Below are 72,089 nucleotides of genomic sequence, written 5' to 3' on the forward strand. Positions count from 1 at the left end.
TTACCTAGCATCTGATTCGATAGATACAGATATGGATGGCGAAATTAATGAAGTGGATATGAATGACAATTTGTAATTCATTGATAAATTTGCTTTTGCTAGAAAAATAGATACATAAATATATCAGTATAATTTGTATTATTTATATAGTGTTATTTCATTAAATATATTTATATTTATATTTCTTTTTTAGTTTCTCAAAATATATATAATTACTATTACTAATATAACTAATAGACAAAATCTTATGAATAGTACTATTCCTTTTTCAATTTTCACAAACTTAACCCCCTAACTTTTATTAAAATACAAATCGAACCCCCACTTTATACATATTTTTTTTTCAATTTTCACAAACTTAACTCCTAACTTTTATTAAAATACAAATCGAACTCCCACTTTACTAACTTTTTTTTTACTAATTATTACTATTACTGATTACTATTACTAATATAACTAATAGACAAAATCTTATGAATAGTACTAATCCTTTTTTTTATTTTCACAAACTTAACCCCCTAACTTTTATTAAAATACAAATCGAACCCCCACTTTATATATATATTTTTTTCAATTTTCACAAACTTAACCCCTAACTTTTATTAAAATACAAATCGAACCCCCACTTTACTAACTTTTTTTTTTACTAATATAACTAATAGACAAAATCTTATGAATAGTACTATTCATTTTTTCAATTTTTACAAACTTAACCCCTTAACTTTTATTAAAATACAAATCGAACCCCCACTTTATACATATATTTTTTTCAATTTTCACAAACTTAACTCCCTAACTTTTATTAAAATACAAAATCGAACCCCCCACTTTACTAACTTTTTTTAAAAAAAAAATAAAACCCGAACGCTAAAAGAAGCAAATTTCACAAAAAGAACAACCCTTCAATGTTAGATGTCGAAAAAAAAAATTCTTTTTTACAAAATAGATCAAGACTTTTTTTTTAAACTCTCATTCAAAACGGAGCCCCCGGCGCGAAGCGAGGGCTCCACAACTAGTATAACTAATAGACAAAATTTTATGAATAGTACTATTCCTTTTTTTAATTTTCACAAACTTAACCCCTAACTTTTATTAAAATACAAATCGAACCCCCACTTTATACATAAATTTTTTTCAATTTTCACAAACTTAACCCCCTAACTTTTATTAAAATACAAATCGAACCCCCACTTTACTAACTTTTTTTTTTAAAAAAATAAAACCCGAACGCTAAAAGAAGCAAATTTCACAAAAGGAACAACCCTTCAATGTTAGATGTCGAAAAAAATTCTTTTTTACAAAATAGATCAAGACTTTTTTTTTAAACTCTCATTCAAAACGGAGCCCCCGGCGCGAAGCGAGGACTCCACAACTAGTTCCAACTAAAAATGTTAGTAACTAGCAAGTTGACGGACTGCGCGTTGATGCGGCGATTTTTGTGCCGATTTCTTATGTTTTTCGTTGCGACGTAGGCATCGAAGCCAATAGTACAAAATGTCAAAATTGTCTGTACAGAAAACAATGAGCTTATAAAAAAAATGAATAACATAAGAAACAACACAAATAAAAATGAGAAGTGACAAAAGTGCAACAGATAATATGTGAAGATAAGGGCCTGCTGCAGTATTTGTTGGCCTTATACTCCTTTATTTATTTTAGATTCATTTGTGGGTGTAGCTCTGTATATATGTGCTTCATAATTGCCACAATTAGTACAAACACCACATATTTAATGAGCACACATGAAGTGGTGGCCCAAGTTTTATTCATATTATCATTTTAAACACTCAAATATCAAATACACTCATGAAAGGAATGTGTTATTGTACATGATGCAAACGAAATCTTTAAATATTTACCTCTAAGGAAATAACATCCAATCTTAGATTGATGCAGCAGTTGTATATGAAGACCGGTTTGAGCAGATATCCTAATATCGATCGTGTTAAACATTGGAGCTACTCCACAACCAATTATTTTAAAATCAATCATAAAAATAATACATGGACAATGAGTTATCATAAATAAGTGAAAAAAGTAAATGCAGATTTGTGGACAATGGTTACAAAAACCGTTGCCCGTATGCTTGTTTCGAATGCGCTCCAGCTGATCAGTAGCAGTTGCAAAAGTACGACCACCACCAGTGCTCAATAGTAGCAATAGCATCAACACCTATGCACAAACGCATACCTTGTTTTGTACCTGTAATGTAGCACTGTTATTTGTATACTTATTCCAACATTATTTATTATTTATATCTAAGGTTTGTTGTTTTTATTTCCAGCATTAGTTTTTGTATGTTATTCGTGGACTTACTATTCAACGTAGTTGTGACATCAAGGGATTGGTGGGTTGAGATATCAATGAGTGGCTGATGTTCCTTTTTGCTGTGCTGCAATGCTAATAAAAAAAATTAATGATGATGTTTATATATATGTATGAGATTTAGATTGGCTGATATAGTACCTCCGTATTTTCTGGGAGTGGATTTTAAACCTTCGTCGTACTAAAATAACGCGTTAAAATGACTGCACACGTAGGTAGAGTCTCCTAAATCTGAATAGTAGCCCGTAACGTCTGAATAAACACAAAGAAATCACGGTTAGGAAAGAACCCTAATAGTTGAACAGTAGTTATAGCAGTTAAAAAACAACACAAAAAATCAAACAAAGTAACAGACACTTTGATCAGAAATTTGACACGTGGAGATGGCGTAAAAAAGTTCTGATTGTGATGTTAATATGGACCATGACTTTGACATGGATGCTGGGTTTTCGCAAGTAACACGAAATAGGTGCAACATTTATAATAACTAACAAAGCCAAACTAAATAAGTCGCAATGCTAATAGTGTTGAAAGCCATTTCGAACTAAGGACCGTAAGACCACACATGCCATTACGATCTTTCATATTCGGAGCTAAACTGAAAAAGCAAAAACCATCAGTTTTGGCATGTATAAATCCTCATAAGAGGTTAACCACTTCATACAGCGGTTGTGTTTGAAGTTTGTTAGGAAAAAAAATATTTTAACTTGTTGTACTCAATCAAGTACAAAATGCAATGTAGAATAAAATTTCCAGATTTTATATATAAACATATTTGTCTAAAGTCTAGACTACAAACATTCATTCTTGCACCATTCTAACTAAATGTTATTATCACTGGAGAATGTAACATCCCGACTTTTTCCATTTACTTTTCCGTTATACTAATATAAAGTCCGTTATATGTTTATAACATCTCCCGTTGATAAGCGTTTTAAATTATCTCGTTTAGGTAATTCACGCACCCGAACGAAAGTTGAGGGACTAAACTTGACAAGGGATCAAACCCTTGACTAGGTCAAAGGGTCAAACCCCTTTCACCCATTCATTATCATCCCCATCTCTCTCTTTCTCTCTAGCAAGAACACACCCCCATTTACAAAATTCATTCAATCATCATCTAAATCCGATATAGGAGGCTTACAACAAAATAAATTACATATTCGTGATCCTCTCTTCATCCTCTTCATTTTGGTACCAACCTCATCTCGTTTGGGTAACATTTCTAAAACACTAGTTTTCTTTAAATTTGTGTTCTTGACTTAAAAGTATGTTAATTAGTGTCTATGGCTCATTGTGATGTCGTGTATGTAATTTGTATGCTCGATTTGTTATTTTTGGTGTAACTAGTTCATTATGAAAATTACTTGCTAAATCCTTGATTTTGGATGATCAAATGTTATTAGATTGTTAATGTGCATGTTTTAAAAGTGCTACTAGTATCATTAGCTTCATTTTGATGTATAGATTGATTAAAGAAACTTCATAAACGCGATTATTGATTTTGTGAACTTTTGGTTAGGGTTGACAACTCTTAAAACGAACTTTTGATGCGTTGAATGCTTGTTAATGTTATTGATAAGTGTTTAGTTGTATTACATGTTTCATTACCTTCAAAACGGCATATCATATGTATAAATTGGATTCCCGAAACTTAAATTGCAATTGATAAACTTGAAACTTGAAAATAAACCTCTATTGATCACTTGTCGGGATTTCGGTCATAGTATATGATGTTTTTGCTTGATGAAAAGTGCTTAGTTGCGTTCCTTGTCGAAAGAGCTTTCCGATGATATAAGATACATATCTTGATTGTTTACGGGTCATGAAATGTGTTGGTTTGTGTTTTGGTTCGTGCACTTAGGAAATACAGCAAACAGGGCCTGGAAAACGATCTGGACGCCGTCTAGCTTCTCGGGACGCCGTACCAAACTTAAAACTGGGACGCCGTCTAGCTTCTCGGGACGCCGTCCCAATCTTAAAACCGGGACGCCGTCTAGCCAATTGGGACGCCGTCCCATTGTACTAAAACGGGCTGTTTACTTTGGTCATTTGACATAAAAATGTTTGCTATGCTACGGACCTCCGATTAACATGAAACTTGGCCAACATGCTCATATATGATTATATAACTTAGAAAAATTGTCGGATACCCAACCCGACCCCGTTGACTTTTCTGTTGACTTTGACCCGACCAAGTTGACTTTTAATCAAACTTAACCAAATAATTGTGTAATCGTTCTAACATGTTTTTATACTTGTACCTTGCATGAAACATGACAATTTGATTCACATGCTATTATGATCGAGTCTTAACGAGCCATAGGACTAATTGAACATCTTTGACCTATTGTGTTTACCATTATTGATACAAACCTATTGTTTAGGTCAAGACTAGCATTGTTCTTTGCACACATTTACTTGTCGAAGTACTTTACTACTCGTGCACTCAAGGTGAGATCATAGTCCCACTTTTACTCTTTTTGAACTTACATTTGGGATGAGAAAACATAAACATTTCTTTACTAAGTGAACACAAGTACAGGAAAACAAACATTCTACATACGAGTTTAGAACAAAATCCTCAATTCGATTATCATTAGTTACACTTGCCGGGTGTAAGTGAGAACTTATGTTGTATGGATCCATATGGGTTTGACAAACCCTCATTCAAACGGTTCGCTACCGTTTACGAATGAAATATATTTTCGAGAAACAGTGTATGTTCTAGCACTAAGTGATGGGGTTCAATGGAAGGAAATGTTAAGCATTGATAATTGGGTGCTCGTGAAACAAACTTTTGGAATGTATTACTATTATTTCATTGATGCAAATCTTGTGGTTCACTTGTACTTACTTACTTAAACCTATGATTTCACCAACGTTTTCGTTGACAGATTTCTATGTTTTTCTCAGGTCCTTGAACGATACATGATACATGCTTCCGCTCATTATTTGATACTTGCATTGGATGTCGAGTATATGTGCATTTCATGGAGCGTCTTTTGACTTTACTTTAAACCGTGTCGCCTAGTTTTCATTCGTATTATAACGTTGTAACTTAACTATTGGTTGAACAATTCTTGTAAACTTTGGGAACAATCTTTATTATGAAATGAAGGCGACATATTTTGGTCAAACTTTGTCTTAAAGACTTATGACCACGTAACGGGACCTAAGTAGACGGCGCCGTCAAACATGATTTGGTCGGGTCGCTACAGATGGTATCAGAGCGTTGGTTGTAGGGATTTAGAGTTCATTAGTGTCAACCCCGAGTCATAGGGTACATTGATGAGTCTAGACTACAACCGGCATATAGACTTGAAGTAGGAATTACTTGACTACTTGTGCATTTATACTCGAACGCTTCTACTCATATCTACTCTTAGTTCATCTTAATCTCACGTTGTTTAATTTGATTGACACGCCACCTTGACTTTATAGAATAATGTCGAATGCACATATGAATCAGGGTAATATAATTTCCGGGATTATATTACGGTGACTCATATGAACGTTCCGACATTATGGCATAAAGAATTTAAGGCGAGTCGAGGAAAAACTTCTCTTTATCTTTATTCTATATCACGGTTAGTATTATTGAGAATACTAATCAATGATATTCTTGTGTCTTGAAGGAACAATGGCTCCTCGTCGTGTACGCCGCAATGAAACTCCCGAACAAGCTCTCGAACGGATGATAGCTACCGCCGTAGATGCGGCCATGGCCGGTCACTCATCCAACAACAATAATAATAACAACCACAACAACAACAACAACAACAATGGAGCCGGAAACTCAAACGAGGGATGCTCCTATAAAGCTTTCATGGGGTGCAAACCTCACACTTTTGATGGAACCGGGGGACCGGTCGTGCTCACCCGATGGTTTGAGCAAACGGAAGCCGTCTTTAGCATAAGCGGTTGTCGGGACCAAGACAAGGTCAAATACTCCACTCACACTTTCTCCGGAATTGCTCTAACATGGTGGAACACCTATGTTCAATCGGTGGGTACCGATGAAGCTCATGCCCTCTCTTGGGCCGATCTAAAAGAAAAGATGATTGTTGAGTATTTTCCGCGCGAAGAAACCCGAAAGCTTGAGGAAGAACTAAGAGCTTTGAAAGCGGTCGGAAACGATCTTAAAGCTTATAATCAACGCTTCGCCGAACTATCCTTGATGTGTCCTAATCTTGTTAACCCCGAATCTCAACGGATTGAGCTCTACATGCTCGGTCTTCCAAAAAGCATCAAACAAGGGGTGATGTCATCCAAACCCACTACTCATCAAGCCGCTATGAACATGGCTCGCCAACTAATTGAAACGGTTGACGAAATCGTAGTTCCGGCACCTAAGGCCGAGGATAAATCGGGCGGCAACAAAAGAAAGTGGGAACCCTCCCAATCAAGCAACAACAACTTTGCCAAGAAATCTTTCACTTTCGACGGCAAGAAGGGTTATGCCGGGAATCTACCTTTTTGCAACAAATGCAACAAACATCATTTTGGCGAATGTAGTAAGCTAATTTGCCATCGGTGCCAAGGAATTGGTCATAAGGCCAACGATTGTAAAAGTGCCACTCCCGTCGCTCGAAAGTGGCCCAATGCACCAAAGACGGGCACTTGTTACGAATGTGGCCAAGCGGGTCATTATAGAAATGCATGCCCAAAGAAGAAAGATAACCCCAATACGCGCGGCCGAGCTTTCAACATCAACACCGAGGAAGCCCGGGATGACACTGAACTAGTCACGGGTACGTTTCTTCTCAACAATTCTTATGTCTCTTGCTTATTCGATTCGGGTGCCGATAAATGCTTTGCATCCAAGACTTTGACTCATTCTTTTAGCACTCCACCTCTTCCATTAGATACCACTTATACCATTGAAGTGGCTAACGGGAAACTATTAAGTGCTGACACATATTACCGGGGGTGTACGTTAAACATTTTGGGTAAGGAATTTGAGATTGACTTGATACCCATGGAACTAGGAAGCTTTGATGTAATAATCGGTATGAATTGGTTAGTCAAAACGAAATCTCACATCCTTTGTGATCTTAACGCAATCCGAATTCCTATCGAGAATGGTGAACCTTTGATTGTTTATGGCGATAAGAGTTGCACCAGACTCAACCTCGTTTCGTGCCTTAAAGTTAGAAAACTGCTCCGTAAGGGTTGTTTTGCGATCCTTGCCCACGTTAAGAAAGTCGAGTCCGATGATAAGCATATCGATGATGTGCCAATTGTTAGTGACTTTTCCGATGTATTTCCCGACGAATTGCCGGGTCTTCCACCTCATCGACCGGTTGAATTCCAAATTGATCTTATTCCGGGAGCCGCACCCGTAGCACGTGCACCATATAGACTCGCCCCATCCGAAATGCAAGAATTGCAAAGTCAAATTCAAGAACTACTTGATCGTGGTTTTATCCAACCTAGCCATTCACCTTGGGGCGCTCCGATTTTGTTTGTTAAAAAGAAAGACGGATCCCTACGAATGTGCATTGATTATCGTGAACTAAATAAATTGACGGTTAAGAACCGATATCCTCTTCCTCGCATCGATGACCTCTTTGATCAACTACAAGGGTCTTGTGTATATTCGAAAATCGATCTCCGCTCGGGTTATCATCAATTGAGGGTTAAGGGGGAAGATGTCTCCAAAACCGCTTTCCGAACTCGTTATGGTAGTTATGAATTCCTTGTCATGCCATTTGGTCTCACTAACGCACCGGCGGTGTTCATGGATCTTATGAACCGCGTGTGCAAACCGTATCTCGATAAATTCGTTATTGTGTTCATCGATGACATATTGATCTATTCTAAAAATGAAGAAGAGCACGAACAGCATCTCCGACTTGTGCTTGAACTTTTAAGACAAGAACAACTCTATGCCAAATTCTCCAAGTGTGAATTTTGGTTAAAGGAAGTTCAATTTCTTGGTCATGTTGTAAGTGACCAAGGTATTAAAGTCGATCCAACGAAAATCGAAGCCATTAGCAAATGGGAGACTCCTACTACTCCTACTCACATTCGTCAATTTTTGGGTCTCGCCGGGTACTATCGTAGATTCATCGAAAATTTCTCTTTGGTTGCACGTCCTCTAACCGCATTGACTCACAAGGGAAAGAAATTCATCTGGGCGACCGAACATGAGTCCGCATTCCAAATCTTGAAAACGAAGCTAACCACCGCTCCTATCTTGTCACTTCCCGAAGGCAATGATGACTTTGTAGTATATTGCGACGCCTCGAAACATGGTTTTGGGTGTGTATTGATGCAACGAACGAAAGTCATTGCTTATGCTTCTCGACAACTCAAAATTCATGAACGAAACTATACGACACATGATCTCGAACTCGGAGCCGTCGTCTTTGCACTTAAAATGTGGAGACACTATCTTTATGGAACCAAGAGTACTATCTTTACCGACCACAAAAGTCTCCAACACATTTTCGATCAAAAGCAACTAAACATGAGACAACGAAGGTGGATTGAAACCTTAAACGATTACGATTGCGAGCTTCGTTACCATCCCGGGAAGGCAAATGTAGTAGCCGATGCCTTAAGTCGAAAAGAAAGAGCGGTGCCTCTCCGTGTCCGAGCTTTAAACATCACCATTCACACCAACCTTAATAGCCAAATTCGGGTAGCCCAAGATGAGGCTCTCAAGGATGAAAACATCTCTCTCGAACACTTAAACGTCCTCACCTCTCGATTCGAAGTTAAAGAAACCGGACTCCGATATTTCGCCGGAAGGATTTGGGTGCCTAGTTATGGGGACCTACGAAGCCTTATTTTAGATGAAGCCCATAAGTCACGATACTCGATTCACCCCGGTGCCAATAAGATGTACCACGACCTTAAACAGCTATATTGGTGGCCGAACATCAAAAGGGACGTAGCTACTTATGTTTCCAAGTGTTTGACATGTTCCAAAGTCAAAGCTGAACACCAAAGACCGTCCGGGCTACTTCGACAACCCGAGATCCCGCAATGGAAGTGGGAAAGGATAACGATGGATTTTATCACCAAACTACCAAAAACGACGGGCGGTTATGATACCATTTGGGTTATTGTTGACCGTCTCACCAAATCCGCACACTTCCTGGCCATGAAAGAAACGGACAAAATGGAGAAACTTGCACAACTTTACATTAAGGAGATCGTAGCCCGACACGGTGTACCTTTATCGATTATATCCGACCGAGATGGCCGTTTCGTTTCTAGATTTTGGCGTACATTGCAAGAAGCGTTGGGAACACGTTTAGACATGAGCACTGCATATCATCCTCAAACCGATGGACAAAGCGAACGTACAATTCAAACCTTAGAGGACATGTTACGAGCTTGCGTGGTTGATTTCCGAAAAGCTTGGGACAAGCACTTACCTCTCGCCGAGTTCTCTTACAATAATAGTTATCACGCGAGTATTAAAGCCGCACCTTTTGAAGCGCTATATGGCCGCAAATGTCGTTCACCTCTTTGTTGGGCCGAGGTAGGCGACGTGCAAATCACCGGACCCGAACTCATTCACGAAACCACCGAGAAAATCGTTCAAATCCGAGATAGGCTTAGGACGGCCCGAAGTCGTCAAAAGAGCTATACCGACAAACGACGCAACGATCTTGAATTTCAAGTCGGTGACCGAGTAATGTTAAAAGTCGCACCTTGGAAGGGTGTAATCCGTTTTGGGAAACGCGGGAAGCTAAATCCGCGGTATATTGGTCCTTTCGAAATCTTGGAGCGTATTGGAACCGTTGCTTATCGTTTAGATCTTCCGCCTCAATTGAACTCCGTTCATCCTACCTTCCATGTATCTAACTTGAAAAAGTGTCTTGCCGAACCCGATATCGTCATCCCTCTCGAAGAACTTACTATTGATGACAAACTTCATTTTTTGGAGGAACCGGTTGAAATTGTGGACACCTCCGTCAAGACATTGAAACAAAGCCGAATCCCGATTGTCAAGGTTCGTTGGAATGCCAAAAGAGGACCCGAGTTTACTTGGGAAAGACAAGACCAAATGCAAAGGAAGTATCCTCATCTATTTGTGAATTCAGAAACGCAAGATCTCGAGGAAGAAACAACGACTACTATGCCTACTTAAATTTCGGGACGAAATTTCTTTTAAGGAGTAGGTAATGTAACATCCCGCCTTTTTCCATTTACTTTTCCGTTATACTAATATAAAGTCCGTTATATGTTTATAACATCTCCCGTTGATAAGCGTTTTAAATTATCTCGTTTAGGTAATTCACGCACCCGAACGAAAGTTGAGGGACTAAACTTGACAAGGGATCAAACCCTTGACTAGGTCAAAGGGTCAAACCCCTTTCACCCATTCATTATCATCCCCATCTCTCTCTTTCTCTCTAGCAAGAACACACCCCCATTTACAAAATTCATTCAATCATCATCTAAATCCGATATAGGAGGCTTACAACAAAATAAATTACATATTCGTGATCCTCTCTTCATCCTCTTCATTTTGGTACCAACCTCATCTCGTTTGGGTAACATTTCTAAAACACTAGTTTTCTTTAAATTTGTGTTCTTGACTTAAAAGTATGTTAATTAGTGTCTATGGCTCATTGTGATGTCGTGTATGTAATTTGTATGCTCGATTTGTTGTTTTTGGTGTAACTAGTTCATTATGAAAATTACTTGCTAAATCCTTGATTTTGGATGATCAAATGTTATTAGATTGTTAATGTGCATGTTTTAAAAGTGCTACTAGTATCATTAGCTTCATTTTGATGTATAGATTGATTAAAGAAACTTCATAAACGCGATTATTGATTTTGTGAACTTTTGGTTAGGGTTGACAACTCTTAAAACGAACTTTTGATGCGTTGAATGCTTGTTAATGTTATTGATAAGTGTTTAGTTGTATTACATGTTTCATTACCTTCAAAACGGCATATCATATGTATAAATTGGATTCCCGAAACTTAAATTGCAATTGATAAACTTGAAACTTGAAAATAAACCTCTATTGATCACTTGTCGGGATTTCGGTCATAGTATATGATGTTTTTGCTTGATGAAAAGTGCTTAGTTGCGTTCCTTGTCGAAAGAGCTTTCCGATGATATAAGATACATATCTTGATTGTTTACGGGTCATGAAATGTGTTGGTTTGTGTTTTGGTTCGTGCACTTAGGAAATACAGCAAACAGGGCCTGGAAAACGATCTGGACGCCGTCTAGCTTCTCGGGACGCCGTCCCAAACTTAAAACTGGGACGTCGTCTAGCTTCTCGGGACGCCGTCCCAATCTTAAAACCGGGACGCCGTCTAGCCAATTGGGACGCCGTCCCATTGTACTAAAACGGGCTGTTTACTTTGGTCATTTGACATAAAAATGTTTGCTATGCTACGGACCTCCGATTAACATGAAACTTGGCCAACATGCTCATATATGATTATATAACTTAGAAAAATTGTCGGATACCCAACCCGACCCCGTTGACTTTTCTGTTGACTTTGACCCGACCAAGTTGACTTTTAATCAAACTTAACCAAATAATTGTGTAATCGTTCTAACATGTTTTTATACTTGTACCTTGCATGAAACATGACAATTTGATTCACATGCTATTATGATCGAGTCTTAACGAGCCATAGGACTAATTGAACATCTTTGACCTATTGTGTTTACCATTATTGATACAAACCTATTGTTTAGGTCAAGACTAGCATTGTTCTTTGCACACATTTACTTGTCGAAGTACTTTACTACTCGTGCACTCAAGGTGAGATCATAGTCCCACTTTTACTCTTTTTGAACTTACATTTGGGATGAGAAAACATAAACATTTCTTTACTAAGTGAACACAAGTACAGGAAAACAAACATTCTACATACGAGTTTAGAACAAAATCCTCAATTCGATTATCATTAGTTACACTTGCCGGGTGTAAGCGAGAACTTATGTTGTATGGATCCATATGGGTTTGACAAACCCTCATTCAAACGGTTCGCTACCGTTTACGAATGAAATATATTTTCGAGAAACAGTGTATGTTCTAGCACTAAGTGATGGGGTTCAATGGAAGGAAATGTTAAGCATTGATAATTGGGTGCTCGTGAAACAAACTTTTGGAATGTATTACTATTATTTCATTGATGCAAATCTTGTGGTTCACTTGTACTTACTTACTTAAACCTATGATTTCACCAACGTTTTCGTTGACAGATTTCTATGTTTTTCTCAGGTCCTTGAACGATACATGATACATGCTTCCGCTCATTATTTGATACTTGCATTGGATGTCGAGTATATGTGCATTTCATGGAGCGTCTTTTGACTTTACTTTAAACCGTGTCGCCTAGTTTTCATTCGTATTATAACGTTGTAACTTAACTATTGGTTGAACAATTCTTGTAAACTTTGGGAACAATCTTTATTATGAAATGAAGGCGACATATTTTGGTCAAACTTTGTCTTAAAGACTTATGACCACGTAACGGGACCTAAGTAGACGGCGCCGTCAAACATGATTTGGTCGGGTCGCTACAGATGGTATCAGAGCGTTGGTTGTAGGGATTTAGAGTTCATTAGTGTCAACCCCGAGTCATAGGGTACATTGATGAGTCTAGACTACAACCGGCATATAGACTTGAAGTAGGAATTACTTGACTACTTGTGCATTTATACTCGAACGCTTCTACTCATATCTACTCTTAGTTCATCTTAATCTCACGTTGTTTAATTTGATTGACACGCCACCTTGACTTTATAGAATAATGTCGAATGCACATATGAATCAGGGTAATATAATTTCCGGGATTATATTACGGTGACTCATATGAACGTTCCGACATTATGGCATAAAGAATTTAAGGCGAGTCGAGGAAAAACTTCTCTTTATCTTTATTCTATATCACGGTTAGTATTATTGAGAATACTAATCAATGATATTCTTGTGTCTTGAAGGAACAATGGCTCCTCGTCGTGTACGCCGCAATGAAACTCCCGAACAAGCTCTCGAACGGATGATAGCTACCGCCGTAGATGCGGCCATGGCCGGTCACTCATCCAACAACAATAATAATAACAACCACAACAACAACAACAACAACAATGGAGCCGGAAACTCAAACGAGGGATGCTCCTATAAAGCTTTCATGGGGTGCAAACCTCACACTTTTGATGGAACCGGGGGACCGGTCGTGCTCACCCGATGGTTTGAGCAAACGGAAGCCGTCTTTAGCATAAGCGGTTGTCGGGACCAAGACAAGGTCAAATACTCCACTCACACTTTCTCCGGAATTGCTCTAACATGGTGGAACACCTATGTTCAATCGGTGGGTACCGATGAAGCTCATGCCCTCTCTTGGGCCGATCTAAAAGAAAAGATGATTGTTGAGTATTTTCCGCGCGAAGAAACCCGAAAGCTTGAGGAAGAACTAAGAGCTTTGAAAGCGGTCGGAAACGATCTTAAAGCTTATAATCAACGCTTCGCCGAACTATCCTTGATGTGTCCTAATCTTGTTAACCCCGAATCTCAACGGATTGAGCTCTACATGCTCGGTCTTCCAAAAAGCATCAAACAAGGGGTGATGTCATCCAAACCCACTACTCATCAAGCCGCTATGAACATGGCTCGCCAACTAATTGAAACGGTTGACGAAATCGTAGTTCCGGCACCTAAGGCCGAGGATAAATCGGGCGGCAACAAAAGAAAGTGGGAACCCTCCCAATCAAGCAACAACAACTTTGCCAAGAAATCTTTCACTTTCGACGGCAAGAAGGGTTATGCCGGGAATCTACCTTTTTGCAACAAATGCAACAAACATCATTTTGGCGAATGTAGTAAGCTAATTTGCCATCGGTGCCAAGGAATTGGTCATAAGGCCAACGATTGTAAAAGTGCCACTCCCGTCGCTCGAAAGTGGCCCAATGCACCAAAGACGGGCACTTGTTACGAATGTGGCCAAGCGGGTCATTATAGAAATGCATGCCCAAAGAAGAAAGATAACCCCAATACGCGCGGTCGAGCTTTCAACATCAACACCGAGGAAGCCCGGGATGACACTGAACTAGTCACGGGTACGTTTCTTCTCAACAATTCTTATGTCTCTTGCTTATTCGATTCGGGTGCCGATAAATGCTTTGCATCCAAGACTTTGACTCATTCTTTTAGCACTCCACCTCTTCCATTAGATACCACTTATACCATTGAAGTGGCTAACGGGAAACTATTAAGTGCTGACACATATTACCGGGGGTGTACGTTAAACATTTTGGGTAAGGAATTTGAGATTGACTTGATACCCATGGAACTAGGAAGCTTTGATGTAATAATCGGTATGAATTGGTTAGTCAAAACGAAATCTCACATCCTTTGTGATCTTAACGCAATCCGAATTCCTATCGAGAATGGTGAACCTTTGATTGTTTATGGCGATAAGAGTTGCACCAGACTCAACCTCGTTTCGTGCCTTAAAGTTAGAAAACTGCTCCGTAAGGGTTGTTTTGCGATCCTTGCCCACGTTAAGAAAGTCGAGTCCGATGATAAGCATATCGATGATGTGCCAATTGTTAGTGACTTTTCCGATGTATTTCCCGACGAATTGCCGGGTCTTCCACCTCATCGACCGGTTGAATTCCAAATTGATCTTATTCCGGGAGCCGCACCCGTAGCACGTGCACCATATAGACTCGCCCCATCCGAAATGCAAGAATTGCAAAGTCAAATTCAAGAACTACTTGATCGTGGTTTTATCCAACCTAGCCATTCACCTTGGGGCGCTCCGATTTTGTTTGTTAAAAAGAAAGACGGATCCCTACGAATGTGCATTGATTATCGTGAACTAAATAAATTGACGGTTAAGAACCGATATCCTCTTCCTCGCATCGATGACCTCTTTGATCAACTACAAGGGTCTTGTGTATATTCGAAAATCGATCTCCGCTCGGGTTATCATCAATTGAGGGTTAAGGGGGAAGATGTCTCCAAAACCGCTTTCCGAACTCGTTATGGTAGTTATGAATTCCTTGTCATGCCATTTGGTCTCACTAACGCACCGGCGGTGTTCATGGATCTTATGAACCGCGTGTGCAAACCGTATCTCGATAAATTCGTTATTGTGTTCATCGATGACATATTGATCTATTCTAAAAATGAAGAAGAGCACGAACAGCATCTCCGACTTGTGCTTGAACTTTTAAGACAAGAACAACTCTATGCCAAATTCTCCAAGTGTGAATTTTGGTTAAAGGAAGTTCAATTTCTTGGTCATGTTGTAAGTGACCAAGGTATTAAAGTCGATCCAACGAAAATCGAAGCCATTAGCAAATGGGAGACTCCTACTACTCCTACTCACATTCGTCAATTTTTGGGTCTCGCCGGGTACTACCGTAGATTCATCGAAAATTTCTCTTTGGTTGCACGTCCTCTAACCGCATTGACTCACAAGGGAAAGAAATTCATCTGGGCGACCGAACATGAGTCCGCATTCCAAATCTTGAAAACGAAGCTAACCACCGCTCCTATCTTGTCACTTCCCGAAGGCAATGATGACTTTGTAGTATATTGCGACGCCTCGAAACATGGTTTTGGGTGTGTATTGATGCAACGAACGAAAGTCATTGCTTATGCTTCTCGACAACTCAAAATTCATGAACGAAACTATACGACACATGATCTCGAACTCGGAGCCGTCGTCTTTGCACTTAAAATGTGGAGACACTATCTTTATGGAACCAAGAGTACTATCTTTACCGACCACAAAAGTCTCCAACACATTTTCGATCAAAAGCAACTAAACATGAGACAACGAAGGTGGATTGAAACCTTAAACGATTACGATTGCGAGCTTCGTTACCATCCCGGGAAGGCAAATGTAGTAGCCGATGCCTTAAGTCGAAAAGAAAGAGCGGTGCCTCTCCGTGTCCGAGCTTTAAACATCACCATTCACACCAACCTTAATAGCCAAATTCGGGTAGCCCAAGATGAGGCTCTCAAGGATGAAAACATCTCTCTCGAACACTTAAACGTCCTCACCTCTCGATTCGAAGTTAAAGAAACCGGACTCCGATATTTCGCCGGAAGGATTTGGGTGCCTAGTTATGGGGACCTACGAAGCCTTATTTTAGATGAAGCCCATAAGTCACGATACTCGATTCACCCCGGTGCCAATAAGATGTACCACGACCTTAAACAGCTATATTGGTGGCCGAACATCAAAAGGGACGTAGCTACTTATGTTTCCAAGTGTTTGACATGTTCCAAAGTCAAAGCTGAACACCAAAGACCGTCCGGGCTACTTCGACAACCCGAGATCCCGCAATGGAAGTGGGAAAGGATAACGATGGATTTTATCACCAAACTACCAAAAACGACGGGCGGTTATGATACCATTTGGGTTATTGTTGACCGTCTCACCAAATCCGCACACTTCCTGGCCATGAAAGAAACGGACAAAATGGAGAAACTTGCACAACTTTACATTAAGGAGATCGTAGCCCGACACGGTGTACCTTTATCGATTATATCCGACCGAGATGGCCGTTTCGTTTCTAGATTTTGGCGTACATTGCAAGAAGCGTTGGGAACACGTTTAGACATGAGCACTGCATATCATCCTCAAACCGATGGACAAAGCGAACGTACAATTCAAACCTTAGAGGACATGTTACGAGCTTGCGTGGTTGATTTCCGAAAAGCTTGGGACAAGCACTTACCTCTCGCCGAGTTCTCTTACAATAATAGTTATCACGCGAGTATTAAATCCGCACCTTTTGAAGCGCTATATGGCCGCAAATGTCGTTCACCTCTTTGTTGGGCCGAGGTAGGCGACGTGCAAATCACCGGACCCGAACTCATTCACGAAACCACCGAGAAAATCGTTCAAATCCGAGATAGGCTTAGGACGGCCCGAAGTCGTCAAAAGAGCTATACCGACAAACGACGCAACGATCTTGAATTTCAAGTCGGTGACCGAGTAATGTTAAAAGTCGCACCTTGGAAGGGTGTAATCCGTTTTGGGAAACGCGGGAAGCTAAATCCGCGGTATATTGGTCCTTTCGAAATCTTGGAGCGTATTGGAACCGTTGCTTATCGTTTAGATCTTCCGCCTCAATTGAACTCCGTTCATCCTACCTTCCATGTATCTAACTTGAAAAAGTGTCTTGCCGAACCCGATATCGTCATCCCTCTCGAAGAACTTACTATTGATGACAAACTTCATTTTTTGGAGGAACCGGTTGAAATTGTGGACACCTCCGTCAAGACATTGAAACAAAGCCGAATCCCGATTGTCAAGGTTCGTTGGAATGCCAAAAGAGGACCCGAGTTTACTTGGGAAAGACAAGACCAAATGCAAAGGAAGTATCCTCATCTATTTGTGAATTCAGAAACGCAAGATCTCGAGGAAGAAACAACGACTACTATGCCTACTTAAATTTCGGGACGAAATTTCTTTTAAGGAGTAGGTAATGTAACATCCCGCCTTTTTCCATTTACTTTTCCGTTATACTAATATAAAGTCCGTTATATGTTTATAACATCTCCCGTTGATAAGCGTTTTAAATTATCTCGTTTAGGTAATTCACGCACCCGAACGAAAGTTGAGGGACTAAACTTGACAAGGGATCAAACCCTTGACTAGGTCAAAGGGTCAAACCCCTTTCACCCATTCATTATCATCCCCATCTCTCTCTTTCTCTCTAGCAAGAACACACCCCCATTTACAAAATTCATTCAATCATCATCTAAATCTGATATAGGAGGCTTACAACAAAATAAATTACATATTCGTGATCCTCTCTTCATCCTCTTCATTTTGGTACCAACCTCATCTCGTTTGGGTAACATTTCTAAAACACTAGTTTTCTTTAAATTTGTGTTCTTGACTTAAAAGTATGTTAATTAGTGTCTATGGCTCATTGTGATGTCGTGTATGTAATTTGTATGCTCGATTTGTTGTTTTTGGTGTAACTAGTTCATTATGAAAATTACTTGCTAAATCCTTGATTTTGGATGATCAAATGTTATTAGATTGTTAATGTGCATGTTTTAAAAGTGCTACTAGTATCATTAGCTTCATTTTGATGTATAGATTGATTAAAGAAACTTCATAAACGCGATTATTGATTTTGTGAACTTTTGGTTAGGGTTGACAACTCTTAAAACGAACTTTTGATGCGTTGAATGCTTGTTAATGTTATTGATAAGTGTTTAGTTGTATTACATGTTTCATTACCTTCAAAACGGCATATCATATGTATAAATTGGATTCCCGAAACTTAAATTGCAATTGATAAACTTGAAACTTGAAAATAAACCTCTATTGATCACTTGTCGGGATTTCGGTCATAGTATATGATGTTTTTGCTTGATGAAAAGTGCTTAGTTGCGTTCCTTGTCGAAAGAGCTTTCCGATGATATAAGATACATATCTTGATTGTTTACGGGTCATGAAATGTGTTGGTTTGTGTTTTGGTTCGTGCACTTAGGAAATACAGCAAACAGGGCCTGGAAAACGATCTGGACGCCGTCTAGCTTCTCGGGACGCCGTCCCAAACTTAAAACTGGGACGCCGTCTAGCTTCTCGGGACGCCGTCCCAATCTTAAAACCGGGACGCCGTCTAGCCAATTGGGACGCCGTCCCATTGTACTAAAACGGGCTGTTTACTTTGGTCATTTGACATAAAAATGTTTGCTATGCTACGGACCTCCGATTAACATGAAACTTGGCCAACATGCTCATATATGATTATATAACTTAGAAAAATTGTCGGATACCCAACCCGACCCCGTTGACTTTTCTGTTGACTTTGACCCGACCAAGTTGACTTTTAATCAAACTTAACCAAATAATTGTGTAATCGTTCTAACATGTTTTTATACTTGTACCTTGCATGAAACATGACAATTTGATTCACATGCTATTATGATCGAGTCTTAACGAGCCATAGGACTAATTGAACATCTTTGACCTATTGTGTTTACCATTATTGATACAAACCTATTGTTTAGGTCAAGACTAGCATTGTTCTTTGCACACATTTACTTGTCGAAGTACTTTACTACTCGTGCACTCAAGGTGAGATCATAGTCCCACTTTTACTCTTTTTGAACTTACATTTGGGATGAGAAAACATAAACATTTCTTTACTAAGTGAACACAAGTACAGGAAAACAAACATTCTACATACGAGTTTAGAACAAAATCCTCAATTCGATTATCATTAGTTACACTTGCCGGGTGTAAGCGAGAACTTATGTTGTATGGATCCATATGGGTTTGACAAACCCTCATTCAAACGGTTCGCTACCGTTTACGAATGAAATATATTTTCGAGAAACAGTGTATGTTCTAGCACTAAGTGATGGGGTTCAATGGAAGGAAATGTTAAGCATTGATAATTGGGTGCTCGTGAAACAAACTTTTGGAATGTATTACTATTATTTCATTGATGCAAATCTTGTGGTTCACTTGTACTTACTTACTTAAACCTATGATTTCACCAACGTTTTCGTTGACAGATTTCTATGTTTTTCTCAGGTCCTTGAACGATACATGATACATGCTTCCGCTCATTATTTGATACTTGCAATGGATGTCGAGTATATGTGCATTTCATGGAGCGTCTTTTGACTTTACTTTAAACCGTGTCGCCTAGTTTTCATTCGTATTATAACGTTGTAACTTAACTATTGGTTGAACAATTCTTGTAAACTTTGGGAACAATCTTTATTATGAAATGAAGGCGACATATTTTGGTCAAACTTTGTCTTAAAGACTTATGACCACGTAACGGGACCTAAGTAGACGGCGCCGTCAAACATGATTTGGTCGGGTCGCTACAGAGAAGACCACAATAACAATAGTGAAAAAAGAGTCAATTTTCCAAATTAAGTACTACAGTGTTACACATACTTGGCTAAAAACTATGACTACAACATTTAACAATTTTCAAATTAAAATATAAAAACTCTGACTGCAATTGAAACAAAACTGCAGCACCAACAAAAAAATAAATGGAGCAACAAACCTGTGCCTGCTTCGGTAGAGGTAGTATGCAGAACTGGACCCGAAGAAGAAACCGTTAGTCTCATTTACCTAGAGACGACCTTAAAACAAAAGTCCGTTTACCTGTACAAAAAATAAAACGAAAAAAGAGGCAAAAACAACTCCGTCAACACCATGTACACAAATTAATATCGAAATTATAGACAACAATGGATATAAAATTAACTTAATAGAACAGAGGACTATAAACATGTTAAAGACAATATGAAATCCGTAAAAGAAAACTAACACCATCGGTAAAATTAAAACAAAAATCAAAAAAACAAACAACATAGTAACAACATGAAAGTTAAAAAGCAGTAGGATTACCAGTCACAAAATGGAGGCCGGAACAACGAACCAAATTTTCAGAGAGAAAAAGACGATGAAGGTGCAAAATAACGAAAAAGTATTCTTTTGCTTTTGATATTTTCATAAAAATACTCAAATACCAATTGCATATACCAAATCCACGTATAAAGACATGTAGACCACTCAGGTTAAGGAAAAAATATACACATTGTGTAGCTAAATTAACTCAAATGAATTATAATCTAAGAAATATAATCTTTTGGTTACCTCTGCATGAAGTTTCTTATTTATGTTCTTCAGAGCATCATTATCAGCCTTAATAGACTCAAATTGTCTCTTTAAGATATCATAATCTTTCTCTAATTGTTTAGTCTTCCATCGAGCCCTCCGCAAGAACAACATCAAATTAGATAAACCCTAACACTTAATTTTATAATTAACACATAAGCCCTAATACCGACTCATTAGAATTGTGCAATACAATATGAAAACCCTAAAATCGACCTCCAAATTCCACCCAAAAAACTGAAAAAAAGAACAAACATACCTGGATCTCCTCTTTCCTTTAGTTTAAATTGATGAATCCGACTATTCACCTGAAACCTAATTGATTCCGGCTGCTCATGGGAAACGCAATTGAATCCAGCGATTGAGGGTTGGAATCGGATTTCTGGTAGTGAAGGTGGTGCTGGTCGATGTTGGTGTTAGCAGAGACGATGGTGGCGGTGGCGGCGCAGGTGGTGGTGTCGCAGGTGGTAGCTGGTGGAAGCGAAGGTGATGGCGGTGGTGGTGGTGAAAGGCGGTAGCCAATGACGGTATTATTTTTTTCTTTTCGGAAATTGGGGAAGAATTTCCTGGAAGAAAGAAGAAAATGTTTTTATAAAGGGTGGTAAGATGTCGTTTGGTATGCCTGTAGAGGGCAAAACGGCCAAATTCGGTAGGCCTTTTAGTATATAAGTAAATATTAGAGTTAATTTTAATCGTTTGAATACTCTAAGTTAAGTTATCATTGTCTTAAAAAAAAAAAATGAGAGATTGTATATACAACCTAAAGTTTGTGTATGCTACGTACAACTTTTGAAATTTAGATTTAATTTCATGTACCAATAATATGGACAACGAGTATGCTTTGGAAAATTTAATAAGCCGTCAATCGACTTTTGGTTATACAAAGTAATAGGAAATGTGACTTTCAGTTGTATAATTATTAACAACTATGACTTTTAATTTTACATAGTAGAACACTAATTTTGAGTATACAGTAGTTCAAACTAATATAAATATAGACAAATAATTCCGCAGATATGAATATGGATAGACAAATTAAAATTAGATAGATGAATATGGATTAAAAAATTAGATGGATATAAATTTGAAATAACACCACCCGATTCTTATTCGATTCATTGCCTAGTTAGGATCGTGTCAATCGAGTGATGATCTCTATCTCTAGTCTTTGATCAATTTCAACAAAATTAAGTACTTAGATCTAATTTAATTTAGTTTATATATTTTTGCCCAAAAAAATTCTTCAGAAAGCATCCGGTTCAATTTTTCACTTATTTACTTAATTAAAGTTCTCTTTAGATATGAAGAAATTATAATAAATCTGACTGACGATTTTTTCTATTATAATACTAACGATCCCTTTTGTTTTTTGTGTAATATAATATAATATATTTAATATTTAATGAAAGTTAGAACTAAGGAAAACACATTCAATATTCAAGTCATTAAAAAATATAATATTCTTTAAGTATCATATAACACAAACAACTATATTCAAAATAAAATTCAAGTCATAAATATAATTTTCTTCAAATATCATACGAAGTATAACACAAATAACGATATTTAAAATAACATTACGACACTTATTATGAGTGGGATATATAATATAAAGAAAAAATGTATAATCAATGAATGCATGGTAATCTTCTCGATCACTGGCAACTTTTAAATAAGGTTTCCCCTCCCATTAGACAAAACACAAGGGTGTTTATCAACTAATGGTGACAAAATAGGGGTGTAGCATGAGTGCATGACCATCACAATATACTATCAACTAATCAACTATATATGCATATACATCTATAACAATTCAAATAAAATATATACCCATTTGTTATAACTTATAAGCAAGACTTAAAACCCGAACCTCATGCAACAAAAGCATGTTTAAACTAGCCTATATGATTCGTTGTTTTACGGATGAGTCTTTGTCAGCCTTAAGTTCCAAGATATCGTCATCTAGCTTCCTTTCAACAAAACGGAGTACTCTCGCACACCGTTCAGCCTTTTCAAACCGTTCTTGTGCAGTAACCAGCAGCTCTGCACACCTTTCACCCTTTTCAAATCGTTCTTGTGCAGCATCCAGCTCAGCAGAACTCTCTCTCAGATCAATTTGGGCATATTTTTTAACCAAAATTATGTTAGCTTTCATTTCCATAAGCAAACTAAACTTTTTCATGGCCTTCTTTTGTTTGTGAATCTTTCCCAAGTGAGATGGAACCTTTTTAAGGGGAGACTGTGCCAGCTGTCCAAAATAGATATAGATATGAGGTGGCAATTTGAGTAGGTTGGGTTGGGTTAGGTAAATGGTCAATTTTGTGTTAGTTTTTCAATTCCATTTTCTTCTGAACCCACTAACAACCAGTATATTAAAATGCAGAATACATAAAGATTTACATATATTACCTAAAACAAGTAAATTTTCTATTTTGTAATCATATTTAAGATTCTGGATATATATATATATATATATATATATATATATATATATATATATATATATATATATATATATATATATATTGGTAGGATCAAGGGGGAAGTAACCAATCGGGGAGAAGCGGGGGAAGCAATTTTTTTTTTCTTCGTTTTTTGACAAAACTTTGTTCACGAACATTTTAGATTGGATGAAAATATGAACATTTAATAGAGACATTTTGTGATAAATGCTTTTGTTAACGTTTTTTTTTTTTTTTTCTTCATGTTTTGTGAAGTAAAATTTAGCCCGATTTAGAGTTTAGGGTTTAGGGTTTAATGTTTTGGGTTTAGTCCGTAAACCCAAAACACTAAACCCTAAAACCTAAACCCTAAAACCTAAACCCTAAACTCTAAACTCTAAACCGTTCGTGTTAAAAACTCAATCTAAATCCTAAATCTAAACCCTAAACCCTAAATTTCTAAACCCTATAAACCCTAATATCTAAAACCTCAACATACGCTCGAAAAACACGATAATTGTTATATATTACTTCTTCGAGAGTTTTCTCTCCAAAATAAAAACATGACAAAATTTCATTCCTCGTCCCTGAACTTTACATCAAATTTGACTCCATATCCTTTTTCTTTTTTTTGTGCATTCCTCGTCCCTAATGTATCAAAAATCTACATCACTCGCTCTCCTGGCTACTTTCTGTCTATTTGAGCCGTTTGTTCAGTCATGTGCAAAGCATGTGAGGGTAAAAAGGTCATTTTATCCCTAAGCTCCATCTATATCACCACCACAGTGACCACACCATCTCATCATTCATCCCTAAAAAACCCAAATCAACCCTAATATATTTTAGGCACCTACTTTTCTTATTTCCCTTACTAGAAATCAATACTCATAATCATCATCGTTCATTCATCTTCGTTATATAGCACCAGTAAACATTCATTATATCTCATCACAATTACCAGATCTTCATCAGATTCATCGTCATCATTTTTTTCACCAAAAATATCGAAATTCAATTTCCTCATTAGAACCTAAAGTTGAAGCTAGATCTAGTATCTTTATCACCACACGAATCTGAAACAATCCTCAAAACGTATTTAAAGTCCCTTAAGTGGCCGGAAATCATTGACGGTGGTCATGGCTTCAAACAATGACGCCGGAAATCCGCTTAATTGCCCTAATTTTTGTAACAGGTCTTCTGTTGCTGCTGCTTTTAATTGTTGATCTGACTGGAATATCGCGACTTGGTGTGCATCTGACGAAATTCCGGTATCAACGTCGTAAAAATCAAACACTTAATCGAAACCCATTGCCGGAATTTTGTGGTTGTTGTCCTCTTGTTTTCCGTCACATTCGGTAACATCATCGTCATCATCAGTCGGACTCCACCTTCTCTGGATTCGGCTGCCGGAGTTGTAACGACCCAAAAATAACATTACTAAGTATAACACAAATAACGATATTTAAAATAACATTACGACACTTATTATGAGTGGGATATATAATATAAGGAAAAAATGTATAATCAAGGAATGCATGGAAATCTTCTCACTGGCAACTTTTAAATAAGGTTTCCCCTCCCATTAGACAAAACACAAGGGTGTTTATCAACTAATGGTGACAAAATAGGGGTGTAGCATGAGTGCATGACCATCACAATATACTATCAACTAATCAACTATATATGCATATACATCTATAACAATTCAAATAAAATATATACCCATTTGTTATAACTTATAAGCAAGACTAAAAACCCGAACCTCATGCAACAAAAGCTTTTTTAAACTAGCCTATATGATTCGTTGTTTTACGAATGAGTCTTTGTCAGCCTTAAGTTCCAAGATATCGTCATCTAGCTTCCTTTCAACAAAACGGAGTACTCTCGCGCACCTTTCAGCCTTTGCAAACCGTTCTTGTGCAGCAACCAGGTCTGCACACCTTTCACCCTTTTCAAATCGTTCTTGTGCAGCATCCAGCTCAGCAGAACTCTCTCTCAGATCAATTTGGCCATATTTTTTAACCAAAATCATGTTAGATTTCATTTCCATAAGCAAACTAAACTTTTTCATGGCCTCCTTCTGTTTGCGAATAGCTTCCGATTGAGATGGAACCTTTTTAAGGGGAGACTGTGCCAGCTGTACAAAACAGATATAGATATGAGGTGGCAATTTGAGTAGGTTGGGCTGGGTTAAGTAAATGGTCAATTTTGTGTTAGTTTTTCCATTTTCTTCTGAAGTCTGAACCCACTAACAACCAGTATATTAAAATGCAGAATAAATAAAGATTTACTACACATTAACAAAAACTAGTAAATTTTCAATTTTGTAATCATACTTAATATTCTGGATCTGGATATATAAATCATACAAATTGGACAAATGTCAACACGAGCTGACGCGACCCATTTGGACCTGCAGTTGCTTAAGCAATTTCTTTATTCCCATTCTAAGATGTGGTTTAGCACAAAAATAGCCCAAGACTAACAAACTTGTCCTTACTAATACAAATCATATCAATGTATAACATACTGTCTAAAAAAAAGGTATTGATTTTACCCAAAAAATTTATTGTATGTATCCAACATTGAAACTTCCTATCATGTGTATCAAAATTTCAATTATTGTTATACCTCATCAAAGAACCTGAATTTCAGTTGACGTGACAACCATATAAGTTGCCATGCCATTTGCAACACCACAAAAACTGGTGTTGCATCATCTTTTACAGTTCATATGAGGTTAGACACATACAATAGCAATAACTAAATGTTTGATGCATAAACTAATAGTTTTAAAGCTGGATAGATGAAAAAACAATTTTTGGGTAAAGTTCACTATATTTCAAGCACTTAACTAAAAAGAAAGTAAAACAAATTACAAAAAATGTAAAAAGAGGTAGGGGGAGATACATACACAATTTGACACAGGAGACACGTTTTCAACCAACTCCTGTTGATCTTGATCTGATTCGATCTCAATATGGTTGTCTTGCATTGTTTGGTCAACGTCCCATTGGTCAACATTATGCCGTTCACATAATCGCGTGATAAGACCGGGGAACCACAAGCTGCATTTTTTTTGGCTAGCACACACCTTCATTTGTTTTGATATCACTTTTCCCACATTTATAGGTTCTCCAACCATGATACAGTACAGCAAAACAGCCATGTCTCGTTTCAACATGGTATCGTGAGCCGATGGGAGAAGGTTGTGTCTGACAAAGTCAAACCAAAGAGCGGGACCCACCTTGAGAGAATCACGTTTGAATGACAATTTTTTTGATGATCTTCCAACCAACTCCTTTGCAATCTCTCTTTTTGTGGAAGGCCGTATAGATGACTCACATTTTTCAAACATAGTTTTCCTCTGATGATCGATAAGAGAGAATAAAGCGTTGATAGAAGATGGAGTTGCATCAATTATTATACCATGAACATTTACTGCATCAGGTCTTCTAAAGTCATAATTTTTATAAAATTCACTGACTAATTGAATTGACACGTGAGACGGTTTCTGGCAAAACATTTCCCAATTATGAGTTTGGATACCTTGAGTGATAGTATCAGGAAATTTGTGAGAGTTATATTTTGACCATTTGAACCCTATTTCCATAAATAGTTGTCGTTCGAGGGTACATTTATTATTATTATTATTATTATTATTATTATTATTATTATTATTATTATTATTATTATTATTATTATTATTATTATTATTATTATTATTATTATTATATTTTTGTTTTTTGTAATTAGATCCGGTATAGGATATAGGATGTCTCTTGCCCAATATTTTACTAATCTGCAATCAAACACGAAAACATAATTGTTGGTAACAGGATACACATGAATCCATAACTAAAAACTGAAACGAAAACGCTACTGAAAACTAAAATTAAAACTGAATCTCAAACACAACTTTGAAAGCTGAAATTGAAAACTAATAACTAAAACTACACAGCTCGACCCGTGTTATCAATATGCAAGACCCGTTGGACCCATATACAAGACCCGCCGGACCGTCTCTATTATTGGACTTGATGGATTTAGACCCAATGGACCTTTTTCTTTTTATCTGTCTAAGAGCCATATGGGTCCTAAGGAAACTCATATGGGTCTTATGAAGAGTTTGGATTTACTTTGCGAGGCATATCAATACGTAAGACCCTTTGGACCCATATATAACACCTGTTGGCCCGTCTCTATTTATTGGACTTTATGAATTTAGACCCAACGGACCCATTGCTTTTTATTTGTCTAAGACCCATATGGGTCCTAGAAAAAACCATATGGGTCTGATTAAGAGTTTGGGTTTACTTTGCCAGGCCTAATTTGGTGTTAGTTTTTAAATTTTTTTCTGAATCCGATAACAACCAAATTATTAAAATGCAGTATTAAGATTTACTATCTATTACCTAAAACTAGTAACTTTTCGATTGTGTAATCATATTCAATAAATCAAGAATCTGGTTGTATAAATCATAAAAGATTGGACAAATGTCAACACGGCCCATTTCAACCTGCAGTTGCCTAAGCAATTTCTTATCATTGTTTAGCCCAAAAATAGCCCAAGACTAACAAACTTGTCCTTATTAATACAAATCATATCTATGTTGTATCTAAAAAGGTATTGAGTTTGCCCAAAATTCTATTGTACACATCCAACTTTGAAACTTCTGATCATATGTATCAAAGTTTCAATAATTGCTATACCTCATCACATAACCTAGATTGTAGCTGACGTGACAACCATTAAAAGTTGTCATGTCATTTGCAAAACCACAAAAACTAGTGTTGTGTCACATTTTACAAATTTATACGAGGTTAGATACATACAATAGTAATGACTGAATGACTGATACATTCAATATACTATAAAAGTTTTAAAGTTGGATAGTTTTTGGGTTAAGTTCAATATATTTCAAGCACTCAACTTTTTTCAAAAAAGAAAGTAAAACAAGTTACAAAAAATGTAAAAAAGAGGTAGGGAGATACATACACAATTTGACTCAGGAGACTCGTTTTCAATCAGCTCCTGTTGTTCTTGATCTGATTCGATCTCCTGAACCAACTGGTTTCTTTCTTCATCAGATTCGATTTCATGATCTGATTGGTTTCTTTCTTCATCTGATTCGATTTCATGATCTGATTGGCTTGTTTCTTCATCTGATTCGATCTCAATAGAGTTATCTTGCATTGTTTGGTCAACGTCCCATTGGTCAACATTATGCCGTTCACATAATCGCGTGATAAGACCGGGGAACCACAAATTGCTACTTTTTAGTTTGGCACAGACCTTCATTTGTTCTGATATCAGTTTTCCCACATTTATAGGTTCTCCAACCACAATACAGTACAACAAAACAGCCATGTCTCGTTTCACTATCTTATCATCAGCCGATGGGAGAAGGTTGTGTTTGACAAAGTCAAACCAAAGAGCCGGGCCCACCTTTAAAGAATCACGTGTGAATGACAAAAATGATGATTCTCTTCCAATCAATTCCTTTGTAATCTCTCTTTTTAAGGAAAGCTTTGATTGTAACCTACATTTTTCAAACATAGTTTTCCTCTGATGATCCGCAAGAGAGAATAAAGAGTTGATAGACGATGAAGTTGCATCAATTTTTTTACCATGAACATTTACTGCATCGGGTCTTCTAAAGTCATAATTTTTGTAAAATTCTCTGACTAATTGAATTGACGCGTGAGACGGTTTCTGGCAAAACAATTCCCAATTATGAGTTTCGATACCTCGAGTGATAGTATCAGGAAATTTGTGTGAGTTAAATTTTGACCATTCGAACCCTGTTTCCATAAAAAGTTGTCGTTCGGGGGTACATTTATTATTATTATTATATTTTCGTTTTTTGTAATTAGATCGGGTGGAGGATATAGGACGTCTCTTGCCCATTATTTTACCAATCTGAAATCAAACACGGCAACATCATTGTTGGTAAAAGAATACACATAAATCCATATCATATAACTCATAAAAAAACCTAAATGAGCTCAGATCCATTAGTGCATATTTTTTAACCAAAATGGTGTTAGCTTTCATTTTCTATAAGCAAACTAACTATTTAAGGGTACACTGTTCCAGCTGTACAAAACAGATATAGATAAGAGATGGCAAATTGAGTGGGTCTGGCTGGGTTAGTTAACTGGTCAATTTGGTGTTAATTTATCCATTTTCTTCTGAATCCCCTAACAACCAAATTATTAAAATGCAGGATTAAGATTGCTATCTATTACCTAAAACTAGTAAATTTCCGATTTTGTAATCATATTTAATAAAATTAAGATTCTAGTTGTATAAATCATAAAGATTGGACAAATGTCAACACGGCCCATTTCAACTAACAGTTGCTTAAGCAATTTCTTTATTCCCATTCTGATACTTTGTTTAGCCCAAAAATAGCCCAAGACTAACAAACATGTCCTTATTAATACAAATCATATCAATGTATAACATATTATCTAAAAAGGTATTGAGTTTGCCCAAAATTCTATTGTACACATCCAACTTTGAAACTTCTGATCATATGCATCAAAGTTTCAATAATTGCAATACCTCATCACATAACCTTGATTTTAGCTAACCATTAAAAGTTGTCATGTCATTTGCAACACTACAAAAACCGGTGTTGTGTCACATTTTACAATTTATATGAGGTTAGAGACATACATAGTAATAACTGAATGTTTTATACATACACGTACACAATGTACAATAGAGGTTTTAAAGTTGGATAGATATGTAATAACTTCATGGGTTAAGTTCAATATATTTCAAGCACTTGACTTTATCTAAAAAATAAAGTAAAGCAAGTTCCAAAAAATGTAAAAAGAGAAAAGGAGGTACATACACGATTTGACATAGGAGTCTCGTTTTCAACCAGCTCCTGTTGTTCTTCATCTGATTCAATCTCATCAACCGACTGGTTTCTTTCTTCACCTGATTCAATTTCATGATCTGATTGGCTTTTTTCTTGATCCGACTCGATCTCATGATCCGATTGGCTTGTTTCTTGATCCGATTGACTTGTTTCTTGATCTGATTCGATCTCAATACGGTTATCTTGCATTGTTTGGTCGACTGGATAATCAGGTTTCTGGACCCGTTGAACGTCCCATTTGTCAACATTGTGCTGTTCACATAATCGTGTGATAAGACTGGGGAACCACAAACTGCTAGTTTTTCGTTTGGCACACACCTTCATTTGTTGATATATCACTTTTCCCACATTTATAGGTTCTCCAACCACGATACAGTACAGCAAAACAGCCATGTCTCGTTTCACTAACGTATCGTGAGCCGATGGGAGAAGGTTGTGTTTGACAAAGTCAAACCACAGAGCCGGGCCCACCTTGAGAGAATCACGTGTAAATGACAAAAATGATGATTTTCTTCCAATCAACTCCTTTGTAATCTCTCTTCTTGTGGAAGGCCGAAAATATACCGCACATTGTTCAAACATAGTTTTCCTCTGATGATCGGTAAGAGAGAATAAAGAGTTGATAGAAGATGGAGTTGCATCTACTATTTTACCATAAACATTTACTGCATCGGGTCTCCTAAAGTCATAATTTTTATAAAATTCACTGACTAATTGAAGTGACGCATGAGACGGTTTCTGGCAAAAAATTTCCCAATTATGAGTTCGGATACCTCGAGTGATAATATCGGGAAATTCGTGTGAGATTTTTTTTTGCCATTTGAACCCTATTTCCATGAATAGTTGTCGTCCGGGGGTATATTCATTATTATATGTTTGTTTTTTGTATTTAGATCGAAAGGAGGATGTATAACGTTTCTTGTATATAGATAGGTCTTGTTTCTTTGGTACTTTTTCTCCCGTTCTCCAGGCTCGTTCTTTAGTCTTGCCCATTAATTAACCAATCTGCAATCAAACACGAAAACATTCTTGGTAAATGGATACACATGAAACTGTATCACTGACATTATATAACCTGTTCAAGCATATTTCACACATTTATTATATAAAACATATAGACAGAACGTTAGAAATTGCTATATAAGAGTGTCAACCTGAGTGTGGGTTACAATTGGTCTTTTCCTAGGTATTGGTCTAAATGGGTCAGGGTTGGGTTTATCTACAATTAACTTATGACCATTTTAAACAAACTTCATTTGTAGCTAACTTTAATAGCAAAATCAATATTGTTACAGTTATACATATAGATTGGCCAAATTATATTTAAAAGAATGTACCCATAACAGATTAAAAATTAGACTTACACTAATATCAAGGGCGGATCTAGTATAGGTTGAGTGGTAGCATGGGACACAAGTGAAATACGCGATGTATTGGAAATTTTTTAGAGTTTTTAACTAGTGACATCTGTAGATAATGTAAAAAAAAAATTTGGTACCACCATTGAAATAAGCCATTTAGTAAAAAAAGAAAAAAATGATTTTTAACCGGTGACTAATATTCCTAGATCCGTCACTGGCTACCCGCTTGACCCATATAGACCCCCCTTCCCTGATAACCTATTTGAACCATATGAGTTGACCTCTGCACAAAGTATTTGAGGTCAACCAAACATGGTTAAATTTCAGCTACTAGCTATTTTTACCCTAAACTTGCACATTCTACCTCTAACATACAATCATCAAAAGGATGATCAAAAGCATGACTCTAAAAAAAAACTATTTTACACAATAGCCACAATTTAAAATTTTGATGCATTCATACATAATACATTATATAGTTACACAGCAAATACATGCAATCAGATATATAAGAGTATGATAATCAGGTTTAGGATCCATACCAGTTGTACGGACTAGGGTTTCGGTAGTGACGGTTGTAATGGAGGTACGGTGGTTGACGGAGGAGGTTAAGCGGCTGGCGACGGAGAGGTTTCTATTAGTCTTTAGTTTTATTTTACGATATTAATATTATAGCAGTAGGTTACTTGCAACTGATTGATCCGGATTAAATGAAATATATGCGAAACGTATAGGCGGAAAATCAAAAAAATTGTGGACAGAGGGGCACGAGGGGGTATCTTGTTACTTGTTGGAATGTGCTTGGATGAACCAATAGGCTAGAAAAGTACTCCGTTTTTAGTTTTTACAGGAATTTGCTATTTACAATTTGTATCGAGTATATCTTAAAGAATTACTAGTACTTTTGAATAATTACACCGTTTAGCAGTTTGACTCTCGTTAGAATACAACATTGTATACAAGGTAAACTTTCTCCTTAGCCCTTGAATTCCACTTAAGTGTCTCAGCGGGGGAGGAGAGTGTTAACGCCCATGCCCTCAGATTGAACCAGGATTCCTACTGATCAGCAGTTGAGGCGTGTTATGCAAGTGCGGGAGATGAACGCGTGGGTGGTTTAGTCCCCTAAGAGATCTCGAACTGCTGTTAAAAAAAACTTTTGAATATTTACCGAAATATTTAGTTTATTTATAATGTTTGTTTTTATATTTAATTTAATAATGCATTATACTAAATTAATAATATATCAATACAGTCGTTACTGTTCACTCAAATAAAATATTGTTAAAAGGTATTTTCGTCTTTTGACTAACATGGTAACTCTCCACCCGTCTCTGATCCTTCCATCCTTAACCTATGTCCTTCCATTCTGTCTCACTTCCCACCCTTATTCATCTCTTCTTCTGCATCCTCAACCACAACAATAACCACCATCATCCTTACCAACATCGCGACCGATGAATCCACTCCGTCACATCGTCTCTGTCGCAAGCGCAAGCTACGTCGTCTTCTCCGCTTGCAGCCACTCTGTCACACGCATTGTTATCGTCTCTGTTATCGTGTATTTGATTTCCATTTTTTAATTATACTAATTTAAATAATAAAATAATTTAATAATATTTTTTTGGATTTTTTTTTTCTAAAAATAGCCCTTACGGCTATGCTTAAGACTTTAGGACATGCATTACCTACTTGTACATTTTTTTATAACTTCTCTAAATAACTACCCCACTAACTTTTGTTTACCACTATTAATACATAAAAATATTATTAATCATAACCTAAAGGGCTAGCTCTAGAAAAATCCTATTTTGTTATTTGAGAACAATTAAATAAACAATGACATCACTCCTTCACTATTTTAGTTTCAGAGTTTCTCCAATATTTTGTAAGAAATACTAAAAATTACACATCATCTTATTAATTAGAATATGACACCGAATTCTAAAAGAACTGTTATCAAAACTGACAAATCTAAAATAATATGATTATTAGACTGTGCGTTTGTTATTCAGCATGTTTGTTTCTAACATCTCAACATGGTGCTGAATGGTTCAGCATTCGACGTTGAACCATTCAGAGTTAGAATTATCTTTTATTCATTAAACACCTAACTTTTATGTAATATTCTCTCTAATTATATCAACAACACTTATTAAACAAATACATTGTAGTTTTTATTCATGTCAAAGGTCAATAAGGTAATTTTACATCATTCACATTCGTTCAAAATAATTATCAAACAGCTCATTGTCATTCAGAAGCAACTTCATTCAGAACCTTTGAATCATTCAGATTCTGAATCATTCAGATTCTGAATCATTCAATGTTAAGTCGTTCATTTTTATCAAACGCATTCTAAGAAAACATGGTAACGATTTTTTTTATTATGGTATTTACATGAAGAATGAGAAAGAAACGTCATTATTAAATTAAGTTTGATTATGCCAACAGTTTAATTGATTTGCTAATCTCAAATATATGTATCATTATTCGGTCAATTTATATTTATATATTATATATGACTACATAATATAAATCGACTGCATAGGGTTAATATAAGATTCAAAGCGGGCTGGGCGCATTTTCTCTCTTACAGACCGTCCTTTCGCACTGGTCTGCTCATGATCGGCCTTCTCATTGCTTGAGTCCCTTACGCAGGTCTGTTTGCAGGCCCGATAACATCAAATAAGTAAGATGGTGATGTTATTATGGGTTAAAATAAAATATGCTTAAAAAAATAATCCCTGTGACCTTTTGCTTATCCCTTGACTTCAATTTTAAACAGAGAAAGAAGTACCTTTCTAGCCAAAACTATCATTTTTAGTATAAATATAAATATAAATATAAATATAAATATAAATATAAATATAAATATAAATATAAATATAAATATAAATATAAATATAAATATAAATATAATTATAAATAATGGAAATTTATTAGATAAAAATTTAGTTTAATAACATGGGTGGGTTTTATGTGTTCCTAAGATGAAAGAGTTGGGAGGAGATATATAGTTATATACCGATACCGAATCTAACATGCTAGGCGCGTTTTCAATCAACTCCCACTGTTTTCCCTTGAGGTATATGAGTTGTTCATCACCATCATCATACAATACCTACGAAGATATAGCAAGTTAGCAAAAATCATAAATCGTCCCAAAAGGACGAGGCCGAATGAAATTCGAATTAATAATCAACAATATAATCAATCAGTGATAATATTAATACAAACTTTTAGAATGTACGAATTGAGAACTTGGAACAAATTTTGTTAAAATCAAACCTTGTGTGTCCTATGTTTAGAATCAAAGGATTTCACAACTCCTTCATAGTAACTGCAGCGAAAGATGTTCGCGTTAAAAAAAGTAACAAAGCTTTACGAATCTTACTCAAATGCTATGATACTTACGTTCCATATAACGGGCGCCAAATTTTTATCCTCTTCCCCACCAGATTTTCACCATGCTCAATAGCCTGAATCAATAAAAAAATGCAGGATATTATCAACGTAGTTGGAACAAAGTTCAATATTTTCAACATAATTGGAATAAAGATTTAGTAGGCTTTGCAAAGTATAAAGAGAAGGAAGGAGATACATACACAGTTTGTCATGAGAGACACGTTTTTAAGCAACTTCCACTTTTCTTCCTTTAGGTTTATGAGTTCTTCAAAACCGTCATCATACAATAACTGAATAGATATAGCAACCAATGTTAGCTAACATACAAAGTAGATTGCAACATGGGTGGTTGGCTAGGGGGTCAAAATGGGTCATGTTGTTTTTGTCCAAAAAAGGTACTCAATTTTTAAATTTATCGAGTATGACAATCAATAAATTTACGGGTTTCTTGATAATAAGTTAAACTTCCGGATCTCGCTTCCTTTTTCCCTACAATTCTGTTGACCCGTTGGACTCGATAGCCATAAAAAATAACCTAAACTGACCCATTAATGAATAAATTGGTTGATATTGTCGGATCCAATAAAAAAAAATATAGAGAAAATGAAAATAGACAATTTGAATAAAATGTTGGTCAACATCACACCTTGTGCATCTTTATAGCACAGCCAAAGGATTTGACAACTCCTTGGTGATACCTGCAAGCAAAAGATGTTCGCTTTAAAAAAGCCAAAAGATTCATGAATATCACTCGTGTGATATGATACTTACATTTGATCATCAGGCCACCAAACTTTTATCCTGCTCCCCACCAAATTTTCACCAGGCTCGACAGACACAGCCTGAATCAGTATATAGATTTGTATAATCCAGAATATGATTAGCATACTTGTAATGATGAGTTGTTCATGTTTGTTTTCATATGACAATAATATAACTGAAATGATGGGTTTGCACTATTTATGCGTTGAACGAGCTGTACAGATAGGTCAAATCTCACCCAAAATATTCAAAATGCAATCCGCCTAAACTGTTTTATTATAGCAAATATGTTCGTTAACTATTCTTAAATTCAAGAAACCTAGAAGACAAGAAAAAAACTGTGGGCCAGCCTATCCCGTTCGGACAATTCTATGAATAGAAGAAACTATAGCCACATAGTAATACAATATTACCTTTTTCTTTGATGAAGTGTCATTTCTCTTGCGTTTTTCCCTCACGTTTGTCACAGATTTGGGCGGCATTAATGGATAGTCGATTGAAAGTTTATCTTGAGAGTGAAGGTTAACCATATCCCAAGATTTAATTTGACAAATCCTGACAGTGAACAGCCTATTACCGATTTCCTCTGGACACTCAACTTTTATCATGTGAGTTGTACATGAAATAGTATCTCTCAATGAATTATCAACTTCTGCAGCCTTCATGTAAAAAATTGTAATATCAAATGGACCAACTATATTCAACTTTGAAGAAACTCAGTACGATAGCAGAAAATATCTGTGAAGATTATATATATGTATAATGTATGTATAAGTATTGTCAAGAGTGACAAGCACCTTAATGTCATTTTCTGATGCGGTTTTACGGATACATGCAACCCATTTGGAATAATCATAAAGTGCAATGCTTATATCTCGTCTCATTTTGCAGATATGTGGTTGCTGTTTAGCTGCATAGTTCATGAGAACTTTTTTTGCTAGTTGCCAACAAACAGGCAAGTTGATCTGCAATGGAAACAATACTAATCTAGGATGTAATAAGTAGTGAATTAAGAACCTGATTTGGTAAAGGTGGACAAAATAATCATACCTTTTTATCTTTTTTCACAGTAGTAGATATGAGATCTCGAAGTTCGAGCCCCTCACTTTCCTCTATGATCATGGTCATAATTTTCTCCATCTCATGTACAATTACAGAAGTATTGCAGCTTTAAAGTCATCAAAACGAAAACATGAGATGTTTTAGCACAAAAATGGTAACATTCTGCTAAATCAGAAGTCAAATAGAGTTATAGAACACGTCTATCTGCTATAAATGAAATAAATTTCTTACTCAGCAACAGTTAAAAACTGTTTAAATAGTCGAACTATTAGCCCTTGTCCCTCCAGATCCAGGTCCAACATAAATAATGGTAATCTGTATTTGCTAAATATTTTGAGTACTTTAGTCATCTTAGTATAGCATCCACCAGATGCAGTATTTAAAGTCTCGAACGTGGTCACAACTAGCTCAAAGAAATCCTGTGTATCAACAATCAGGAAAGAAAGTTACTTGCGACTATTGATATATTCTATTTATCTTAACAATTTGTTTATACCTTCATTTGCTCATTATTGTAGGGGTTTTCCGGTGCCATAATTCGCATGATCTCACTGATACAATGTGCAACAGAGATATTTACATCCAAATCAGGATGCCTCAACGTTTTCTTAGCAATAAGTACCTCAATTAGTGGATGCATTGATTGAATCATCGATAAAGATGGTGATTGTTTCACTGCGGATAGTATATGCTCCGTTTGCTATCACAAAAATACACCATAGATTTGAATAAGGAGTTCCAGTCATAGAATTCAAGAAGACATGAGCTTTTTTATTTTTTTATTAAATGTAACAGGATATTGGTTATTTAACTTGAGTTCATATGCTAAATATGATAAGCTCGTAAGCAGCAATAACAATTTTATCAGCCTTTTAAAAATTTTAATAAACCAATATGCCCTGAAAATAAGCTAACCCATACATAAATTAGGGCATTAGGTACATTTCTATATTAAGCAATCAACCCTAAAACAAAGTGTAGTCAGCTGAATTGTAGATCCTACTATACAAATCCTCCGTAAATAAATAACAGCTGACGTCATCGATACAAACTAACAGATTCAAGCAAGCATCGTACATTAAATTATATGTGAACACGTATTATAAAAATATACATACCACAAGAATAGTGAGAAGCTCAGCATTTGAAGAAGGCAAAATTAGCAATTTCTTCCCAGCGTTCATCAGCTTGACTTGAAGCTCACTGAATGAACACATGATTGAATAAATTGAAGTTCAAATATGTATGTAATTTAACCTGAAGCTGTTATTGTATGATGACGATTCTAACAGAATCCAATAAAACAGAATGCACAATGTGTGTGTGATTTGGCGGAAATTATATTTCGAGGAATTTTATGCGAGCCTAATTTGTCGTTTTCAATATTTTGCATTTCTATTTTAGTATTTTTTTTTATTTTTTTATACTTTTTAACAGCCGGTTGGGATTATCCGAGGGGACTAAATCACTCATTCCGATCATCTCCCGTTTCGACCATACCGATGCAGTGATAATAAACCCGCCCCATCGCTGCCCGGAAGGAAACCTTGAAACCGATCCAAGAGCACGGCCAAGTAAAATCCCCCTTCCCTTTACCCCAAACGATATGGAAAAGGTGTTATGAGTGAATACTTCATGGCAGAGATGAAATTGTATTTTTAATATGTAGCCAACGGGGGTCGAACTCCTGACCTCCCTAAATGAGGCAGGCCACGACCACATCACAACTTCAGTATTTTTTTTATACTATTGCGTATCTTTCTACTTTTTATTTATATGTTTATATTTAAACATTTAATTTAATATTTAGATATATATAACCTTTAATCTCTAATACAATCTAGTGAATTATTTAGTCTGTGTCAAGGTAATTATCAACTTCATTTTTATTTACATATATGTCATATAATAATAATAATTATAAGGAATAAGGATGAACTCTATCTTTACAAGTCATCTCTTAGTTTAGCCACGACCGGTAGAAGGTCACTGCACGTTTTTGTTTGATTTTGGTTGTTTCACCATTTTGCTATCGCGGTTTTAAATTCAGTTAGAGTAATATCCTTGTTAGATTTTGTTTGTGATTTGTGGTGGTAGTTTATTGATGAATTTTGTTAATTTGGGTTGATTTAAGGATATAGTGGTGTTTGGTCACTAATTTTCATGGCGTTAGGTATTTTGTGTCTAATAGGTTAGTTTTTTCAGTTTCACACAGTCCTTGTTCATTTTTTTCACCATCTTTCGATTTTTCTCCCGCATCTCGCTGAAACACAACTTGACTCGGATGAGTCGTTGTTACTGATCTCAATTTCTTTTTGTACATGGTTGACGTTTCCCGTGATCTTTGCTCGGTGGGTTTGTTTTCTCCGCCGAAATTACATAAATTCACATATTTGTTTATCCTTGTGGGTCTACCCTCTTGAGGATCACCTTAACCCTCTCAAGAGGGTAGACCCGACATATTTGTTTATCCTTGTGGGTCTAAAAGCGTAGCAATATTTTTTGGGCAAAATAGGAAGTTTTTTTAGGCAAAACTGGATGTTGTTAGGCAAAATTTGAAGTTTTTTTTTCTTTCAAAATTTGAAGTTTTTTGGACAAAATTTGGGTTTTTTGGGTAAAATTTGAAGGATTTTGGGCAAAATCTTGAGACCTTGGGGAAAAATATAAAGACTTTTAGCCAAACAAAATTTCACTGGTAACGAAAAAACTCAAATTTTTTGCACAAAAAAAAAAATTCACTGGGGGCGGGTGACCCCACTTGCTCCTCTTCATTTCCGCCCCTGTCTATCGTGACTAACACTATCCATCCTCTTAACTGTCACATCAGCGATACATCATCACATAAATCCCATAAGTAACCCATAAAAAAACATTATAACTAAACAATGTCTATCATGACTAAAACATAGTATTCTTAATTGTCACATCATAAATTAAATTTTTTTTTATATTTATTTAACTAATACAAAATTAATAAAAAGTATACACATAATCACAATTTTTTTAAACAACATTTTTATTAATAACACAAATATGGTTTGAAATTTTTGTTAAAAAAGGAGACATTATTTGTTATGTATTTGTTTTTTTTACATGATACGTTAAAGGCGTTGTACAATATGAATTATAGTTTGTACATGATGCATAAAGGTGGTGTACAATATGTATTAGTGTTTGTACATAAGGTGAAAAGGGTATTTGGTTATATAAAAGTACTAACTAATGGACCCTACCAATTCATAAGAAGTGTTTGCCAAATTCATGGTGAATGCGGGTAACTAGCTCGTGCATATGGTTAGTTATGCATAACGACGGGTAACTAGCGGGTAACGACGAGGTAAAGTGACCATATGGAGTGGTCTTATCACATTATCACTCTCAACCATTACACTCTTTCTTAACTACTAAACATTAATTAATTAAGTCACAATACAAATTTAAAAACAAAATGTACATGTAATTAAAACAATTTCTCATGTGATGAATTATACTTGAATGGTTGGCGACATGAAACTCTTCAGTTAATCGGTAATCAATTTGATAAATTCTAAACTTATACGAGTATAAATTTTATAATAGATTTCATACATAGTTGTGCCACAAATAAATTTAGAAGACATAAACACGAGAAAAATTGGATCAATAACTTAAAAGACAAAGTTTTTTGTAAGCTTTCAATTCATCAACCATATAAGCAAGGTTGGAGATCTCGGATCTCAGGGAGATCTCGTTTGAACATTTTTTGGGAGATATCGGCATCTCGAAAAAATCTCGGGAAGATCTCGGACGTTGACTTTTTAGTATTTATAATATAAATATATATAAATAAGTAAATATATGTACATTTATATACATTTTTATGAAATTTTACAAGTAAATTGAAGAAATGAGCGAGACAATTCGAAAAATTACGAGATTTCATTAGAAAATTCGAGAAATAAGCGAGGAAATTCGAGAAATCGTGAATTTGACCAAGTTTGACCCCGTTGATCGAGAAATCTCGGGAGATGGACATCTCATCTCTGCAGCCTTTCAAAAATGAGATCTCGGGGAGATCTCGTAGAGAAATAAGGAGATTTACAACACCGTATATAAGTCCATAACCTTGATAGCAATCCCACTCAGCACTCCACGTGTAACCAAATATCCACGTGAAACATTGCTATTCGTTAAAAACCTTACTCTTACGTGGCATCCAGATTCTATAAACTACACACACACATAATCACATTCATTTACATATACACACTCACTGTATCAATCATCATCCCTGTGCATCTCTTATCGATTTCATATTAAAACCGCCGGAGGTCGGATCTCCTGCCGGAGTTTCCGACTTATCAAAAACTAATCCAGCCGTGGCTCCACCGTCAACCGATCACAATCACGCTAATAATAACACTCGTAGAAGAAACGTATCGTCAAATTCATCACCTACACCTACTCGGATTATATACAGAGAAACTCTAGGATCGTCTGAATCGGAGCTCGATTTACCGTTTTGGCAACGGACGTGGTTCATTGGATTGTTATTAGTTATGGCGATTTCGTTCTTTGGTATTGCTGTTTTTCTGTTTCTAACCCTAGATTCTGATTATACATCATCTTCAGCTGCTCCTGTGTATGCTCCTACTACTGAAGGTGTTGAGGTATAATTTTGTAGATTTATGACTTTATTTAATGTATTTGTAATTGTTGATGTTGATATTGATTTGGTTGGACTATGTACCGTTACCTGACTGAAATCTGACCTATCTGACTGATTTTAGCTTCAATTCTATGCGAATTCTGTATTATCTTAAGTAAAGGAATTATTTTAATTTGTTTGTTGATGTTGATGTTTTTTGGATCATTTGGAGTCTGTAATAAGTATCACGTGATTAGAATTTGACTTTGAAGAATAATTTCAGTTTCCAAATGTTGATGATTTATGTGAAACTTGAAGCAGAATTTGATAAACTTTTCATGTGTTTTTGATAAACAATACGAATGAAAGGGCTTTAATGTTAACGTTGCAAATAAGTCTTAGATAAGAAGATTTGTTTCGTGTATTTGTGGTCAGTTTATGATTAAATTGATATACTTGGAATTTAACATATTCTTGTATGATGTTCTAAATGTTACAACAACAACAATACCCAATTCCGCGCCTGCGAGGTATGGGGGAGATAAGATGTAGACAATCCTTCCTCTACCCTAGAATAGAAGAGAAGTCGTTTCTTTAACCACGAGTCGAGAAAAGGGATTCTCCACCCACAGGAAAGGAAATTCATCCCTCTCTCTACTTCAGGGTAGAGAGATTGCTTCCGCGGGGACCTCCGGCCAGGAAAAAAAATAAAATAAAATAAAATAAAAAGAAATAAAATAAAATAGAAAGAAATAAATACATAAAAAAATAAAAGATAGACGCCATGAAAATGGTAGAATCAAATTTTCATGGGTTTTAAAGCCTGCCTGGAAATCAATTTAGGCTCTAAGCGGCAGTCAAGACGCCACTAAATCGACGCTTGTCGTTGCCTCAATAAATAGAGCCAAAGGACCTTGTGGACAGCAACTCGAAGGGCATGCCAGGTGGAAGTTGTTGCGCAAGCAAAGAGCCAACCACCCGTAGCAAACCAAAAAACCACTCATGCACCTTTACGGTAGACACCCCCGAAACCACCCAGCTAGAAGAAACCAACCAAGCTCAAGAGCAAGGAAGGTCGTCCTCAGCCTTAATGATCCCAAGATGCACCGAACGATGCGAAGCACTAAGTCTTACATACGTACATACATGCATACACACATACGTAAGCCTACATACCTACCTACATACATCCGAACACCAAAACATACCGTACATCCATGAGACGTACCTACGTACATACATGCATGCATACAGCCATACATACATGCATACAACCATACATGCATAACATACACGCCTACATAAGCATACATACATACGTACATACATATTGCATAAAAACATAAATACTTACATACATCCATACATACATGTAAAAAAAAAAAAAAACATCCGTAAACGTTTATACATACCAAGTCATACATAAACTTATTAACAAAACATACATACATGAGTGTATATACCACACGTCCACACCTACAGTCAAGCAAAAAACATACATACATATATACGTACATGCATACATACATACAAAAACAAACTAACATACAAAACATGCATACCTACATCACACATACATTACAAAACCTAAATGCATGCATACATACAAACAACCAAATGTTGAGAAAGATATAATAACTATACATCACTTGGAAATACCTACATCACACATACATTACAAAACCTAAAACATACATATGATGTTCTAAATGTTGAGAAAGATATAATAACTATAACTATATTAATTTGTTACGAAGCTAAGAATATCAAGATTCACTACTAAGTTTGTACTAAAAGTTAGGGGCTCAAAAATATGATAACCCTGAATCGTAAAATAATACTCATATTATTCAAGGGAGAGGGTGTGAGTAAGGTCTGAGTTTTTTTTGTTAATTTGGGTAGGAGTGAGTGATTTCGATATTTCCAAGTGTTGTGAACCTGTCATATTATGGAATTTTGAAAATTAGCATTTGCTTATTGATATTGTTCAATAAACTGACAAATTGAGATTGTTAGCGTATAACTTGATTGGTACTTCTATTACATACATTTGGATTAAGGATTGTTTGTGATATGCATTTCTATTGATTTTCTTTTTTATAGTTAATTTATACTGTTTATATTACTTTTTTCTGTATTAAAACATATTCTTTGGGATGTTTAAATTGGGAATTGCCACATAAGATTAAAAATGGATCACTAGCCTTCAATTACAAGGGATATATGGATATGTGATACAAATATGTTTTAGTTTAGAAGGTTAAAGCTGCTAAAATGTGAGTAAGACAAGGGAATCAGGTTCTTTTCCAACTTTGGATTTCATATCTTTACTGTTTATGTTAAATCTATTGAAACTTTCTTTATGCTAGATTACCTATGGGTCATTACTCAAGCTGATGCATGAAAAGACAAAATATCGGCTGCATTCACACGATGTGCCATATGGATCAGGCAGTGGGCAACAATCTGTCACGGGATTTCCTAATGTAGATGACGCAAACAGCTACTGGGTATGTTCATGATATAAATATGGATTTCATATATCTGAGTTACATATCTTAGTTTCAAACATAGGTGCTGTTTGTTACTGTATCTTTTACTTTAATTTGAACTCTTGTAAACCAGATTGTGAGGCCTATACCAGAGACATCAGCAAAACAAGGAGACAGTATAAAAAGTGGAACCATCATTCGATTGCAACACATGAAAACCAGGAGATGGCTCCATAGCCATTTGCATGCTTCACCAATATCAGGCAATTTAGAGGTTTGTGAACCATCCTTTTTATAGTTCTATATTCCCATATGTATATGCCTGCAGGTGTAGTGGGCCCCCCTCCAGTTTTTGTAGATACTAAAGATGTTTGAAGTTTATTCATGATTAATTTGTTAATATTTATGATCAATTTTGAATAGTTGTCCCTTCACAAAATGTTAAAGTATACTACATATATAATATTTGTAGCCAAAGTCGTTATTAATTTTGACCTTGTATATATATTTTTTCTTTCTATTGTGTTTGCTTGTTTATGATTGGTTTGAAATGTAAGCAAGTGAGATTATGTGTAGGTGAGTTGCTTTGGAGATGATGGTAATTCAGATACGGGAGATTATTGGAGGTGAGAACTACAGTAATTAATTTACTTTCATTTTCTTTCAAGTTTATACTTTGAATTGTTTCGAAATCTAACTTGAGTTCATTTTTTAGTTACTTACAACCCTAACATTGTATATATTGAGATTGTTGATCATTTTACTATGATGTCTGTAGACTCGAAATTGAAGGAAAAGGGAAAACTTGGAGACAGGATCAGAGAGTAAGGCTTCGCCATGTTGACACGAGTGGATATCTGCACAGTCATAATAAGAAGTACAACCGCATTGCTGGTGGCCAGCAAGAGGTTAGATCTGTCTTTATCATATTAAAATTGTGATATAAACTGGTCAAATTGATTAGGTGAAAAGATTAGATAAAATGAGAATTTTGTTAAGTTGGTCAAATCGGTTGAAAGTCAGCCAGAATGAATCTAAAATCATACAACCTTTGAAAGTTTGAATTGCATATTAGAAAATATATGGATTGTTATTGTAATTTTAAAGTTTTTATTGTTTATAATCATTTTTGATAATGATATTGATTATTGAAGGCAGTACATATACATTAATTAGTCTAACTTGGAATGGAAAATACAGTCCTGTTTTTGAGGAGTTAGTGAGTTACTCAATTGCTTACCCATGTTTCCACCTTATAGTACCATTTGTTTGAAAATAACTCTTAATCTCACATATGTTAACTGGTCGATTAATGTAATTATGGAAGGATATTTTTTTTATTTATAGAAATATAAATGCTTTCGAATTGTTATGTTTTCCAGGTTTGCGGTGTTAGTGAGAAACGCGCAGACAATGTTTGGTTGGCAGTGGAGGGTGTCTATTTGCCAGTCTCTGAAAGCAAATGAATGAATCATTATTCAATGTAGTTGGTAGTTTCTAGATGTTCTTCTGGGTTTGTGTGTACGTTTATATGCCAGCTTATGTGTAGTATTTATGTGGTGCAAAACACTTATAAGCAAGTTATCATAACATCATTAGGACATGTATTTAGGATCTGGGCGCCAACTGTTGGTGCTTTTGAGATATCTATTGTTTCATCAGAAACTCATTTTCCGTGTGTTCTATCAGAAACACTTGTGGGTCGATTGTATTGATAACTAGAAAGGGTCAGGTTAACCATACCTATACCTTTTTATTTTTGCTAACCTTATGCTCAAAAATTTTAGCACGACTCTTACTAGCCATGGTTTTTAAGCTAATCTGTCTATAACCTAACATTTAAGTAAGAAAATAACCATCTGCCAATGTCAATACATGTATTGTTTCTTCTCATGATATCGCCACAAATCATAATTGCGGTATCAACTATGAAGTTATAAATATGTTATGAAACAAATTTACTTTTTTATATAGTGAAATCATGTTCTAAAAGTGAACTTATTCTCTACTAATCATCAATGCTTGCCAAAAAGTGCAACCTACAACCCATTCCAGGCCACTTTGACCAGGTTTAAACAGATAAATTAAAAAAATAAATAACTAGATAGCTATAGTCAAAATATACTTAGCATGGCATCATCACTGATCAATAAATAAAAAAAATACCATCACTTAAATAAAATGGTAGAATAAAAGCTCAATAACGCGAATCTTTGATAGTGTTTTAACTCATACAAATAATCTCTAGGGAAAGTCTCCCATATACCAAAATTCAAAACAAACAATGAAGTCCCCCATAAGAAGTATTATGATCCACTGTCATATATTTAGTGAGACTTTACATACTCCTGGACAATGTGAAGCCCTTCACTTTCCTCACCATAATCCTGCAATATAATTCATATGTTGCTAATTAAAGATACATTTGCAACAAAATTTGACTTTGATATTTTTGTGTCAAAAGTTGTACCTTTACAACAAGGCATGAGCAACCCACAACCTTCCTTGCCTTTCCTTCAGAATCGATCTTGCACAACTGTAACATTATAACTTACCGTAAAGAACAGTAATTTCACACAATCAAAGGTTCTGTATGTGGTAAAGACCAAGAGTAAGATGGATTAAGTTTAAAAACTATGGTCATTTCTAGTATGAGTCATACCCAATCAGCTTGACCCACAAGCAAATTTGTAGCTTTACAATAAATTCAAAGGCAATCAATGTGTTAAGTATAAGAAGATGACAATATGATTACAAGAACAAATCTGAAAATTCAGTCAGAAACTAGTTCAAAGATTGTATGCTACGAGACTTGGAGCAACTTTCAACCAATTTAAGTTGCTCCCTTTTTAGCCAATTTTGTCATATCAAACACGGCCCTAGTCAACCGTTTCTCAACAACATGGGTTGAAATTGCTACCTTTAAAAAACATAAACCAGATTGATTATATGATTTATATCATAATCATATTGACGTTTAGCAAAATACAGAAAATATTTGACTTACACCAGCCCACTCGCCAAGAGTCTTGGCACTGGGAACGGTCACCAAGCTCACGTTATGGTCAGCACAAAGTGCTTTGACCAATTTTTGATAATCAGGCTGGTTACAATCTTCAGCCAATACACAAAGTTGAGCAGCGTGCTTTTCAATCACTTTCGCAGCCTCATGAAGTCCACGTATTAGACCACCATGAGCAACTGATTTTCTCAACACAAGTTGCAAAGCGGTCATGATGTCCATAGGCTCACCAAGTGCAGAAGCTGGAGCGGCTACCTCAACAGGAACAACACCTTCTTCACTGAAATAACAAAACATTCATTTAATTTAACTTTTAAACACCATAAATGAAATAATAGCCTTGTAACTCAAAAGCCAAAATTTTCACGTCATTGCATAAAAGAAACTTACGCTGCCATGTTTTTGTTGATATGATCTTAATGTCAAACTGTCAAAGAAAGAGCAGAAAATAAATAAATCAGATGGAGTAAAAATACGCTAATACAATTTAGAAAATTCAAGCAACATTCCACACATATATTACATATATAATTCAGCTACCAACTATACTACTTACAATTACAAAAGCACCAAACACCAAAGAAGCAATATTCATTCCCTCATTTTACACCAAATTTAGTGTAATATTATTCAACACGTTATTATAAATTTGTAAATATGTATAATATACTCCGTATAATCATCAGGACAAGATAGCTAAAAATTCATTTATGTCAAATCATAACATAAACAGGATAATTTATACATTGAATACAAACATACCCTCTATTATAAAGTTGTGAGCTTATATGACTACTGTAACGAACATTTCACAAAAAAACAATATACGTATACAATATACATTTATACACATAAATTATAAATAAGCAAAAATTAATTACTTACTATTTTTAAAAGTCAATAAACAATATGATGAAAACAATTTCAAACAACTAATAATATTGAGCTAATCATTTGAACTAACATAATCGTATCGAACTAAAAACAAATCATTTGTAAAAAAAAAAAAAAAATAGAAACAGCTAATCATTTGTAATTTATACCTAAAAATCAAAGTAAACAATTTGTAATCGGTAAAAACAATGAATTAATCAATCTTGATTCAGTAAGTAAATGTAATGGAAATCAAACAAATCAGAGATGAAGATAGCAAACCAGGTGTCGTTGCAGAATCAAAAAACGCACGAACAGATCGGTTGCGAAAGCAGAATCCGAGAGATTATAAGTTGTGTATGTATGCAAATCCAAAACCCTAATTGATGAGTTCGTGTTTTTACCCCTTCTACTTCTTTTAATTGATATTTTTCACCCATATACTTTAAGAAATAATTTGAAATAATAAAAATAGAGAAAGCTAAAGGTAACCAATTGTTATATTTAAGAAAAATTCAAACATGTATAAAATTAAAATTAAAATATTACTCTCAACCAACTTAATATATCACCGATTTTTACATACATTTATTTTTCAAACAAATTCTATAAAGTTAAAATATAAAAAAAACATAGTAAATACTTGAAAAATAAAATACAAAATAATGATTATTTAGGTGTCACACACACGGTACTAAACTTGAGAGTGAGACTAGTTTAAATTTAAGTATGTAAAGTTTGCTTTAGCTTAAATTTCCAGTTTCTGCTTAGTTATTTCTGTAAAATGAAAAACACAAAAGATTTTTGTTATGTTTTAGTAAAAAGTAAAAACCTTGGAAAATTCAAACATATTTTTCGTATTACTTATTTTCTGGTTAGTCATATCCGAACAAATTGACTTATTTGACTGAAGCTAAATGTGTATTTACTTGTTGAAGTCGAATGTGTTTCAAAATTTTGTTTTTTCGATATGAAACATGTGTTTTGTTTTTAAATGTTTGTGAAAAATCTTGAGCCAAAATGGTCAAACGAGTCCGTGTTCGAAATAAATGTTTCTAAATGATCAACACTTTGTCAAGTTGATATACATATGGGCCATGCTAACGGTAAGAAGAAGTTGAAGTTGGAGATTATGAAAATGTGATGAAGTCCAGCAATGTGAAGGAATGACGTACGTGGAAAAAAGAAGAAACATTTTAAATCAATCGTCTCGATGATTCTAATTTATTAAATAAAGGAAAAACGAGGGATTGATTATTTTTAACGTGCTCATGTTTATATATCTTCTTTACTTTGTGATGCTACCATGTGCATCTTATAAAACTTTAGAAGAGAATAGAACTGTCGGTTAATCAAATATTTATGATTATTTATAGGCCAATCAAAGTAAAGTAAATCATAAATTTCGATGTGTCTATTAAGATTGAAAGAGGATAGAAGAACCTAAGTGAAACGTCCAGTCATAAGTTAGGGTTAATCTGTGACAACCCGGAAATTTTCGACTAAATTTAAACCTAACTTTTATATAATTCCGACGATCCACGAACAAATAATTTTATATATATATATATATATATATATATATATATATATATATATATATATATATATATAATAACTTGAAATATAATTTAAAATACGATTTAATTATAACTAAATATGTAAAATCATATACAAGATAATATAGTTGTTATATTATTACTTTTAATATTAATATTAATATTAATATTAATATTAATATTAATATTAATATTAATATTAATATTAATATTAATATTAATATTAATATTAATATTAATATCAATATTAGTTATATTATTATTTGCAATATATAATGAAATGTGATACATTTAAATTATTATAATATTATTATTACTAGTATTATTGTTATCATTATTAATATCAATATTATAATTAGTAATAAAATTATGATTTCTATTATTAACATTAATATTATTTATTCATTATCATTATTAAAATAAGTATTATTATAAAATATCATTTATTATTAATGATATTATTATTATTATTAACATAATTATTAATAAATATCATTATTCTTGTTATTTATATTATTATTATTATATTAAAAGTATTATTATTATTATTATTATTAATACAATTATTATTATTATTATTAATATGATTATTATTATTAATATAATTATTATTAATTTGTAATTATTAGTATTAATTAAAAATTAAAAGTGCAGATAAAGAAAATTAGGTATCTGTTTAAATTTGGTTCTGTCTGTGGATGGATTCATCGTCGAACACTACAAGCTACACAACAAAAATTCAATCGAACTTTATGGCTATTTTAATCAACCATTTGCTCTATAAAATCCCTAATGCTAATCAAGAATTGAAAGAGAAATAAAAAAACGAATTTAAATAATAAAAAAAAGAGTTTTGCTCTGTTCGTGTTCATTTTCTTAAATTCATCAAATTCTTAAAAATTTTAAAAATCTATAATTGCAGTTTTGTTTGGAATCATACACTCAAACTATCTGCAAAACATCAAGTTCCAATTCATCGTATCGAAGTCTGATTTTGGAGTCAAAGTTTAGAATTAAAAAGTCAAACGATTTTACTTTGAACAAATTCGAGTTACCTGTTATGTTTTCAGTTAAATTGATGATTTCAATAGTTTCTTTAAGTGATTTGCAAACTATTTCATGTTGTAAGCTGTATCTAAAACGCTTTTAATTTCAAAATCACGATATGAGTTCATATTTTTTTCGCGAATGCAGCAGCTGCTATTTGATTTCCTTTTCTTTTCTGTTGATTCACCCACATTCTAAACGTTTTTGTTTCAATTATACGTCCTAAATTAAACGATTAATTCGAAGTATAGATTGTTGTTTGGCCTCTGGTTGAATTAGCTGTAAAGAGGAAGAAGGAATGGAAACAGTATATAAAATGGGTTAAGTATAAACGGGTTCCGTTTTAATCAGATAAAACAAAACAGCAGAATGGTTAAGGGATGGTTCGGGTGAACGAGGTGTGATGACCCGAAAATTTTTGACCAAATTTAAACTTAATCTTATATGGTTTCGATACGATAAGCAAAGTCTATAAAGTTGAATCTCAAAAAGAAAAAAAAATGTTGAACTGTAGTTATGTATTCATTTAACCTCGACCAAACTCCGACGATTCACGAACAATTATGTGTGATTAAATGAATATATATATATATATATATATATATATATATATATATATATATATATATATATATATATATGATTTCAATATATTATTATTATATTGGAATGTATGAATAATAAATATTCAATATAAGTTATTATATATTACATGATTGATTACAGATTAAAAATATAATTGTTATAATTACTTTTATTATTACTATTAATATTAATATCAATGTTAGTATTATTAATATCATTATATATAATATATAGATATGAACTTACAAATTAAATTATAGCTGTTATATTAGTATTTATGTTATTACTTTCATTATTATTAGTAATATTAATATCAATATTATTATTATATGTATATAATATATATATATATATATATATATATATATATATATATATATATATATATATATATATATATATATATATATATATATATATATATATATATATATATATATATATATATATATGAAATTGGATACATTTAATTACTAATATTATTGTTATTACTAGTAATATCATTATTATTGTAATTAGGGGTAAAATTTTGATTTTTGTTATTATTAAGATTATTATTATTATTATTATTTTTATAATACCATTAAAATAAAAATCAATAATAACATTATGATATATTCATTAATAATATCATTTTTATTGTTATAAATTATTATTATTAACATTATTGATAATATTATTATTAATTATTATTATTATTATTTATAAAATTATTATTATTATTATTATTATTATTATTATTATTATTATTATTATTGTTATTATTACACTTATCTATTTAATAATACTAATTATATACAAAATATAAACACAAATCACGGGTTCAGTTTCATTTTTATTTAACTGTGTGTGATTGATTGCTAGTACAAATTAGTAATACTACAAACAAATTTTATTATCTATCTTAATTAAGTTGTAATATTTTCTTCTCCATTATTGTTTTTATCTAATAAAGAAAAACAAGGACAACCAAATTCAATTCTATAAATTAATCAATGGTATGCAATTAGTTAATAAATTGTCTCAATGTAAATACTTTCGAATATCAGAGTAAAACTGCCTGTAATCAATTTTATCAATCGAATTTTTTTTCTTTTACAACCCGGTTACCCTGTTTCATACTTAAATTACAAAACATTGAATTCGAATGAAAATTTAAAAAGTATTAATGCAGTCTTATTGGAAATCTTCTACTCAAACTATCTGGAAAGTTCAACTTCCAATTCTTTTTATCAAATTCGAATTTTTGAGTCAAAGTTTTAGTTTTAAAAAGTCAACTTTTGTTATTCAATCGAATTCGAACTTTCTGTGATGTTTTCAGTTAAATTGACGATTCCAATAGATGTTAGGAATGATTTCAAACTTATTTCGTGTTGTAACATTTGTCCAAAACTTGCTCAAAATTAATATCATTATTTTTTTTTCATATGTGACACCCCCAAATAGGGCCTGGGGTATTTGTGTCTAATTATATCAAATCACAGTTGTATAAACGATAACGACTCTACATGAGACGTTTTGTTGAGTTTTGCAGCGGAAGATAAATATATCTTTAATTGATATGATATGTAATGAAGACTCCAAGCATAGCAAGCAATCATCATCAAGGCAGTAAATATACAGCGGAAGCAATATTTAAGTAACTGAGAATAAACATGCTTAAAAAGTCAACACGAGGTTGAGTGACTTCATAGGTTTGTAATAAATAATGATTTCAGTAATAGATATAGACCACAAGATTTAATAAAGTAGATCTCGCAGATCCAAAAGTTGATTTCCCGCAGGATCAAAAGTTATGCCAGTGCGTGATATTTAGACTAAACGTTGTTTGCCTCGTGACAAGTTGTTCTGTCCTTGTCGTTTAATTTCATTATCAAGTAATACAAAGACTTAGTCAAATGTATCGGGGACGTTACTCCCGATTGGCCTATCCCCAATAATTAAGAATGCCGCAACAATTAAAAACATCACTGTAGGGACTTAGTCGGACATAGCCAGGTATAGCATATTTTTAACAGCTGGTACTGATATTTAGACTAGACTTTCAAGTTTACCCCGTACAAGTTATCGTTTATACTTGTCGGTTGGGGACTTGTTGGTCATAGCCCAACATATCACAGTTTAGTAGTTGATACGTGTAAAACAGTTATAAAAGTTGCGCATGTATTCTCAGCCCAAAAATATATAAAAAGGGAGCAGATGAACTCACGATACGATAGTTTGTATGATATGCGTATGATAGCACTGAACAAGTGTAAAGTTGTCCTTGGATTCACGAACCTATATCAAGTTTATATATTAACACATATACTCATAATCGAATAATATTATTTCAATTGTTTCACATATATATATATATATATATATATATATATGTGCTATGTAAATGTATTTGTTTGATTAAATGATTTTAATAATGATATTGTATAAAGGATCGTATTATTTTGTAATAACAATAATAATAAAAATGATAGTAATAATAATAATTTCAATAAAGATGGAAATTTTGATAAAATGACAAGTTAAAATAATACTTTTAATTATAACCATGTTTTTAATATACATGTTAATAATGACTTTAATATTAGTAATAATAATAATATCGATAATTAATAATACTAATAATAATAATATTAGCGATGGTAATACTAATAAGTTTTTAAATGATAATAATACTTCTTTAACATTAAAGATAGTAATGTTAATACTAATAATATTAATATTAATAATAATAATAATAATAATATAAACTATACTAGTGATACAAATTTTAATGTCCATGTTATTAATAATTAACAATAATAATAATATTTAGTAATACAATAGTACTAGTACTAGTAAATAATAATAATAATAATAATAATAATAATAATAATAATAATAATAATAATAATAATAATAATAATAATAATAATAATGTTGAAAAAGAAAACTACCTTAAATAAGCCCTTTAAAAAGAAATGCCTCAGACGAGGCTCGAACCCGTGACCTCTCGGTAGCCCGTTAACACCCTCAACCACCACGCTGCTTATACTTTTTCTGATTTATTTCTTAATCTAATTATATTTAACTTGTTTTTATTCGTGTTCTATCTTCTTCTTCATGAATTCAAACAACCATATCACCAATAAAGATCAGTGATTTAAATTCCTCATTAGAAACAGAAACGTTCATCATCAAAAGTTTGATTTAACAGAACACAAAAAAAATAAAAATAAAAAGAGTGCTGGTTGCTGCCGTCGGTTTTTGAAAAAAATAATAATAATGATTTTGATTTTGTGAACGTTTTATACAATACTTATAACATGAATTATGTTTCAAATGACTCATATAAACTTCTGAGATCGTTAATTATAACATAAACATCACACAATTCTCCAATTCGATCTTAGAACAAAGTTTGACTTTTGAAAACTAAAACTTTGACTCAAAAATTCGTACTCGATATAATGAATTTGGTTTTGAAACTTTGCAGATAGTTTGAGTATGGGATTCCTAATAAGACTGCATTTTTAGATTTTGAAGATTGATTCGTTTGTGAATATTTTGAAAAATGAGCAAGAACAGAGGTTGTCGAGCTTGTTTTTCTGTTTATTTTGATTTCCATTGCAGTAATCTAACACCATATATAAATGTTAATGATAATGTTATTTGACTGGAACTCCATAATATAGAATTGAATTGTGGGTGTCGACTCAGATTGATCAATAGAAATATAAAAATTAATAAAGCAGATAAAAAAAACAGATATGATCCACTTAACAGCAGATATACCTAATTATTTTTATAAAATAATGGAATCAGGCATCACATTTTAGGTATGTGTCGATCCCCCTTTTTTATATATACATATTTATTTAGTAATAATAATTAATAAGTATTTTAATATTAATATTAATAATAATAATAATTATATAAATAATAATTCAGATAATAGTATTTTGTAATAATAAAGATAATATACTAATAGTCAGGATGATAATCAAAAAATAAAATGATCACCATAACAATAATTTTTGATAATAATAATAACTAATATGTTAATGATAGTATTATTAATAATAATAATAAATTGTATTATTATAATAATACTGATATTTTTAATAATTTTAGTAGTTGTGTTGATACTAATAATATCAATAGTAATATTAACATTAGTAATTATATTAATGGTACTGATAATTATTAATAATAATAATATTAATAATATTGATAATAATAATAATAATAATACTTGTAAATGGTACTGATTAGTGATTAATATAACGAATTAATACTAATGCATAATTATTTACGAATAATTGTGCGTGAATCGTCGTTATTGATCGTAGTTAAATGAAGTTATGTAAAGATTTTGTTTGAATTTTATCGAAAATTTCCGGGTTGTTATAGTACCTACCCGTTAAAAGAAATTTCGTCCCGAAATTTTAGTTGTTGCCATCCATCGGCGTTATTTGTAAACAGGTGAGGATATTTTCATTTTATTTGGTCTTCACGTTCCCAGGTATGCTCGGGGCCTTTCGTGAATTCCAACGGATAGAATATTATTTTGTTTCAAGCGTTTAAATCATACGAACCATAATTTCTATAGGTTCTTTGATGAAGTGCATTTTATCATTAATGCGGTGGTTATCTAATACGAGTGTCATTGATTAGGTTTCCTCAGAAGGAGATAATGACGCTATACAAGTATTTCAATACACATGAAATGTGTTATGAATAATAGTGAGCTTATTTAAACCTTGAGCGTTTATGCCACAAGATTAGGGTAGACAAAATAGAGAGGAGTTCATGAAAATCATAATCATGAAATTTGATAGAGATCGTCATTCTTTACAACAAGAATGATGAATATGAGTTAAAAAATAAAGTTTTATCAACATTGGGTAATATGGATATAATATTTCGATTATAGGAAGAGTATAAGCGAAGCTATCGTAAAAGAGTGAAATGAGGAAATTAAATGTTCGCTTTAACTTTTGACGTAGTCACGATTGATTTCCGGGATTCAAGGAATTAAAGGAAATCTTCGTAGTCTATAGGATTTGATTCTCCAGTAATTAAGGAAATTAGGATTTTCTTTAATTAAATGCGGTGAATTGCCTCGATTGCTGTGTCTGGAATTTCGCTATAAATTAGCTTCTTCCGTTTCATTATCTTCACCACTTCTATACTTTCTTTCTTCAATTCATATTTCCAAAAGATTTGTTAATATGCTCAATCCAGTTCTTGTTCTTGACCTTATATTGGTTATCGCCACAATCTTCCTTCTTTTCCAACTCCCACCAGAGGAGTTTGTTTACTTCTAGTATGCTCTAGGATTTATTGTGTTTTTAGTTCTCCCGTGTCTTTATATTGCTATACGCATTGATATACACGGTTTGTAATTTCAGTGATGTTATCGGGCTTTATATTTTCCCCTATATGTCGAAACTTCATGCTTTTGTAAAGCAAGTAACGGTCCAGAATTCATAGGTATGAAGTTTCGAAAGATCATGATATTCAAAGCAGAAGGAAAGGTAATAGCACGATTTGATTTGTCATATTACCAGAATATCTGGAAAAGACTGAATCATCAAGAAAAATATTTTCTTGATATGTTTAGAGTTTAAATAGAATGTAAGAGTCGTGTAACATGAAAAATGATGATTATAAAGTCTATGAATCATCATCTTCCATTAAAAATTTAGCATGACTTACTGTAATATAATCACATTGGCCTGACGTCATTATATTATACTAACTCATGCTTCAATTCCCAACACTACTTCAAATCATTCATAATTTAAACTTCAATTTTATAGAATATAGAAACTAAAACAGTTTCCTTTATGATAAAGATATCGCAAAGAGATAATTAATTGCTGACAAGAATCGTTATAAAGATATCTTCAGAAATATAGAGGATATTTATAATGAAAGATACGGTGATATCTTAGAATTTCTAAGATCCAATGACGAGGAAAATTCTTCTGTTTCCTCTGCATTCAATGCTACCATATCTGAATCATTGGTTATCAATCCGAGATGGTTTCAAGAAATTTTATTTTTAGATGATTAAACGCTGATTGTAATCGTCAACGGATCTAATGGTTGACGAATAGGCGTTGTTGATTTCAAAAGTAATGAATGATAATTTCGGTGGTTTGATGTGATAATTCATTGCAGAATACGAATGAATATAATTCATGAATGTAGTAATCTTTAGGAAGATAACACCTGCTAAAGCTTTACTTGAATTTCGATATATTAATTTCAGAATGTGTAATTGATTTTGTATGAAGATGATTGTGTATCATTGTGAAGGTAGTGCGTATAATTAATGATTTATGAATCGAAATTGAAGAATGTACATTGTATTAATGTGAGATGTAAATATTTCTCGGGTATTACCTACCCGTTAAAATATTTTCACAATTAACAGTTTGTACAACAGAATTTACAATCTTTATGAAGATATACGTTCATATATGTATTCTTCAGATGTAATCATGGATTCAATGAGTTAATATATATTAAACTCATCTGATTTGCGGTTTGGAACGAGAGTAAATAATCTCTAAAACCTTAGAGATTTCATAATCGTCGCGAAATATTTCGCTAATGAAGTTATGAATCAATACATTCTTCGTTACACTTGATTTATTATGAAATGGAGTTTATTGTGTTGAAGCAGTGATTAACAATTGTTAAGTCATTAACGAAGGGTGTACATCATAGCATATTAGTGATATGAATTAACCAAGTAGTACATACTAGTTGAGATTCTCAGGTAATTGCTTAGTACGACAAGATTTATTATTGTTCCAAATAATATATATAAGGTATACATATATAATTCTTCACGAAGAATGAGTCAATACATCTTAACTCTTTATTGATAATATTCCTTGGTATTTTTGGGGCGTATGATGTTGATATCCGAGGTACCGAGTGTGATGTTGAGGCGTAGGATGCGGATGTTGTTGTTGGTGGTGATGATGGTTGTGACAATCGCTCCAAATCCATATGGACGAACACGTCATTCATTGATTTCATTGCGAGGTATTTGACCTCTATATGATACATTTTGTAAATATTGCATTCTTTTGAAAAGGCACACCATAAATGAATATTTAAATCAAAGGTTTTCGACATCTGATGATTTCTACATATAGACAATCACCATAAATAATAGTTTATAACAGTATTTCCGTTGACAATGCAGTCAAAATAAGATACATGGTGATGATTTGGTGAATGCAACGTCTCCTTGAAAAATATGTCATGTAAGACTCCATGCACATAGCTTGTTTAACATCTAAGCAAACAGCGGAAGACTTCTAGGAAACCTGAGAATAAACATGCTAACAAGTGTCAACACAAAGTTTGGTGAGTTCATAGTTTTAATGTTGCGCATAATCTGTATATAAAGGTGGATCACAAGATTTCAGTTGTTCAATCCAGAAACGTTTATCAAAATATTCTACGAAATTGAGCACCCTGGTAACTAAACTTAACGTATATATAATTTGTACCCTTTGTATAATCATCTTAATAATACACGCAAACCAACGTGTACACTTCTCAAATAGCATACGTCCGTTAAAAGGCTAGTGCTCTAGCTCGGACGGGGATACCAAGCCCTATGGATCCATAAACTACTACTCGCGCCCACCAGTTCTTATAACTGGCAGTTAACAGTTACCAAAGCTAAGGAATTTTCGGTTCAAACTCAGTGTAGAATTTAGTATGTACTTGTATCCATTGCGTTTTAAATAAAGTGCATGTATTGCAAAAGCAATTAAAAAGGGATCAACGAAACTCACCTTAGCAGCATATAAAGTCGTTCACCAAAATGTGATCGACACACGGATTACCAAATAACCGTAGATCACTGAAATGTCCCGTTCTTATTGATTAAAAACATTCCATATTAATTGATTTCGTTGCGAGGTTTTGACCTCTATATGAGACGTTTTTTCGAAGACTGCATTCATTTTTAAAACAAACCATAACCTTTATTTCATAAATAAAGGTTTAAAAAGCTTTACGTAGATTATCAAATAATGATAATCTAAAATATCCTGTTTACACACGACCATTACATAATGGTTTACAATACAAATATGTTACATCGAAATCAGTTTCTTGAATGCAGTTTTTACACAATATCATACAAACATGGACTCCAAATCTTGTCCTTATTTTAGTATGCAACAGCGGAAGCTCTTAGTATTCACCTGAGAATAAACATGCTTTAAACGTCAACAAAAATGTTGGTGAGTTATAGGTTTAACCTATATATATCAAATCGTAACAATAAAGCACAAGATTTCATATTTCAATACACATTCCATACATAGAGATAAAAATCATTCATATGGTGAACACCTGGTAACCGACATTAACAAGATGCATATATAAGAATATCCCCATCATTCCGGGACACCCTTCGGATATGATATAAATTTCGAAGTACTAAAGTATTCGGTACTTTGGATGGGGTTTGTTAGGCCCAATAGATCTATCTTTAGGATTCGCGTCAATTAGGGTGTCTGTTCCCTAATTCTTAGATTACCAGACTTAATAAAAAGGGGCATATTCGATTTCGATAATTCAACCATAGAATGTAGTTTCACGTACTTGTGTCTATTTTGTAAATCATTTATAAAACCTGCATGTATTCTCATCCCAAAAATATTAGATTTTAAAAGTGGGACTATAACTCACTTTCACAGATTTTTACTTCGTCAGGAAGTAAGACTTGGCCACTGGTTGATTCACGAACCTATAACAATATATACATATATATCAAAGTATGTTCAAAATATATTTACAACACTTTTAATACATTTTGATGTTTTAAGTTTATTAAGTCAGCTGTCCTCGTTAGTAACCTACAACTAGTTGTCCACAGTTAGATGTACAGAAAATAAATCGATATACATTATCTTGAATCAATCCACGACCCAGTGTATACATATCTCAGTATTGATCACAACTCAAACTATATATATTTTGGAATCAACCTCAACCCTGTATAGCTAACTCCAACATTCACATATAGAGTGTCTATGGTTGTTCCAAAATATATATAGATGTGTCGACATGATAGGTCAAAACATTGTATACGTGTCTATGGTATCTCAAGATTACATAATATACAATACAAGTTGATTAAGTTATGGTTGGAATAGATTTGTTACCAATTTTCACGTAGCTAAAATGAGAAAAATTATCCAATCTTGTTTTACCCATAACTTCTTCATTTTAAATCCGTTTTGAGTGAATAAAATTGCTATGGTTTCATATTGAACTCTATTTTATGAATCTAAACAAAAAAAGTATAGGTTTATAGTCGGAAAAATAAGTTACAAGTCGTTTTTGTAAAGGTAGTCATTTCAGTCGAAAGAACGACGTCTAGATGACCATTTTAGAAAACATACTTCCACTTTGAGTTTAACCATGATTTTTGGATATAGTTTCATGTTCATAATAAAAATCATTTTCCCAGAATAACAACTTTTAAATCAAAGTTTATCATAGTTTTTAATTAACTAACCTAAAACAGCCCGCGGTGTTACTACGACGGCGTAAATCCGGTTGTACGGTGTTTTTCGTGTTTCCAGGTTTTAAATCATTAAGTTAGCATATCATATAGATATAGGACATGTGTTTAGTTGATTTTAAAAGTCAAGTTAGAAGGATTAACTTTTATTTGCGAACAAGTTTAGAATTAACTAAACTATGTTCTAGTGATTACAAGTTTAAATCTTCGAATAAGATAGCTTTATATGTATGAATCGAATGATGTTATGAACATCATTACTACCTCAAGTTCCTTGAATAAACCTACTAGAAATGAGAAAAATGGATCTAGCTTCAAAGGATCCTTGGATGGCTTGAAAGTTCTTGAAGCAGAATCATGACATGAAAACAGTTCAAGTAAGATTTTCACTCGAAATAAGATTGTTATAGTTATAGAAATTGAATTAAAGTTTGAATATGATTATTACCTTGTATTATAAAGATAACCTACTGTAAGTAACAAAGGTTTCTTGATCTTGGATGATTACTTGGAATGGATTTAGAAAACTTGGAAGTAAACTTGCAATCTTGGAAGTATTCTTGATTTTATGAAACTAGAACTTTTGGAATTTATGAAGAACACTTAGAACTTGAAGATAGAACTTGAGAGAGATCAATTAGATGAAGAAAATTGAAGAATGAAAGTGTTTGTAGGTGTTTTTGGTCATTGGTGTATGGATTAGATATAAAGGATATGTAATTTTGTTTTCATGTAAATAAGTCATGAATGATTACTCATATTTTTGTAATTTTATGAGATATTTCATGCTAGTTGCCAAATGATGGTTCCCACATGTGTTAGGTGACTCACATGGGCTGCTAAGAGCTGATCATTGGAGTTTATATATAAATAGTACATACATCTAAAAGCTGTGTATTGTACGAGTACGAATACGGGTGCATACGAGTAGAATTGTTGATGAAACTGAATGAGGATGTAATTGTAAGAATTTTTGTTAAGTAGAAGTATTTTGATAAGTGTCTTGAAGTCTTTCAAAAGTGTATGAATACATATTAAAACACTACATGTATATACATTTTAACGGAGTCGTTAAGTCATCGTTAGTCGTTACATGTAAGTGTTGTTTTGAAACCTTTAGGTTAACGATCTTGTTAAATGTTGTTAACCCAATGTTTATAATATCAAATGAGGTTTTAAATTATTATATTATCATGATATTATGATGTATGAATACCTCTTAATATGATATATATACATTAAATGTCGTTACAACGATAATCGTTACATATATGTCTCGTTTCAAAATCATTAAGTTAGTAGTATTGTTTTTACATATGTAGTTCATTGTTAATATACTTAATGATATGTTTAATTATCATAATATCATGTTAACTATATATGTATCCATATATATGTCATCATATAGTTTTTACAAGTTTTAACGTTCGTGAATCACCGGTCAACTTGGGTGGTCAATTGTCTATATGAAACCTATTTCAATTAATCAAGTCTTAACAAGTTTGATTGCTTAACATGTTGGAAACACTTAATCATGTAAATAACAATTTCATTTAATATATATATAAACATGGAAAAGTTCGGGTCACTATAGTACCTACCCGTTAAATAAATTTCGTCCCGAAATTTTAAGCAGTTAGAGGTGTTGACGTATCTTCTGGAAATAAATGCGGGTATTTCTTCTTCATCTGATCTTCTCGTTCCCAGGTGAACTCAGGTCCTCTACGAACATTCCATCGAACCTTAACAATTGGTATCTTGTATTGTTTAAGTCTTTTAACCTCACGATCCATTATTTCGACGGGTTCTTCGATGAATTGAAGTTTTTCGTTGATTTGGATTTCTTCTAACGGAATAGTGAGATCTTCTTTAGCAAAACATTTCTTCAAATTCGAGACGTGGAAAGTGTTATGTACAGCCGCGAGTTATTGAGGTAACTCAAGTCGGTAAGCTACTGGTCCGACACGATCAATAATCTTGAATGGTCCAATATACCTTGGATTTAATTTCCCTCGTTTGCCAAATCAAACAACGCCTTTCCAAGGTGCAACTTTAAACATGACCATCTCTCCAATTTCAAATTCTATATCTTTTCTTTTAATGTCGGCGTAGCTCTTTTGTCGACTTTGGGCGGTTTTCAACCGTTGTTGAATTTGGATGATCTTCTCGGTAGTTTCTTGTATTATCTCCGGACCCGTAATCTTTCTATCCCCCACTTCACTCCAACAAATCGAAGACCTGCACTTTCTACCATAAAGTGCTTCAAACGGCGCCATCTCAATGCTTGAATGGTAGCTGTTGTTGTAGGAAAATTCTGCTAACGGTAGATGTCGATCCCAACTGTTTCTGAAATCAATAACACATGCTCGTAGCATGTCTTCAAGCGTTTGTATCGTCCTTTCGCTCTGCCCATCAGTTTGTGGATGATAGGCAGTACTCATGTTTAGACGAGTTCCTAATGCTTGCTGTAATGTCTGCCAGAATCTTGAAATAAATCTGCCATCCCTATCAGAGATAATAGAGATTGGTATTCCATGTCTGGAGACAACTTCCTTCAAATACAGTCGTGCTAACTTCTCCATCTTGTCATCTTCTCTTATTGACAGGAAGTGTGCTGACTTAGTGAGACGATCAACTATTACCCAAATAGTATCATAACCACTTGCAGTCCTTGGCAATTTAGTAATGAAATCCATGGTAATGTTTTCCCATTTCCATTCCGGGATTTCAGGTTTTTGTAGTAGACCAGATGGTTTCTGATGTTCAGCTTTGACCTTAGAACACGTCAAACATTCTTCTACATATTTAGCAATATCGGCTTTCATACCTGGCCATCAAAAATTTTTCTTAAGATCCTTGTACATCTTCCCCGTTTCAGGATGTATTGAGTATCTGATTTTATGAGCTTCTCTAAGTACCATTTCTCTCATATCTCCAAATTTTGGTACCCAAATTCTTTCAGCCCTATACCGGGTTCCGTCTTCCCGAATATTAAGATGCTTCTCCGATCCTTTGGGTATTTCATCCTTTAAATTTCCCTCTTTTAAAACTCCTTGTTGCGCCTCCTTTATTTGAGTAGTAAGGTTAGTGTGAATCATTATATTCATAGATTTTACTCGAATGGGTTCTCTGTCCTTTCTGCTCAAGGCGTCGGCTACCACATTTGCCTTCCCCGGGTGGTAACGAATCTCAAAGTCGTAATCATTTAACAATTCAATCCACCTACGCTGCCTCATATTCAGTTGTTTCTGATTAAATATGTGTTGAAGACTTTTGTGGTCGGTATATATAATACTTTTGACCCCATATAAGTAGTGCCTCCAAGTCTTTAATGCAAAAACAACCGCGCCTAATTCCAAATCATGCGTCGTATAATTTTGCTCGTGAATCTTCAATTGTCTAGACGCATAAGTAATCACCTTCGTCCGTTGCATTAATACACAACCGAGACCTTGCTTTGAGGCATCACAATATATCACAAAATCATCATTCCCTTCAGGTAATGACAATATAGGTGCCGTAGTTAACTTTTTCTTTAATAACTGAAACGCTTTCTCTTGTTCATCCTTCCATTCAAATTTCTTCCCTTTATGCGTTAATGCAGTCAAGGGTTTTGCTATTCTGGAAAAGTCTTGGATGAACCTTCTGTAGTAACCAGCTAGTCCTAAAAACTGGCATATGTGTTTCGGAGTTTTCGGGGTTTCCCACTTTTCAACGGTTTCAATCTTTGCTGGATCCACCTGAATACCTTCTTTGTTCACTATGTGACCGAGGAATTGAACTTCTTCCAACCATAATGCACACTTTGAAAACTTAGCGTACAGTTTTTCTTTCCTCAATACTTCTAGCACCTTTCTCAAATGTTCTTCGTGCTCTTGATCATTTTTTGAGTAAATAAGTATGTCATCGATGAAAACAATGACAAACTTGTCAAGATATGGCCCACACACTCGGTTCATAAGGTCCATGAACACAACTGGTGCGTTAGTCAATCCAAACGGCATAACCATAAACTCGTAATGACCATAACGCGTCCTAAAAGTAGTTTTTGGAATATCATCCTCCTTTACTCGCATTTGATAATATCCAGAACGTAAATCGATCTTCGAATAAATCGACGAGCCTTGAAGTTGATCAAATAAGTCGTCAATTCTCAGCAGTGGATAACGGTTTTTGATGGTAAGTTGGTTCAACTCTCTGTAGTCAATACACAACCTAAATGTACCATCCTTCTTCTTGACAAACAAAACAGGAGCTCCCCATGGTGATGTGCTTGGTCGAATGAAACCACGTTCTAATAGTTCTTGCAGTTGGCTTTGCAGTTCTTTCATCTCGCTGGGTGCGAGTCTATAAGGAGCATGAGCTATTGTTGCAGCTCCTGGTACAAGATCTATTTGAAATTCAACAGATCGATGTGGAGGTAATCCCGGTAATTCTTTCGGAAATACATCGGAAAATTCTTTTGCGACGGGAACATCATTGATGCTCTTTTCTTCAGTTTGTACTTTCTCGACGTGTGCTAGAACAACATAGCAACCTTTTCTTATTAGTTTTTGTGCCTTCAAATTACTAATAAGATGTAGCTTCGTGTTGCCCTTTTCTCCGTACACCATTAAGGGTTTTCCCTTTTCTAGTATAATGCAAATTGCATTTTTGTAACAAACGATCTCTGCTTTCACTTCTTTCAACCAGTCCATACCGATTATCACATCAAAACTCCCTAACTCTACTGGTATCAAGTCAATCTTAAATGTTTCGCTAACCAGTTTAATTTCTCGATTCCAACATATATTATCTGCTGAAATTAATTTACCGTTTGCTAATTCGAGTAAAAATTTACTATCCAACGGTGTCAATGGACAACTTAATTTAGCACAAAAATCTCTACTCATATAGCTTCTATCCGCACCCAAATCAAATAAAACGTAAGCAGATTTATTGTCAATAAGAAACGTACCCGTAACAAGCTCCGGGTCTTCCTGTGCCTCTGCCGCATTAATATTGAAAACTCTTCCGCGGCCTTGTCCATTCGTGTTCTCCTGGTTCGGGCAATTTCTAATAATGTGGCCCGGTTTTCCACATTTATAACAAACTACATTGGCATAACTTGCTCCAACACTACTTGCTCCGCCATTACTCGTTCCGACACCATTTGTTCCTTTCGTTCTGTTAACCCCTGGTCCGTAGACCTCACATTCGCCGCGCTATGACCATTTCTTTTATACTTGTTGCAAAATTTGGTGCAGAACCCCGAGTGATACTTTTTACACCTTTGGCATAGCTGCTTCTGATTGTTGTTGTTGTTGCGGTTGTTATTGTTGTTGGGATGATTGTTATAGTTGCTGCTACTGTTGTTGTTGTTGTTGTTGTTGTTGTTGTTGTTGTTGTTGTTGTTGTTATTGTTGTTGTTGTTGTTGTTGTTGGGCCGTTTGTTGTAGTTGCGATTGATGTTGCGATTGTTGGGATAATTGTTGCGATTATTGTTGTAATTGCTGTTGTTGTTGTATTGGTGATTCTTATCACTGTTTTCCTCCCACTTTCTTTTGACTTGCTTCACATTGGCCTCTTCAGCCGTCTGTTCTTTAATTCTTTCCTCAATCTGGTTCACTAGTTTGTGAGCCATTCTACATGCCTGTTGTATGGAGGCGGGCTCGTGTAAACTTATATCTTCTTGGATTCTTTCCGGTAATCCTTTCACAAACGCGTCGATCTTCTCTTCCTCATCTTCGAACGCTCCCGGACACAATAGGCATAATTCTGTGAATCGTCTTTCGTACGTTGTAATATCAAATCCTTGGGTTCGTAACCCTCTAAGTTCTGTCTTGAGCTTATTGACCTCAGTTCTGGGACGGTACTTCTCGTTCATCAAGTGCTTTAATGCTGACCACGGTAGTGCGTAAGCATCATCTTGTCCCACTTGCTCTAGATAGGTATTCCACCATGTTAACGCAGAACCTGTGAAGGTATGCGTAGCGTACTTCACTTTGTCCTCTTCAGTACACTTACTTATGGCAAACACCGATTCGACCTTCTCGGTACACCGTTTCAATCCGATCGGTCCTTCGGTTCCATCAAATTCCAAAGGTTTGCAGGCAGTGAATTCTTTGTAGGTGCATCCTACACGATTTCCTGTACTGCTAGATCCAAGGTTATTGTTGGTATGTAGTGCAGCCTGTACTGCGGCTATGTTTGAAGCTAGAAAAGTACGGAATTCCTCTTCATTCATATTCACGGTGTGTCGAGTAGTCGGTGCTATTTCCTTCAAAATAGTCAAATGGAACAAGTTAATCATACAGAATATTAAGAGTAGTTAATAGTATTTCGTAGCATAATATGAACTCATTTATAAAAACTTTTTCTTCATATTTGCGTTTTATAAGTTTAAATTTGGGTAGTACCTACCCGTTAAGTTCATACTTAATAGCTAATATACAATTCAACTACTACAATTCTATATGAAAAACTGATTATAATAATATTTCGCGTTCAAACTTTTATACAATATTTTACAAACTTACAATACCGCTTATTTTACATAAAGCATGAAATATAGCACACAATAGCTTTGATACAAGATAGTTGTGAAGATAATTCTAGCTAGTACACAAGTCGTTCAGCAAAGGCAATAAAGACACGTAATTCATACGTCCAGAAACAAGTCATGCATTCTGGTTTTACTAGGACTACTTCCCATCCTTGGTCTTGTGGAACATAACCATTATGGCCGTTGATAAGACAGCGTGTTGTAACGTCGTCAAAGGGACGAGGGTTACGTAATGACCAACAGTCTCGTAATAACCTAAAAACCTCATTTCTTACCCCAATTACCGACTCCGTCACTTGTGGGAACGTTTTGTTTAATAGTTGTAGCCCGATGTTCTTTTTCTCACTTTGGTGAGAAGCGAACATTACTAACCCGTAAGCATAACATGCTTCTTTATGTTGCATGTTAGCCGCCTTTTCTAAATCATGAAGTCCTATATTCGGATACATTGAGTCAAAATAATTTCTTAACCCGTTGCGTAAAATAGCATTTGGGTTCCCCGCAATATATGCGTCAAAGTAAACACATCGTAACTTATGGGTTTCCCAATGTGATATCCCCCATCTTTCAAACGAAAGTCTCTTATAAACCAAGGCATTCTTGGAACGTTCTTCGAATGTCTTACAAACTGATTTCGCCGTAAATAGTTGTGCCGAAGAATTCTGACCGACTCTAGACAAGATTTTATCAATCATGTCTCCGGGTAGGTCTCTTAAAATATTGGGTTGTCTATCCATTTTGTGTTTTTATACTGTAAAATAGACAAGAGTTAGATTCATAAAAAAAATACTTATTAATACAAGCAATTTTTACATATATCATAAAGCATAAGCACACTATATTACATATATTACACCACACGAATACAACTATCTTATTCCGACTCGCTCGTTTCTTCTTATTCAGTTTTGGTTCATTTTGCCAAGTTTCTAGGGATTTATGATGTTTCCCTAATACTAGCTGTCGTTTTCCACAACGGTTTAGAAAAACCTGGTGGTTTAGAGGTTCCCGGGTCATTGTTACAACTTAAGGACTTCGGGGGTTGACGATACATATAAAGTTCATCGGGGTTGGAATTAGATTTCTCTATTTTTATGCCCTTTCCCTTATTATTTTCTTTTCCCATTTTAAATTCAGTTGGGGTAATTTCTATAACATCATCGGAATTCTCGTCGGAATTCGATTCATCGGAGAATTGGTAATCCTCCCAATATTTTGCTTCCTTGGCGGAAACACCATTGACCATAATTAACCTTGGTCGGTTGGTTGAGGATTTTCTTTTACTTAATCGTTTTATTATTTCCCCCACCGGTTCTATTTCCTCCTCCGGTTCCTCCTCTTCCGGTTCTGATTCTTCTTCCGGTTCTGATTCTTCTTCCGGTTCCTCTTCGGGAACTTGTGAATCAGTCCAATATATATTCGACTCTTCGTTATTATTAGGTGAGTCAATGGGATTTGTGCTAGAGGTAGACATCTATCACACAATATCAAACATGTTAAGAGATTAATATATCACATAATATATACATGTTAATAATATATAGTTTCCAACAAAAATGTTAAGCAATCATTTTTAAAGAAAACACGGTCGAAGTCCAGACTCACTAATGCATCCTAACAAACTCGATAAGACACACTAATGCAAATTTTCTCGTTCTCTAAGACCAACGCTCGGATACCAACTGAAATGTCCCGTTCTTATTTATTAAAAACGTTCCATATTAATTGATTTCGTTGCGAGGTTTTGACCTCTATATGAGACGTTTTTCAAAGACTGCATTCATTTTTAAAACAAACCATAACCTTTATTTCATAAATAAAGGTTTAAAAAGCTTTACGTAGATTATCAAATAATGATAATCTAAAATATCCTGTTTACACACGACCATTACATAATGGTTTACAATACAAATATGTTACATCGAAATCAGTTTCTTGAATGCAGTTTTTACACAATATCATACAAACATGGACTCCAAATCTTGTCCTTATTTTAGTATGCAACAGCGGAAGCTCTTAGTATTCACCTGAGAATAAACATGCTTTAAACGTCAACAAAAATGTTGGTGAGTTATAGGTTTAACCTATATATATCAAATCATAACAATAGACCACAAGATTTCGTATTTCAATACACATCCCATACATAGAGATAAAAATCATTCATATGGTGAACACCTGGTAACCGACATTAACAAGATGCATATATAAGAATATCCCCATCATTCCGGGACACCCTTCGGATATGATATAAATTTCAAAGTACTAAAGCATCCGGTACTTTGGATGGGGTTTGTTAGGCCCAATAGATCTATCTTTAGGATTCACGTCAATTAGGGTGTCTGTTCCCTAATTCTTAGATTACTAGACTTAATAAAAAGGGGCATATTCGATTTCGATAATTCAACCATAGAATGTAGTTTCACGTACTTGTGTCTATTTTGTAAATCATTTATAAAACCTGCATGTATTCTCATCCCAAAAATATTAGATTTTAAAAGTGGGACTATAACTCACTTTCACAGATTTTTACTTCGTCGGGAAGTAAGACTTGGCCACTGGTTGATTCACGAACCTATAACAATATATACATATATATCAAAGTATGTTCAAAATATATTTACAACACTTTTAATACATTTTGATGTTTTAAGTTTATTAAGTCAGCTGTCCTCGTTAGTAACCAACAACTAGTTGTCCACAGTTAGATGTACAGAAAATAAATCGATATATATTATCTTGAATCAATCCACAACCCAGTGTATACATATCTCAGTATTGATCACAACTCAAACTATATATATTTTGGAATCAACCTCAACCCTGTATAGCTAACTCCAACATTCACATATAGAGTGTCTATGGTTGTTCCGAAATATATATAGATGTGTCGACATGATAGGTCGAAACATTGTATACGTGTCTATGGTATCTCAAGATTACATAATATACAATACAAGTTGATTAAGTATGGTTGGAATAGATTTGTTACCAATTTTCACGTAGCTAAAATGAGAAAAATTATCCAATCTTGTTTTACCCATAACTTCTTCATTTTAAATCCGTTTTGAGTGAATCAAATTGCTATGGTTTCATATTGAACTCTATTTTATGAATCTAAATAGAAAAAGTATAGGTTTATAGTCGGAAAAATAAGTTACAAGTCGTTTTTGTAAAGGTAGTCATTTCAGTCGAAAGAACGACGTCTAGATGACCATTTTAGAAAACATACTTCCACTTTGAGTTTAACCATGATTTTTGGATATAGTTTCATGTTCATAATAAAAATCATTTTCCCAGAATAACAACTTTTAAATCAAAGTTTATCATAGTTTTTAATTAACTAACCCAAAACAGCCCGCGATGTTACTACGACGGCGTAAATCCGGTTTTACGGTGTTTTTCGTGTTTCCAGGTTTTAAATCATTAAGTTAGCATATCATATAGATATAGAACATGTGTTTAGTTGATTTTAAAAGTCATGTTAGAAGGATTAATTTTTATTTGCGAACAAGTTTAGAATTAACTAAACTATGTTCTAGTGATTACAAGTTTAAACCTTTGAATTAGATAGCTTTATATGTATGAATCGAATGATGTTATGAACATCATTACTACCTCAAGTTCCTTGGATAAACCTACTAGAAATTATAAAAATAGATCTAGCCTCAAAGGATCCTTGGATGGCTTGAAAGTTCTTGAAGCAGAATCATGACATGAAAACAGTTCAAGTAAGATTTTCACTCGAAATAAGATTGTTATAGTTATAGAAATTGAATTAAAGTTTGAATATGATTATTACCTTGTATTATAAAGATATCCTACTATAAGTAACAAAAGTTTCTTGATCTTGGATGATTACTTGGAATGAATTTAGAAAACTTGGAAGTAAACTTGCAATCTTGGAAGTATTCTTGATTTTATGAAACTAGAACTTTTGGAATTTATGAAGAACACTTAGAACTTGAAGATAGAACTTGAGAGAGATCAATTAGATGAAGAAAATTGAAGAATGAAAGTGTTTGTAGGTGTTTTTGGTCGTTGGTGTATGGATTAGATATAAAGGATATGTAATTTTGTTTTCATGTAAATAAGTCATGAATGATTACTCATATTTTTGTAATTTTATAAGATATTTCATACTAGTTGCCAAATGATGGTTCCCACATGTGTTAATTGACTCACATGGGCTGCTAAGAGCTGATCATTGGAGTGTATATACCAATAGTACATACATCTAAAAGCTGTGTATTGTACGAGTACGAATACGGGTGCATACAAGTAGAATTGTTGATGAAACTGAATGAGGATGTAATTGTAAGCATTTTTGTTAAGTAGAAGTATTTTGATAAGTGTCTTGAAGTCTTTCAAAAGTGTATGAATATGAAAGGACCCGTTCATATACATTATAAACGATTCACAATAGTTGATTACATCGCGAGGTATTTGACCTCTATATGATACGTTTTACAAACATTGCATTCGTTTTTAAAAGACAAACTTTCTTTACATCTAAAATTGGCGGCATGCATACCATTTCATATTACATCCAACTATAATTGACTTAATATTAATCTTGATGAACCCAACGACTCGAATGCAACGTCTTTCAAAGTATGTCATGAATGACTCCAAGTAATATCCTTAAAATGAGCTAATGCACAGCGGAAGATTTCTTTAATACCTGAAATAAACATGCTTTAAAGTGTCAACCAAAAGGTTGGTGAGTTCATTAGTTTATCATAATCAATCATTTTCGTAATAGTAATAGACCACAAGATTTTTGTTTATAAATATATGTACACTCGCAAGTGTATAAAAGTATTCTATAAGTTGTAGGCACCCGGTAACAAGCCTTAACGTTCATGTTTTACCCTCTGAAGTACACCAGATCAGGTGTGTTTAATATAACCTC

General features: G+C 34.2%; 4 protein-coding genes and 1 long non-coding RNA gene across 9 annotated transcripts; 1 reads left to right on the plus strand and 4 right to left on the minus strand.

The window, feature by feature from the left end:
* Positions 1-1,792: 1,792 nt before the first annotated feature.
* Positions 1,793-21,592, minus strand: LOC139894123 (uncharacterized). Of its 4 annotated transcripts, none has more exons than XR_011774817.1 (6): positions 21,208-21,592; positions 20,928-21,032; positions 20,332-20,432; positions 2,467-2,577; positions 2,317-2,392; positions 1,793-2,202 (listed from the first exon to the last, which is right to left on the minus strand). It is a non-coding gene; the product is annotated as an uncharacterized lncRNA (long non-coding RNA). The 4 variants fall into 4 exon arrangements; XR_011774816.1 differs by having other exon boundaries at positions 20,928-21,045; XR_011774815.1 differs by having other exon boundaries at positions 2,317-2,400; positions 20,928-21,592.
* A 3,278-nt stretch (positions 21,593-24,870) lies between these two features.
* Positions 24,871-32,313, minus strand: LOC139894124 (uncharacterized). The gene is made up of 5 exons (XM_071877327.1): positions 32,189-32,313; positions 30,256-31,290; positions 28,389-29,312; positions 26,304-27,191; positions 24,871-25,526 (listed from the first exon to the last, which is right to left on the minus strand). The coding sequence occupies exons 2-5, from the start codon at positions 31,276-31,278 to the stop codon at positions 25,182-25,184; spliced, it is 3,180 nt and encodes a 1,059-aa protein (XP_071733428.1). The 5' UTR covers positions 31,279-31,290; positions 32,189-32,313; the 3' UTR covers positions 24,871-25,181.
* Positions 32,314-34,168: 1,855 nt separating this feature from the next.
* On the minus strand, positions 34,169-39,198 carry LOC139890409 (sister chromatid cohesion protein PDS5 homolog D-like). Its single transcript, XM_071873294.1, has 14 exons — positions 39,089-39,198; positions 37,994-38,078; positions 37,372-37,575; positions 37,107-37,294; positions 36,864-36,981; positions 36,611-36,778; positions 36,227-36,472; positions 35,823-35,893; positions 35,698-35,749; positions 35,252-35,341; positions 35,061-35,125; positions 34,935-34,986; positions 34,672-34,767; positions 34,169-34,306 (listed from the first exon to the last, which is right to left on the minus strand). The coding sequence occupies exons 1-14, from the start codon at positions 39,196-39,198 to the stop codon at positions 34,169-34,171; spliced, it is 1,683 nt and encodes a 560-aa protein (XP_071729395.1).
* A 1,909-nt stretch (positions 39,199-41,107) lies between these two features.
* Positions 41,108-45,663, plus strand: LOC139894125 (stromal cell-derived factor 2-like protein). The gene is made up of 6 exons (XM_071877328.1): positions 41,108-41,524; positions 43,872-44,012; positions 44,128-44,268; positions 44,571-44,620; positions 44,773-44,902; positions 45,377-45,663. Exons 1-6 carry the CDS (start codon positions 41,414-41,416, stop codon positions 45,458-45,460), a joined length of 657 nt encoding a protein of 218 aa, XP_071733429.1. The 5' UTR covers positions 41,108-41,413; the 3' UTR covers positions 45,461-45,663.
* Positions 45,664-46,148: 485 nt separating this feature from the next.
* On the minus strand, positions 46,149-48,297 carry LOC139894126 (small ribosomal subunit protein eS12). 2 transcript variants are annotated; one of them, XM_071877329.1, is made up of 5 exons: positions 48,172-48,297; positions 47,407-47,443; positions 47,002-47,296; positions 46,465-46,530; positions 46,149-46,381 (listed from the first exon to the last, which is right to left on the minus strand). In XM_071877329.1, exons 2-5 carry the CDS (start codon positions 47,412-47,414, stop codon positions 46,322-46,324), a joined length of 429 nt encoding a protein of 142 aa, XP_071733430.1. In that variant the 5' UTR covers positions 47,415-47,443; positions 48,172-48,297; the 3' UTR covers positions 46,149-46,321. The 2 variants fall into 2 exon arrangements, with proteins under 2 accessions (XP_071733430.1, XP_071733431.1); XM_071877330.1 differs by lacking the exon at positions 47,407-47,443 and having other exon boundaries at positions 48,172-48,265.
* Positions 48,298-72,089: the final 23,792 nt, after the last annotated feature.

This window comes from Rutidosis leptorrhynchoides, chromosome 2, assembly GCF_046630445.1.
Source record: "Rutidosis leptorrhynchoides isolate AG116_Rl617_1_P2 chromosome 2, CSIRO_AGI_Rlap_v1, whole genome shotgun sequence".
Taxonomy (NCBI): Eukaryota; Viridiplantae; Streptophyta; class Magnoliopsida; order Asterales; family Asteraceae; genus Rutidosis; species Rutidosis leptorrhynchoides.

Coding starts and splice junctions, on each gene's coding strand:
- LOC139894124 (XM_071877327.1), bottom strand. CDS start 31,278: ATGGGCAAGACTAAAGAACGAGCCTGGAGAACGGGAGAAAAAGTACCA. Junction 27,192..28,388: donor AGTCTCCTGAGTCAAATTGT/GTATGTATCTCC, acceptor GTTTGATTGCAG/ATTAGTAAAATATTGGGCAA. Junction 25,527..26,303: donor TGTCTCCTGTGTCAAATTGT/GTATGTATCTCC, acceptor TGTTTTGTACAG/CTGGCACAGTCTCCCCTTAA.
- LOC139890409 (XM_071873294.1), bottom strand. CDS start 39,198: ATGTACAAAAAGAAATTGAGATCAGTAACAACGACTCATCCGAGTCAA. Junction 36,473..36,610: donor CATCAGAAAATGACATTAAG/GTGCTTGTCACT, acceptor TTTTACATGAAG/GCTGCAGAAGTTGATAATTC. Junction 35,750..35,822: donor TGGTGGCCTGATGATCAAAT/GTAAGTATCATA, acceptor TTTTGCTTGCAG/GTATCACCAAGGAGTTGTCA.
- LOC139894125 (XM_071877328.1), top strand. CDS start 41,414: ATGGCGATTTCGTTCTTTGGTATTGCTGTTTTTCTGTTTCTAACCCTA. Junction 44,269..44,570: donor CAATATCAGGCAATTTAGAG/GTTTGTGAACCA, acceptor GATTATGTGTAG/GTGAGTTGCTTTGGAGATGA. Junction 44,903..45,376: donor TTGCTGGTGGCCAGCAAGAG/GTTAGATCTGTC, acceptor TATGTTTTCCAG/GTTTGCGGTGTTAGTGAGAA.
- LOC139894126 (XM_071877329.1), bottom strand. Junction 46,531..47,001: donor CTCTTGGCGAGTGGGCTGGT/GTAAGTCAAATA, acceptor ATAATGTTACAG/TTGTGCAAGATCGATTCTGA. Junction 46,382..46,464: donor GCTCATGCCTTGTTGTAAAG/GTACAACTTTTG, acceptor ATTATATTGCAG/GATTATGGTGAGGAAAGTGA.